Raw genomic sequence first — 72,089 nt, 5'->3', positions numbered from 1 at the left:
CCTCAGCAATTCCCAGTACTACCTAATATATATATACACTATTTTCTTTTTGTATTCGTCACCAATTGCTATGTAACAAATTGCCCCAAAAATGTAGCAGCTTCAATCAACAAACATTTGTTATGTAATCTAATTTCTAAGGGTTTGGCTCTGGGTCACTCATGATGTTGTAGGCAAGATGGCCACAGTTGCATTCATAGGAAGGCTTAGCGGGGCCTGAAGGATCCACTTCTAAGAAGCCTCATTCACATGGCTGCTGTTGGAGGCCTCGTGTCCTTACCCCTGGGGTTCTCCAGAAGACTGCTCACAATATGGTCTCTGACATCTCCCACAGTGTGAGATCTAAGACAGACAGGTGGGAGTCACAGTGCCTTTCATGACCTAGTCTCCAAAGTCACACACCATCACTTCTGACTGACTCTATTCATTTGAAATGAGCTACTAAGCCCAGCCTACACATGAGGAAAAGGAAATTAGGCTCAGCCTCCTGGAGGGAGGAGTATTGAAGGACTTGTGGATGTATTTAAAATCACTTCATCTTCGGCGCCTGGGTGGCTCAGTTGGTTAAGCGACTGCCTTCGGCTCAGGTCATGATCCTGGAGTCCCGGGATCGAGTCCCACATCGGGCTCCCTGCTCAGCAGGGAGTCTGCTTCTCCCTCTGACCCTCCCCCCTCTCATGCTCTCTGTATCTCATTCTCTCTCTCAAATAAATAAATAAAATCTTTAAAAAAAAAAAATAAATAAAATAAAATAAAATAAAATAAAATCACTTCATCTTCCATGCTCTTTTCCTCCATGGCATTCATTACCAGCTGACAACACATTTTATTTCTTGGTTTATTGCCTGCCTCATACCACTGGAATATCACCTCTATGGGAATTTTCTCTGTTTTATTTACTGTTGAATTCTCAAAACAGTGCCTGGAATACAGGAAGCACTCAGTAAATATTTGATGAACAACAGGTTGATAAAGGAATGAATAAATGAAGCAAAATTGAAGAGATTGGCAGAGGCCGGGCTGTGGAAGACCTGCTAGGCCAATGTCACCATGTCAAGGAGTTTGGACTTTGCCCTAGAAACATGGGAAGCTATCAAAGAGTTATGAGCAGGTCACGTCACGTCCTGGATGTTGCAGAGTGATTCTTGAATCGGTTGTGGCATTTGAACTCCATTCCTCTGAGGTCCTTTCTGACTCAGAGTGTGGCCCAAATTGCCATAACACAGCCCCTTCAGCTTCACTGCTGGAGCTGGGCCCACCCCCAGAGGTCCGCTGACTGTTGACGTAGTCTCGCCATTTGGAAATTTCTTGCTATAACTAATTGACAGTTTTTAGCTTTCTGGCCAATTATTTTTGACTGACTTATAAAAAAAGTCAAAGATTTTTGCAAGATAACCACATTATTATTCGAGGCTACAAAAAATGTTAGAGTCGGTGAATTCGCAAATAGAGAATCTGCAAATAATGAGGATTGATGGTACATATATTCAGAAGAAGGAACAGTCATTCTTAAAAGAAATTAGCACTGTGGAAGACTATCAATTAAAGGAGAAAACAAATAATAGTGTCACATTCCACATAGCATTTGAGCAAAATGAAGACTGAGTAAGAGTCCATTAGATGTTGTAACTATAAGGTAGTTGCTGGCATCTGTTAGAGCACTTTCATGGGAGCGGTTGAGACAAGGATTTGGTTACTATGAGTTGGGAAATAATTGGGGGGGTGGAGAAATGGAGAGAAGGGAGACGGAAGTGTTTTAGGAAACTTGGTCATGCTTATCAGAGGGGAGAACATTCATTCACTGTTGAAACATCCGCTCTGTGAGGGAAGGAGTTTTCTTCTCTCGTGTTCATTGCTGCTTCCTCAGCATCTAGGACAGCATCAAGGAGCGCCTGAGACATAGGTGCTCAATACAAATCTGTTCCCAATAGGCCTGGTCTGATAGAGCTGGGAGGGACCTTTGAGATCATGTGCCCTACCCCTGACTTTACAAAGAAGAAAACTGAGGCCAAAGAGGCTGAACAACTTACCTACCGTCCCACAGCTAGCTGGGGGCAGAATTATGGCTAGAAAGCCAAGACTCTTTCATCTCATTTCAGTGTACTCTTTTTTTTTTTTTTTTTTTTGCTATAGCATGGAGCCAAAAATAGGAGAATGGAAATGAGAGGGAGCAAAAGTATTTGGCCTTGTGTGCCTGGGTGGCTCAGTCAGTTAAGCGTCTGCCTTTGGCTCAGGTCATGATCTCCCACCGTAGCCTGGGATCGAGTCCCGCATCGGGCTCCTTGCTCAGCAGGGAACCTGCTTCTCCCTCTGCCTGCCGCTCCCCCTGCTTGTGTGCTCTCTCTCCCTCTCTCTCTTGCTATCTCTCTCTTAAAAAGAAAAAGTATTTGGCCTCATTATTACAACAGGGATTTCAGCATATGGAGAGGCTGAAGAAAGCAAAGTGCAAAATAGTGTGGATAGCATTTTGTAAAACTCCGTTTTTGTAAAATAAGAACAATCTAGCCATCATACCCCTTTTTTAAAAAATGGGGAGTACTAAACTGTTAAACTGGTTTCCTCTGCCGGTTGGGATTACAAGGGACCTCCACTTTTAACAATACGTATTTCTACAGTGTTTGGATTTTATCTAAGGGTATACATTCCTTTTGTTAAGAGAAAAATAAAAGAAGTATTTTTAATGCCTATGAGAAAAGTCGCTGCTGTTGGAACTGTACAACGTTGGCTAAATAGGTTAGTGGATCTTTGGCCAACATAGAAAACAAGTTTTGTGAGGACGCTGCCACCGCCTGGAACCGCTGCTGGGGTTCTCTTCAAACACCAGAGGGATCTAAAAGGAGAATGGGAGAAGCTAGAATTACTGTACAAAGTGGGAGAAAGAGAAGGTGGTGGAAGACATTGGGAGGCATTCCCACTATGGCAAGGGGGCCAAGGTATGTTAAAAACGAACCACAGATAATCTAGGAATTAATAACATGGGCATCTACTGAGAAAGAGAATGACTCAGAGGTTTGCAGTATCAAGCACAGAGGGTTTCCTGCCCACTCCTACATCTTGCTCAGCTCACCTTCACACATGCACGCACAGATAGCTCGACCATGCTCCCGCTGTCTGCACAGTTTGTAAATTACCAAACCCGCCGAGCTAACTTCATCAAGGCTGCTCCAGGAGCCAACGAAGTGATGCATGCAGAAAGTAAAGCACAGCAGCAGAGTCATAATAAGCTATTATCGTGGTGGCTGAATAAAAAGGCAATCCTCCTAATGCATACACCTTAGGGAAATTCACAGATTTATTTTATGTACATGCACAATTTCTCTTAATTAAACACCGTTGTATAGCATAGTTGGGAAGTGGGAAATGTTGGATGTACATATTTCCTGACTGAAGATGATGCTGGAAAGTCTCTGAAAAGGTGATTCTGCTTTTTGAGAACATGGTGGACAAGAGATGATTTAGGGGGCTTGTTTGCCAAAGTTCAGGGAGGCACTCTCTTTTCTTTTCCAGGCTGAAAAGTAATTGGATCTTTTGAAAAGTCAGTGAGCAAAAAGCTTAAAGCTCCAAGAGACAGGCATCAAGCATAAGACTTTCCACTTAGATATCACTTGGTAGTAATTAGATAGTCCCTGATTTGGCCTCTCAGTGCTCCTCCGGGGAGGTTCCTTTTCAGGAATTGTTTCAAACATCCAAGTAGAACAGGAGATCAACTCCCTGCTCAGCCCCAACCCCACACACTCCTCATGCCCTCCCACCCTCATCCTCACGAAGAGGAGGTATAAAAGAGCATCATTCATCATCCACTCCAGCCCGTAACTGCCCACTGCTACGGCCCTTGCAAGGAGATTGGTGATGGAAACACACTGGTGTTAGTCTATATTGATGTGTAAAAAGGCAAGACTTATACACACAATATAATTGGCAGGAGCGACTTTCTTTACCCTTTAAAACACTAAGACAAGGACATCCTCTCCTCCTTAAAAGAAATATTATAAATCATTCAAATGTGCTATAAAGCCTCAATAATTAAAGCAGTGTGGTACTACTAGATGAATAGACAAATGGACCAATGGAAAAGAATAGAAAGTCAGAATTAGAACCAAATGCCTACAAGGATTTGGTATATGACAAAGGTAGCATCTCGAGTAAAAATGGACTATTTAATAAAACGTGCTGGGGCAATTGGGTAGTCACATTCAAAAAGACAAAGTTAGATTCATAACTAACATAACGTTCATCAGAATATCACCAAATAAAAATTTAAACATGGGTGGAAAACAGAAGAAATTATAAAATACAGTAAGAAAAGAGAGGAAGGGTGCCTGGGTGGCTCGGTCGGTTGGGCATCTGCCTTCGGCTCGGGTCATGATCCCAGGGTCCTGGGATCGAGCCCCGCATCAGGCTCCCTGCTTGGTGGGGAGCCTGCTCCTCCCTCTCCCTCTGCCTGCAGCTACCCCTGCTTGTACTCTTTGCCTCTGTCAAATAAATAAATACCATTTAAAAAAAAAGAAAAGAGGAGCATCCGTTTGCAGTGTCAGAGTAAGAAAAGCTAACTGTGGCTCCAAACCCAGGGGTGATGAGAGAGAATAATGATGCACTCAACTCTATAACAAACAAAAGCCCTCTGAATGGCAAAATAATGGCAATAGTAATGATGACAATAACAATACACCAAAGGCAATGTCAAAAGATAAGTGACAAACTGGGAAAGGTACTTTTCACTTACATCTCAGGCAACATAATCTCCCCACTCCACATTTTTCACAGAAAGGAAACCTAAGTGTCCTTCAACATATGAAAAGATCTCAACCTTAGTCATAAAAAGACAACTGTAAATCAGAACTGCACTAGGAAACCATTTCTTGCCTATCAGATTGGCAAAAATCCAAGAGTGTGATAACACACTCTATCAGCAGGGTGGTGCAAAGAGGATTTTATATAATGCTGGTGGGAGATCCTATAAAGGACAATTTGACAATAACCATCAAAAATGCATTTACCCTTCAATCTACCAGTCCCTCTTCTGGGAATTTATCCTGTAGATACAGCTGCATGAAAAAAAATGTCATTTATATGGGTTTATTCATTGCAATGTTGTTTGTAATTACAAGATTTCAAAAATTTTAATATTCATTATGATTATCTTAATGCCCTAAATGCCCATTAATGGGAACTAATTAGATAAAATAGAGTATAGCCACACGATGGAATACTATGCAAATGTAAAGAGTAAAAAGTGAAACTTGTAGTGAGTAGTAAGTAAGTCCTAGAGAGTTAATGCACAGGATAGTGAATAAAGACAGCAATACTATATTATAGTTATCAACTTGCTAAGAGACTAGATCTTAACTATTTCACCCACTAAAAAGAAATGATGATTATGTGACAAGATAGAGATGCTAATTATTGCTACAATGGCAACCATATTACAATATAGAGATGTATCAAATCAACATATTGTACCTCTTAAATTTACATAATGTTATATGTCAAATATATTTCAGTGAAAAATAAAAACACATCTAATAAAGAAAAAAGAGTAGAAAGTAGATCTTTTCCATGTGTTAACATAGAAACATTACCAGGTGTAATATCATGACATAAGAAATATACATTTGGTCCCTCATCCCCGGCACAGATTTCATAACACCCTTGTGATTGATTTCCTGGGTGATAAGGGTGATAAGACCATCTTTTTTTTATGTGTTTTTTTGTCCCTGATTCCTGACACAAAGAGCTTCTAAGCCCCTTTGAATCTCCAGAGTGATGAGTGCCTTTTTGAATACTAAGGAGTAGACTCCTGGTGAGTCCCCTGGTAGCTTCAGGATGTGTGCTGGTTACACAGAAACCAGACAAAGGGAGGATTAGAGGATTGAAACTTTCAACCTCATCCCCCAGACCTTCAGGGAGGGAAGAGGGGCTTGAGATTGTGAAAATCACCAACAGCCGAAGACTTAATGAATCATGCTTATGTAGTAGAGCCTCCGTAAAAACTCTAAACAAAGGGGTTTGGAGAACTTCCAGGTTGATGAATGTGTCCATATGCTGGGAGGGTGACATACCCCAAACTCCATGGGGACAGAAGCTTTGGTGCTCTGGACTTTTCCAGATCGTGCCCTCTGTGCCCCTTTATCAGAATGTTCATTTCTATTCTTTATAATAAACCATAATAATAAGCAAAGTGTTTCCCTGGGTTCTGTGAACCATTATAGCAAATTATGGAACCTGAGGAGGATGAAACAGCCACAAAATTCCCTCACCCAAAAGAGGGACTTGAGGCTATCTTGTGCAGCAGGGAAGCTGAACAAAGCAGGACTCTAGAGTCAAAGGATGCAGCTTGTAGATTCAGTCCATAAGCTTATTGGTTACATTTTCTGAAAATCAATGTACCATGGTGCTAAAGATTGAGATCTCCAAAAGCGGTGGGTTTGGATTGAGCCCCAAGTATACCATTTATAGAGGATGTGAACTCAGCCAAGTTACTTCATTTCTGTAAACCTGTTTTCTCATCTACAAAATGCAGGTGATAACGGGGAAGATTATCCACATATGGGCACTTAGCACATGCCTGGCCCATATAAGTGCTTAGTAAATGGTAACCATTAATATTATTATTCGGCCTGTGTTAAAGGGGGCCTGTTATTCTGTATCTCATTAAGCAAAATATCATGCAGAGTCATTGCAGTTTTGAAGGAGGGATACCAAATATTTTCACTACCTTTCTGTCATTTTATTTTTCATTTCAACTCATTTGAATTAAAGAGAGTAAGGTCCTCATTTGTACAGCTCCTACTGGAGCCAAGTGTGTAAAGGTATGAGTGTGAGTGTGGCAAGTCTTCCAAATGAACCCACTCTTCATGTTCTGGGTGTAGAGGGTTAGCCCCTTACAGCAGGAAACAAGCCACTTCTAGCAACTTAACCACCTGGGGGAGAAAAATCTCAACTCTGGTTGGACATCTTTGATTGAAGGCAGCAAATCCTTTAAAAGCAGTTAAATCATTTGGCTTCAGAAAATCTTTTCCATCCAGGGTGCAAATAGCAGTTTGGCTTTTTTCCCCAGCTTTATTGAGATCTTATTGACATATAACATGTGTAAGTTTAAGGTGTACGATGTGATGACTTGATATGTGTATACATTGTGAAATAGTTCGACAATAAGGTTAGTCAACACCTCCATCCCTTCATATAATTACCATTTTTTGTAGTGGTAACAGTTAAGATCTACTCTCTTAGCAACTTACAAATATAAAATACAGTATTAAAATACTCATGAAAGAAATTGAGGAAGACACAAAGAAATGGAAAAATGTTCCATGCTCATGGATTGGAAGAATAAATATTGTGAAGATGTCAATGCTACCTAGAGCAATCTACACATTCAATGCAATCCCCATCAAAATACCATCAACTTTTTTCAAAGAAATGGAACAAATAATCCTAAAATTTGTATGGAACCAGAAAAGACCTTGAATAGCCAGAGGAATGTTGAAAGAGAAAAGCAAAGCTGGCGGCATCACAATTCCGGACTTCAAGCTCTATTACAAAGCTGTCATCATCAAGACAGTATGGTACTGGCACAAAAACAGACACATCGATCAATGGAACAGAATAGAGAGCCCAGAAATGGACCCTCAACTCTATGGTCAACTAATCTTCGACAAAGCAGGAAAGAATGTCCAATGGAAAAAAGACAGTCTCTTCAACAAATGGTGTTGGGAAAATTGGACAGCCACATGCAGAAGAATGAAACTGGACCATTTCCTTACACCACACACAAAAATAGACTCAAAATGGTTGAAAGACCTAAATGTGAGACAGGAGTCCATCAACATCCTAAAGGAGAACACAGGCAGCAACCTCTTCGACCTCAGCCGCAGCAACTTCTTCCTAGAAACATCGCCAAAGGCAAGGGAAGCAAGGGCAAAAATGAACTATTGGGACCTCATCAAGATAAAAAGCTTTTGCACAGCAAAAGAAACAGTCAACAAAACCAAAAGACAACCAACAGAATGGGAGAAGATATTTGCAAATGACATATCAGATAAAGGGCTAGTATCCAAAATCTATAAAGAACTTCTTAAACTCAACACCCAAAGAACAAATGATCAAATCAAGAAATGGGCAGAAGACATGAACAGACATTTTTCCAAATAAGACATCCAAACAGCCAACAGACACATGAAAAAGTGTTCAACATCGCTTGGCATCAGGGAAATCCAAATCAAAACCTCAATGAGATATCACCTCACACCAGTCAGAATGGCTAAAATTAACAAGTCAGGAAATGACAGATGTTGGTGGGGATGTGGAGAATGGGGAATCCTCCTACACTGTTGGTGGGAATGCAAGCTTGTGCAGCCACTCTGGAAAACAGTATGGAGGTTCTTCAAAAATAGAGCTACCATATGATCCAGCAATTGCACTATTGGGTATTTACCCCAAAGATACAAATGTAGGGATCCAAAGGGGTATGTGCACCCTGATGTTTATAGCAGCAATGTCCACAATAGTCAAACTGTGGAAAGAGCCAAGATGTCCATCGACAGATGAATGGATAAAGAAGATGGAATATTATGCAACCAACAAAAAGAATGAAATCTTGCCATTTGCTACGATGTGGATGGAACTGGAGGGTATGATGCTGAGCGAAATAAGTCAATCAGAGAAAGACATGTATCATATGACTTCACTGATATGAGGAATTCTTAATCTCAGGAAACAAACTGAGGGTTGCTGGAGTTGGAGGGGTGGGAGGGATGGGGTGGCTGGGTGATAGACATTGGGGAGGGTATGTGCTATGGTGAGCGCTGTGAAGTGTGAAAGACGAATCACAGACCTGTACCTCTGAAGCAAATAATACATTATATGTTAAAAAAAAAAAAAAGAAGAAGAAGATAGGAGGAGGGGAAGAATGGGGGGGGAATAGGAGAGGGAGATGAACCATGAGAGACGATGGACTCTGAAAAACAAACTGAGGGTTCTAGAGGGGAGGGTGGTGGGAGGATGGGTTAGCCTGGTGATGGGTATTAAAGAGGGCATGTTCTGCATAGAGCACTGGGTGTTATATGCAAACAATGAATCATGGAACACTACATCAAAAACTAATGATGTAATGTATGGTGATTAATATAACATAATAAAAAAAAAGTTTGCAAAAGTAAAAAAAATAGAAGGGCAAAAATTAATTAATTAATTAATTAATTAAATAAAATACAGTATTGACAACTACAGTCACCATGCTTTACGTTAAATTCCCAGAAATTACTCATCTTACAGCTGGAAGTTTGTACCCTTTGACTGACATCTCCCCATCTCTCCCACCCCCAGCCCCTGGCCACCATTCTCCTTCCTATGAGTTCGGCCTTTTTAGATTCCATACAAAACTGAGATCATATGGTATTTGTCTTTCTCCATCTGACTTACTTCACTTAGCATAATGCCCTCAGGGTCCATCCATGTCGTTGCAAATGACTGGATTTCATTGTTTTTATGGCTAAATAGTATTCCACTGTATACATATACCATATTTTCTTTATCCATTCATCTGTCGATGGACACTTAGGTTGGTTCCATGTCTTGGCTTTTGTCAATAAAGCTGCAATGAACATGGGGTTGCAGAACCTCTTTGAGAGAGTGTTTTCATCTTGGACTATATGCCCAGAAGTGGGATAGCTGGGTTACATGGTAATTCTATTTTAATTTTTTTGAGGAAACCTCGTACTGCTTTCCATAGTGGTTGCACCAATTTACATTCCCAGAAACAGTGCACAAGGCTTCCCTTTTCTCCACATCCTCACCCACACATGTCAACTCTTATCTTTTAATAATAGCCATTCTGACAGATATGAGCAATTTAGCTTTAGCTGTTGTTTACCATTTGCATGGTAACAGAAATATGCATGCCCAATGAGGAGATTCAGTAATACTGTCCTTGGTGAGTACGAACTGAGCCACTACCCAGAGAAATCATTTCTCTGCCACACCAGTGCAGGGGCGTTTATCTGTTACCTTCTGAGATGTTGCAAGCTCTAAGAGGCTGGTGCTTATCTGGGAACCTCATTTAGGGAAAGAGATTATTCATGCAGAGCATTTAATACAATGCTTACAGCTGCCATATGCAACTTGATAAAGTTTTCAAATGGAAATAATAATAATAATTCTTATTCCACATGGTCATTGTGGTACTAAAATGAATTAATGTATGTAAAACACTTAGACTAGAATAAGGGCATCAGAAGAGCTCAATGAGCATAAACGCTTAAGACAACAAAGCCTCCTCCTATTGTTACAATTATTATCTAATCCTGCTTGGGGGAAGAAGAAAAGTTAATCAGGAATCAAAGATTTAATTAATTTATGTATTTTTAAAGATTTTATTTATTTATTTATTTGAGAGAGAGAGAGAGTGAGCACACAAATGGGGTGGGGGGGCAGAGGGAGAGGGAGAGAGAATCTCAACCAGACTCTGCACTGAGCATGGAGCCTGACAAGGGGCTCGATCTCACGACCCTAAGATCATGATCTGAGCTGAAATCTAGAGCTGGATGCTTAACTGATTGAGCCACCCAGGTGCCCCATGGAGTCAAAGATTTAATTTAATCAATAGTTTGAAACATGTGAAGTGTTAATATTTGATGACTTTGGACCTGCAGACATGGTAATTTCTTAGGGTTCAACCTAATCATTTAATTAAAGTCTTTTTTAATTTAAACCTTGCTGACTCAGAGAAGAAGTGAGTGGCACTTGCCCCACTGCAACCCAACCTCCCGTGTGATGTTATGGATTGCCCTCTTAAGGACAAGTTCCTTAGACTGGGTGTCTCCTTTTAGGTCACCATTTCGGCATTTATGTAGCTGCCACCAGGTGAACAGCAGTGCCTCAGCCTCGGGCTCTGCGGGACAACCAGGTGGGCTTTCCTCACCATGGCTAAAATATAACTACTTTAAATACCTAGTATAAGTATTTTTATCATGCTCTAATTAATTAGTAAAAACAAAGTAGTATGCAATGTAGAGTAAGATATTAAGATATTTGTTTTAAATAAAAATAAATATATGGGTCCACTGTAACACCTTCTCAAAACTGCTGTCTTTGCCTGTTTAAGCTTTTTTTTCTTCTCTAAGGAAAATCTTTTAGTTTTTGACTGATATTTCAAAAGTCAAAAAGATTTTGTGTAGCTTCTCATTATTTTAAATTTTATTTATTTGTTTTATTTATTTATTTGAGAGAGAGAGAACAAGAGAGAAAGCACGAGCAGGGAGAGGGAGAAGCAGGCTCCCGGAGATAATCTTAAGCAGGCTCCACGCTCAGCATGGAGCCCTACTCAGGGCTTGATCTCACGACCCTGAGATCGTGACCTGAGCCAAAATCAAGAGTCGGACACTTAACCGACTGAGCCACCCAGGGGCTCCTGTCCTGTACTTTTGAGAGGGGCTCAGAAGTCATTGGTATGATGATCAACAATCAGGCAGGAAGATGTACATCTCAGCATATAAGAGGTAGACAGGTAACAGCAGAGGACTGGTTTCCTTCCTGCCTCCATTGGTGGACAAGAATGTGGAGATGCCCACGATACGATAGGGAAGCAAGAGGGATTCTTGACTGCAATTATCTGGACTCCATTCTACCACCCACCTGAATGAGACTTGAAGAAAGTTAAGTCTCATTATAGAGAAAAGTAAATGCAACTGTATTTGCACACCTGATCTTGGAGCCCGAACTGTATACTCAGCACTCGAACTCTTAAGAAAGTTGTAATACTACCTGGGATATGTCTGCATGAACTAGTTGAGAACCACTTCTTCAAGCTTTTTCACTGTAAAAGTTGTAAATATTTTTTTAAAAGATTTATTTATTTATTTGAGAGAGAACGAGAGAGAACATGAGCAGGGCAGACGGGCAGAGGGAGAGGGAAAAGCAGATTCCCCACAGAGCAGGGAGCCTGATGTGGGGCTCGCGATCCTGAGCTGAAGGCAATGCTTAACTGACTGAGCCACCCAGGTGCCCCTAAAAGTTGTAAACATTTGATAAGTAAAAGCAAAACGGTATTAACCAACTTGTGATATGTTTTGGAAAAAAAACATCTCTGAATGGCGCAGTGGTTAAACATATAAGCTGTGTAGTTAGACTTTCTGGATTCAGATCTTTGCTTTGACATGTTGATGTCTCTTAGACCAGTTGCTGAATTTCTCTAAGCCTGTGTTTGGTTCCTCCTACAAGGATGAAATGAGTGGGTCCACTCAGGATTATTACCTAGTGCTCTGCACACAGTGAATGCTTAATAAGCTCTAGCTATCGTTAGAAGGGAAATGACAGTGATCAATGCATTTTATGGGACTTGTCCTTTGGCTACATTATTTAATTCATGTTTCCAAACCATTTTATGAGCATTGTCTCCCTTCTTCCAGTATGACAACTGAGGCTAAGATAAGCTGAAATCTAAACACAGATCTTCTAACTCCCAAACCATGTATGATCCTGTCCACTACCATCAAGCAAGGACAAGGGGCACCCACAGCCTTCTCTCAGTGACAAATCAGTGACAATTTGATGGTCAAATGGACTGCAGGAGATTCTGACTCTAAAATCATGAGAAGTTGGGGTGCCTGGGTGGCTCAGTCAGTTAAGCATCTGTCTTTGGCTCAGGTCATGATCTCAGGGTCCTGGGATCCAGCCCCACATCGGGCTCCTAGTTCAGCAGGAGTCTGCTTCTCCCTCTCCCTCTGTTCCTCCCCTCTCTCAGGCTCTCTCTCTCTCGTTCTCTCTCTTGTGAAAAAATAAAATCTTTTTTAAAAAAAAAGATTCTCCCTCTCCCTTGCCCTCTGCCCCTCCCCCACTGCTCACACACGTGCTCACTCTCGCTCTCTCTCAAACAAACAAACAAACAAACAAACAAAACAAAAGTACAGGACAAATTTGAGTGCTCTTCCATGCCCATCTGAGGCCATGGAAAATTGTGGGATACTGTCTTACAACCTTTGTGCCAAGATGAGCCACAGGCCACACAGCAAAAGTCATTTGTACCTTTTGCCAGATGTAGGTTAGACATGTGATGGATTTCCAAAGGTTTGCCACCTCTCTAGACCTTATGCAGGAAGTGAGACAGAGGTCACCTTTATCCTCAGTAGTTCCCAAACCAGTGATGTGCTGGTAAATGTCTACCAACCAGTTCTCCAAGGGGAAAAGTCTTGATTTGTCTCAGGTGCCAATCTCTGGCGTGACGATTCTCACCGTGGCCAGGACTGGCGCCCACAAGCAGGTGCAGTGGCTTCAGCACACCATCGCCTCACCTGGACTGAAATGTCTGCAGTCCTCACTCATTCATCAGCCCAGGGCTCCATCCAGGAGAGCCTTGGGGAAGGACCTCTCCTCAACAGCCCACCAACATCTCTTCCATCTCCTTCCCATTTCCAGCTCTAGTCTGGCCACTTTGGGTCTCCTGCAGGCTAGAAACACTGGCTTTGCCTGACTACAAAGTCATCCAAGGTTTATCTTTCGAAAACAAAATCCTAAAGCTTGACTTTGTATTTCACTACTCAGTGACAACCTTGTAGAGGTCATAACAACTTGTGTTCTAGTGCCGAACTGGGAGAGAAAAACAGTTTGACAGAAAATGCCAGATTGGGGAATGGGGGTAAGAAGGATCTGTATTTACTATATAGAAATAATAGCTTACTACATTATAAAGCATTCACTCCCTCTCACCTCCCAAAGCCCCATCAGCACTGCCTGCCAAGGATTATTCCCTGGGTGACAAAGACGTGGCATGTGTTTCAGTGGTCATTCAGGCTACAAACTCGGGTGTACAAGAAGCACAATCTCATTTATTTTCCTCTATAAGGAAAATTAACATTTTTAGGATGACAATCTGGCCAATTTATTAAAATTCAAAATACACGTACTCTGTAACCCAACAATTTCCTATTTTTGATACATACCTATTGTGGGCTGAATTGTGTCTGCCTCCCGCCCCAAGTTCATATGTTGAAGTTTTAATCTCTCAGTACCTCAGAATGTGGCTATATTTGGAGATAGGGTCTTTAAAGAGGTAATTAAGGTAAGATGAGATCATCTGGGTGGGCCCTCATTCAATAGGACTGGTGTCCTTATAAGAAGAGATGAGGACACATAGGGAAGATCACAGGAAGAGACAGGGAAGAGAGTCACCCACAAGCCAAGGAGAGAGGCCTCGGAAGAAACCAGCTATGCCAATACCTTAATCTCAGACTTGTAGCCTCCAGGTGTGTGAGGAGATAAATTTCTGTTCTTTAAGCCACCCAGTCTGTGATGCTGTGTTACGGCGGCCCCAGCAAACTAATAGAAGACCCTAGAAAAATACTTGCACGTTTTTACAAGGCAGGTACTTGTGGAGCAGCACCTAGACTTTGAGAACTTGACTGCAAGGAATCAGAATGACAGAGGACAAGAGAGCACAGTCCTGCTGCGGACACTAGGAGTGAGCCCTCTACCCGCCACCCGAGCCTTCAGTGCCCCTCTGCTGGTTTCCAGCAGCAGCACTTGCTCTGCTGGGCCTGAGGGCTTTCCTGTCACTTCCATGACAAGCCAGGGCATGATGCCACTGATGTTCTTCACTTCCCTCCGCATCCCAGCATCCTTCCCACTGTGACTGATGGGAGTTCCCTCCACCCTCTGCGCTGAGCTACAAGCTCCCAGAGTTTTCCCAGCTGTACTAAGCTCAAGTTACTCAGCACGGTAGCTGGCTTATAATACAGCCCCTTTACTGGATGCTTCTGTGATTAATCTCCAGGGTAGAAGCATTGCTGTAGTTGCAGTTTTCGATATGAAAAACATCTCTCTGGGGTGCCTGGGTGGCTCAGTCGGTTAAGCGTTTGCTTTCGGCTCAGGTCATGGTCCCAGGGTCCTGGGATCCAGTCCCACATCGCGGAGCAGGGAGCCTGCTTCTCCCTCTGCCTGCCGCTCCCCCTGCATGTGCTCGCTCTCTGACAAATGAATAAATAAAATCTTTTTTAAAAGCATCTCTCTTTTCTCTTTTTTTCTAACTTCTCTTTCGAGTCCTGTTCAGGCGGGTGGTAAAATGCCGTCAGGGGAGAGCATGCGTGAGGTCCAGACAGGAAGTCGCCAGTGCAGGGTGGTACACCTGTTAGGGTTCACCCGCCTAGCCCTTCGGCCGCTGCCCCAACTTCCTGTCTCATTAGCTAACTACACCTTCTTCAAATACTAAGTTAAAATTATTTTTATCCCTCCCAGTGTCCCTCATCTCCTTTAAAATAGAGCAATTTTCGGCAATTAGATAGAAAATTACAATCACAGTTATAATTATTGAACTCTTGACTAGGTGCCAGCATTAAGTTGCTCCCCATGCATGAAATTATTTAATTTCCACAGGAACCATTTGAGACAATGTGTTATTGTCGCTATTATCATTACCCCCGTTTATGATCAGTATTTAGCATACTATCAACAGAACTCAGAGAAATTAGGTAACAGACCCAGGATCACACAACTAGCAAGAGGTGGAACCAAGATTCAATCATCTTTTGTCGGACCCAAGAGGGAAAGCTCTGTTTAAAATGAACATTGATAGGTGTTTCGTTTTTCCAGCTTCTTTGTTGTCTTTTTTTTTTTTAAAGATCTTATTTATTTATTTGACAGAGAGAGACACAGCGAGAGAGGGAACACAAGCAGGGGGAGTGGGAGAGGGAGAAACAGGCTTCCCGTGGAGCAGGGAGCCCAATGCGGGGCTAGATCCCAGGACCCTGGGATCATGACCTGAGCCAAAGGCAGACGCTTAACGACTGAGCCACCCAGCCGCCCCCAGCTTCTTTGTTGTCTTAAGATTGTAAAGGAAATCTACTTCAGGAAGACTTGTGGCGATCGATTCATTCACCTAGAGAAAAAGATACTAACATATTCTAACACACTGGAGCATGTATCATTGCCATGTCTGGATAAGAGATGCTTTGCAGAGGCCAAGGAAAAGATGCGTTTTCTAGAATCAATGCCTTGGACCCATGGAAAATCAGAAGGCAAAGACGGGTCAAATGTTCTTTAAAGCAGATTGGTTTGGCAGAGGGAAAACCATACAAGGTTTGTTATATTTTTATTTTACTCTTTATGAACAAAAAGGAACGTCAGTAAATGACACATGGCAGTGTGTTGGTGTTATTAACACATACGCAAACATACTCTTGCACACACACAAACCACACACACCATATTTTACTATAACTTAGAAAGATTTTTTTGCTATTAGCAACTAGGAAAGAGAGTTTAACAAAGAGAATCTGTCACAGGAAAAAGGAAGGCTCGCTGGCTGGCTATGCTGCCCTTACGAGAGAAGAAAGTGTCCATAAATTTGAAATTTTGAAAATCCATAAAGCACGAGTGGAAAATTATCTTTCTCCTTATATGGAATTAACAAAAACCAGATAGCCAAATGTCTAGTAGATGATTTTGTAAATTGCAGCTCTGACATGTTTAAATGGATTATTACCTAAAGAGACACTAAAATTAATGTGTGTGATTTAATATGTGTAATTTTTGCATACATTTGAATGAATGAATGAATGAACGAACATATTCACTAAATTTGTAAAATAGGGAGGGTTATCAGATATTTTTCTAGAAGCTTCTCCAATCAAAAGTATTCAGTTTCTACATTTTATTTTTATTATGTTGTTATTTAAGTAGTGAATAAAGAACTATACATGTTGAATATTAGTCTCTAGTACTCTGTATTTTTATATTTCTTCAAATTATAAAAACAAATCGGGATGAAATGTCTTTTCTTGTCCCTACATTTTGATTCTGAATGATGAAAGAAAGTGACAAGTTCTTAGATCATTGATCCACGATGTTTTTAAAGTCTTAGCAGCTACACTTCATGTAGTAATTAATTTAAATGATCAGACTAGGGTGTTGGTAATGCCAGGTTATGCTAATTTGCAAAACATTTTCAATGTTTCTGTTTTTTATTTTTTATTTAAATTAAATTAGCCATGGTATAGTACATCATTAGTTTTTGATATAATGCTCAATGATTCATTAGTTGAATATAACACCCAGTGCTCATCATATCACGTGCCCTCTTTAATTCCCGTCATCCAGTTACCCCATCCCCCCACCCACCTCCCTTTCTGCAACCCTCAGTTTCTTTCCCCAGAGTCAAGAGTCTCATATGGTTTGTCTTCCCATTCCGTTTTCCCTCCCTTCCCCTATTGTCCTCTGCACTATTCCTTATGTTCCACATATGAGTGAAACCACATGATAATTGTGTTTCTCTGATTGACTTATTTCACTTAGCATAATAACCTCCAGTTCCATCCATGTCCATGTATATGGTAGATATTCATCCTTTCTGATGGCTGAGTAATATTCCATTGTATATATGAACCACATCTTCTTTATCCGTTTCATCTTCACAAAATTACAAGTCATACCTTATAATGTTAGTGATTCTTTATGGAACCGAAGAGTTAGTGTTGTCATACAAACCTATTTTCAATTTTCTTTGGTTTGTCCAGAACCTTAACTGTTTTGACCTAATTTTTTAATAGGAACATCAAATGCTAAGGTACTCATTGTGGGCAAAATCTTCCTGAGTGACATGCCCAAACTCTGACTGTAATTGAATTTGTAAGTGTAAAGCTCCTACATTTTCCCAGAACATGTGGCATTTAGGTTAGTTTATATTTTCTTCTTGAAATTACAAAACTTTGAGTTTTATATCATCAATCTCTAAATAAAAAATAACTTGTAGCAAACATAGGAAATCTTTGAAATTGGTTGGGTATATTCATTTAGAGACCAACCTTGCCTATCTTTCCTTTCATCAGTAATTATGGTGGGTCCTTTACCTCCGCATTGCCTGACTCATTCCTGATAACATCTCCAACTCATGGTTACACTGATACAGTTTGCGTATCTCAGGTAATTGATTCCACCTTCTAGAGTTGCTGAGTCACAAGACTGTAGTCTTTTTTGCTTTACCACATAACGGAAATAGACAAATCATTTCACCACCCCTACCCCATACTGCTCCGTGTGAGCTGAATGTAGGTCATCACAGATAGAGCTTTGATGCCAGATGCCACAGTTTTTTTTTTAAGATTTTATTTATTCATTTGATAGAGAGAGAGAGAGGGAAAGCGAGCACAAGCAGGGGGAGCAAGAAAGGGAGAGGGAGAAGCAGGCTCTCCACTGAGCTGGGAGCCTGATGCGGGGCTGGATCCCAGGACCTGGGATTGACCTGAGCCGAAGGCAGACACTTAACTGACTGAGCCACCCAGGCGCCCCCAGATGCCACAATTTTAGGATACACTGCCTCCTGCTCTCTAGATTTAAACTTAGCCTCTCTAAAACATGCTCTCCACCCCCACCCCCATTACTTTAATGAAAATTTGCCTTCAACACAATAGAACATTTTGAGTATCTGAATAGGGGATATGAAATACCTTTAGAGACCTTAAGCCGTGGAATCTTAACTCTTGCAGATGAGGAACACAGAGTCAAAGAAGTTTAACCAACTTGCTCAAGGTAGAGTTGGAATTTGACCATAGGTTACTATAACCCCAAAGCCAGTAGCTCCTAAACTACCTGAATATCAGAATCACTTGGAAGATTATACACACAGACTCCTGGGCCCTACCTCTGGGTAGTACCATGGATGGATCATGGATAGTCTCCCTCTACAATCTATTATCTGCTATTTGTAGCTTATTTTTATTTTCTAGGTGGACTTCAGCCAAGAAAGGAAACTAAACCAAAGTATTTTTATTTTTTTTATTCAAGTATAATTAACATACAGTGTCATATTAGTTTCAGGTGTAAAATATAATGATTTAACAATTCTATACATGTTTCAGTGCTCATCCTGGTAAGTGTGCTCTTAGTTCCCTTTATCTCTTTCACCTGACACCCCGCCACCTCCCCTCAGGCAACTACCAGTTTGTTCTCTATATTTAAGAGTCTGGGGTTTTTTTGTTTGTTTGTTTATCTCTTTTTTTCTGTTTGTTCATTTGTTTTGTTTCTTGAATTCCACATATGAGTGAAATCATGTTCTATTTGTCTTTATAAACTAAGGAAGATGCGAATGGTTTATAGCACTTTCTCTTGGGCTTCCTCTTCTCCTTTCTGAAGTTGACTGTTTTCTATCAGGCAAATGATATAAAAATAAAATCAGGGACTGGTGTAGTGGTCACATCGCTGGGCTTGAAACTGCCTCTGGTGGATAAGTGGGGCGGAAGCCCTGGTTTATAGCACTAGCTGATTTCTATGGTATAAAGCCTCCCACCATGGCCAATTTCAAACTACTGAAGGTTTAACAACCTGCTCGCAACATTTCTGAATATTTAATAATAGGCCCAGAAGCCAGCTCCAACATACGAGCGGGTGTAGAATAATGGGGGAAAACTGAACAATTTCCCAACATTATCTAGATTGTCCATTATGTGATTCAAATTGGTTATAAACCTCCCAAATATCACTCTATCTGTTGGCCTCATGCTCTGACTTCCAAAAGCACCTCAGTGCCCCCAGTTCTCATCTCTCACTCAATTTCCAAGGACATGCTGGGTCTGGAGCATAATGAAGCCATGGATGGGACTAGTGGATGGAGCATTTCGTGGAAGAGAAGTGAAGGCCATCTTTGGGATGACTACTCTTTCCCTCTTGCCTGCCATATAGCAGGGGTAGGACTATGGGAGAGCTGCCCTCTGCTTGAGAGAGGCTGCTGTCCTTCGTGGGCCTCGCAGGATCAGGGAGGAAATGAAATATGAAATAGGGTTATAGGAAGTTTGGCTCTCAACCTGAGAGGAATAAAAGTGGCTGATCTTTCTATGCTTCTACTCACCCTGGGAGAAAGACCAGAATGCCAGTTCAACATTAGCAAGATAACCCCAGCCTGCTTTTCATCCACGAGTTAAGCTAGAGGGGCAGGCTGGCTTCTCATGTGACCAGGCCTGGCGGAACACCACCCTAACTAGTCCAGTGACAGAGACTGTTCCTCTGCCTGGAGTAGCCTTTGCACAGCTGACTCATCTTGGGAAAGTGAGTGGTGATGGCAATTTGACAAAACTGGGCCCTGAGCATGCTAACATGACTAATACCACCTCACATAAAAGTACCAAAAACATATTCCAAAACCAAATGTAAACGATTCTAGGATCAGTTTCCATTTTAGATTATTTGTTCCTTTGGTAAACTTCCAGAAGTCAGGATAACTATTTCTTGGGGTGTCGACAACTACAACAAAGGTAAATAATCCATCCTTGAGCATCCTGGGTAGCCAACCACACCCATGCTCTATATAAGTGCAAACTTGTTTTGAATATTGACTCACTTTCATTCTGGTTGAATCCATTTGTACAATAATTCAATGCCCATATATCCTTTTCCCAACTAGAAAGACACTTCAAAAATTAAGAGTAACTCCCAAATAAATCAACCAGAGAGAGAAGTGATCACAGTAGGACTCAAAACTTTAGCATAAACTCTCTAGAATAGGCAGCACAGGTAGATTTCTAGAAGGCCTAGATTTAATTCACCAGCTATGAGATCTTGGTCCAGTCATTTAATCTAACAGCATTTTCCCATCTATAAAATGAAGATCTTTATACTTAAATCTCATGGTAACATTTCCTACCATGTACTAAGCATATTTATCATGTTCTTTATCCTTAACCCTCAAAATCAGCATTCAAGAGTTCTTAATATGGAGTTCAGATTCCCTAAGAGATCCAGACGTGATATCAGAAATGAACATGCAAAGCCTACCATACATGCGTATATGTGCATTTTTATCTGGGTTCTCAACCAGGGACACATGAGAATCTCAGCATCCGGGATGAAGATGGGCGAAAGAACAGAGGCACAGGTGTGTGCATTTTGGAAAAACTTTCCACTGTGATTCTGATGTTTGTTCCCCAGTCTAGCTTGTGAGATACCAATTTTGACAAAAAGACCAAGCCACCAGCTTAAAATATTGATTTTCATGTATATTCAAAGTAGAAATTATATTAAAGATGAATAAATACTGAATTACCTATTTTCCAGAGAAATGAAAGTGTATATCCACACAAAAACTTGCAAATAGCAACTTTATTCATTACAGTCCCAAGCTGCAAACAATCCAAAAGTCCACCAGTGGGTGAATGGACTAAAAGGGAACATAAATGGCAAAACATAGAGGACTTCCAAAAACACACTGCATGAAAGCAATGTAAAAGATGGTTCCATTTATATAAAATTCTTGCATACTATACTGACAGCAGATTAGTGATGGCCTTGGGATCAGGGGTGGAGGGAAGGACTGAACTGCAGAGGGAAATGAAACTTTAGGATGATGGAACTATAATAACTTATCTTGGTTGTAGGGTGGTTTCATAGATGTATACATTCTTTCCCAACTCATTGAGCTGTAATTTTTTTTAATGATTGCAGTTTGTTTTTTGTTTTTAAGATTTTATTTATTTGACAGAGAGAGACACAGCGAGAGGGAACACAAGCAGAGGGAGTGGGAGAGGGAGAAGCAGGCTTCCTGCTGAGCAGAGAGCCCGATGCGGGGCTCCATCCCAGGACCCTGGGACCATGACCTGAGCCGAAGGCAGACGCTTAACGACTGAGCCACCCAGGCGCCCCCGATTGCAGTTTGTTGTACATAAAAGTATGCCTTAATAAAATCAATTTAAAAATTAACAATGCCAGCTCCTAAACTCCAGCAAGTATCATGGCGTATTTCTCATGTAACTATTTACCCACCAACTCAAATGCATGTCCTTTGAGCTGCTTTCAGTACAGAGTACTAATCTCTCAACACTCTTCTCTCCCCAGGGCCACTGAGTAGGGCTTTTACGAGGTAGTCAGCAGTATACTACAAAGCTAAATTGTCACCCAGAGACTGGGGATAATCTCAGCCTCGTAAGAACCATACCCTAATCCAACGAACATCCAACAGAGCAAGTTCATGTGGTGAGACTTATTCCAACAGTTGTACCCATATTTTACAGTTTGTAGCTTAGGTAACATAGACTGTGTTTACACAATTCCCTGCAAGCTAGCTATAATTCCTTTCTTTACTGTAGATCGGTGGTCATGAAAACTATCATAACCAACTAAACTAACCAACTTTTGAGGAAGAAGACAATACCTCTAAGCTTCTAGAGACACCGAAGAAAATAAGTTGCAAACTTATTTTACAGATAATATGCCTCAGTACAAATGTGCATGAAAGCCAAATAATTTTGTGTTCTAAACTGCAATTACACACTAATTTCTAACTTTTATTCCCACCTTTAGGGCCTTAATAACTTCTATCAACAAACTATTTTAAAGTCAGTGAGATGTAAGCAAATATTTGTATGCCATTATTTTTTATTTTTTTTATTTTTAAGATTTTTTATTTATTTATTTGACAGAGAGAGACACAGCGAGAGAGGGAACACAAGCAGGGGGAGTGGGAGAGGGAGAAGCAGGCTTCCCGCTGAGCAGGGAGCCCGATGTGGGGCTCGATCCCAGGACCCTGGGATCATGACCAGAGCCGAAGGCAGACGCTTAACCATCTGAGCCACCCAGGCGCCCCTGTATGCCATTATTTATAACCTCATAAGATCTTTAATAAATTATGAATCAATGATTTGCAAAAGCACTTTTGACCAAATTAAGCACTTTAAAACAGACTTTTCATTTGTTTTCTAACCAACAGGCATGAATATTTTGTATATTTTATCTTCAGTACCTTCTGTGTATTCTTGTAAACATCACATGTAATATTTATGAAATTCACATTTTTCAGAAAATTAGATTTATGATTTGCAAGATGAAGTAAAGAGTAAGAAAACAGAACGTGTCCTATGAGTAAAGAATAGTCAAAAAGTATGTGTTAAACTTTTGAAAATAAGTCTGCCTTGGAAATGCTGTATTTTTCCTATATTCATACAAAATTATTGTGGACTCAAGTTTTGTTGCATCTGGACAGCTGCAAAAGAACATTTCGTTAACCTGTTATGAGTAAAATGTTTCTAAAAGATAATTATTTATTCCATGTAGTAACTCTCTGGAGAAGCCAAAAACTTAAAACACTTCAAACAAACAGAATTGAAATACTTGATCAATTTTTATTTCAAAATGTCTACAAAGTTTTAACTCTCCATTATACAAATAATTTTTCAAAATTGAGACATTATTCAAATGTAAGCCAAAGTCCTTATACAAATACACACAAAGATCAAAAATATACATATTCTCTCAGCAAACTTTGTTACATAAATAAGAAAAATATATACAGCTCGTATTTTCAATTTAAAGTACAATTGTTTTAACACTGCAACCACATACAGAAGGTACTAAAATAAAAAGAAATGCTACAGCAAAAGTTACAGGAACAACAAATTCATCTTATGACATCTACAAATCATAAAGATACATATAACCAATCTTCAAGGAATATATACGTCACACTTGGATCTTAATTTTTACTTCACTTTGTTCATTTTTTAGAATATTGTGTGGATAGGTAAAATTCACAATTCTACCAGCTATCCTTGATACAAAACTTACAACAGGTGAAGAAATCTACGTCTTTGTACTTTGGGATAGGTGTCAAAAGAATTCTTTAAGTTGAATTTGTATGAACCTGTGTTAAAATTTTCCAAGTAAACTGAAATGGCTATTGAAAAGTCAACCAATTCTTTTTAAGTAGGAAATGTTGGGGAAAAAAATCCAAACACTTGAAAAGTCTCAACACAGTAAAGCAATAAAGAAAAATTATGCCAATGGTGCCCTAGATTGTTAAGCAACTCAACTAGATATATATTTAATTATGTTTTGCCCCAGAAATTCTCCTTCCTTTTCTGAGCTCGTGCCAGAGTTTGAAAAGCCCGGAGACTAGAAGCTGCAGAGCGAGCAGAGATCTCAGATAATCTGTCCTCATCTGCAATGAAAAAATTATAATCAGTGTAGAAAATACCTCTAATAAAAATACTATGTTTTATAACATTAACAAAATTAAAAGCATCAAGCTTTGTAATGTCAATATTGACTCTGTCAGAAAAAATTATTAAAATATAAGATATTAACATTTTCAGCATAGTTCACTATAATTTCCCAAGTTTACCATACTTAGAAATCAAACACTTTAATGTTAAATGAGCATTCTGTTTCCTGCCTGAAATCCCACAATGTCATTACCTAAAACACATGGCCTGTGATTTTAGTATTACTTGGAAACAATTCATCATCATACTGTCTTGTCCTACTTTAAAAAGCACAGCTGTTCTCAGCAAAAAGCTTTTATAAGCATTTTAAAAACAAAATGCTATACCTTAACATAGTGCTTACATCACGTTTCCAAAATAATATCACTTAATGTAGAAATAATGTTTGACTTTAACATGCTACCCTTCATTATTACAGAAATTCCTCATTCTCAGTAAGCAAATCTATTATAAGGTTATTTGTAAACACTGTTCTTCCATTAAAAAAACATAACTGGATTCAAAGTGTCCAGATGTTTGCATTTTAAAACATAATAACTTTATTTCTAGCTCACTGAATTCTGAAAAAGTCCCAAGTTTGCTAAGAGAAGAGAAAATCTTCAATGTATATGAACTTATAATACATAAAGTATTAATTCAAAGTTACTTTCATATCCAAAATTTATAAATTCAGTAATTTCATACATTTTAGGATGAATTAAATAATAATTTTGATTGTTCACATCAGGAATTCAAAATTCCTCCTGCCACTATTAGAAGCAAATGAATTTGTCAGAATGCTACACAAGAAAAAAGTCCATCTTCCCTAATCATATTTTTTTGAGAACTGAAAATTGACAATATACAGATATTTGAAAAAAATAACAGATATGCTAGACCAAATTCCTAAGCCCCCAGCTAGCCAGGATGGAAAAACAGAAAGAGTACCGATCTCAGGTGTGATGCTAGGCATAATCTCTCTTATCGTCTGTTTGCCCTAAAAAAATTCTTCAAGATTTTAGGTCCCAGTTTACTCATTTGTAAATGGGGATAATTTTACCCCCCCCCCACAGGATTTCACAGATCTAATGAAATAATATCTGTGGAAGTGCTCTGTAAACTCTAAAATGCTAATCCAATGTTAAGATCATAATACTACTATAAACTACCATATAATAAAACCTCATACTTTGATCATATGTTATTTTACTACTGAAATACCTTCATCATTAAAGACTTCATGCTGAGGCAACTGGAAATTGTTCATCTTTGCTTTTCCCACTTAAAAAAAAAAAGGCAAAAAAATTATCCTTCGAAGCCACCTAACAGTATATCTTATTTACAGGAAAACCTTAGTGAAAGTAGACTGTCAAAAATTTTATTAATTTTATACTTTAATAGAAATTATTATTAACAGACCATTCACTAATTTATAATGTGCTTAGCAAATATGTAAACAAACAATAGAAAATTTCTAGAATTCTTTGCAGTGACAATATTGATCTATACTAACTTTAAAGAAATGCAGTAGGCTTCTGTTTTTATTTTTATCTTTTTTTAAAGATTTTATTTATTTATTTGACACAGAGAGAGTGAGAGAGAGAGAGCATAAGCAGGGGGAGTGGCAGGCAGGCAGAGGGAGAAGCAGGCTCTCTGCTGAGCAAGGAGCCCGATGCGGGACTCGATCCTAGGACTCTGGGATCATGACCTGAGCCAAAGGCAGCCGCTTAACCGACTGAGCCACCCAGGCGCCCCTGGCTTCTGTTTTTGAAGATTTATTTATTTTTTGGGGGGGTCGAGAGGCAGAGGGAGAGGGAGAGAGAGTCTTAAGCAGACTCCGTGCTGAGCACAGAGCCTGACGTGGGGCTCGATCCCATGACCCTGAGATCATGACCTGAGCTGAGACCAAGAGTTGGACATTTAACTGACTACACCACCCAGGTGTCTCAAGAATGCTGTAGGCTTCTGTTTAAAGATGGTAGATGGACTACACACATTTATCAAGAATGACATAAACCCACAGGACAAAGAAAATGAAAGACAATGAAACAGCAACAAAATTTTGGAAAATGGAAAGCAAACAGAAAAGCAGTGCGTGTGTTATCGTCATATCTAAGCTGAATCCTAAGCCAGCAGAGGAAGGAAACCAAGAAGCAACCAATTTGTTCTCCTCTCCTGGCTCAGGTTTAGGAGTACTAAGTACCCTTGAAAGTTGGAGTGAAGGTAAGACTGAACCAGGAAACTGGTTTACAGAACAGGCTGCCAAATCCTTCTTTAAATTTGCACAGTTGGCTAACTGGCCTTCCTCCCAAAAGAGGAATGGAGGTTTCATCTCGCAAGATTTATCAGAGCAACTCTGACTGAAGGACACAGGTTCAACTGAGGGCAAGGGTACCATATTCAAAACAGGGGAATTCTATATACCACTTATCTCTTCAAAAGGATAGAATGACATCCATAAAATAAGAACAGGATGCTGAATAAGGGAGTATACAGGGTTAAAAAATTCTTAGAAATTAAAAATATAGCAAAAAAAATTTTTAAACTCAGAAGAAGGGGTAGAAAATAAAAATGAGTAACCCTTTCAAATTAAAATAAAAAGACAGAGATGGAAAATAGGAACGGTAAGATAAGTAAGATCATGTCCAACCTTGGAATAACAAGGACTGCCAGAAGAGGAGGAAACAAAAAATGGAGGGGAAGGAATTACTAATTTGAGAAAGTGAGGAACCAATTTCCCCGGCTGAAAAAGTCCACTGAGTACTAGCAAAACGGAGACCCGTGGTAAAAGTTCAGAGCACTGAATGTGAAGAGAAGGTCCCCAAAGATGCCAGGGGAAAAGAAGCCACACACAATGATCAAAAATGAGAAGAGCACAAGACTTCTCAACAGCAAAAGTGGAAGCTAGAAAAGAGCAAACAATGCCTAATAAAACGAAAGGAAAATAACTTATGACCTTGAATTCTCCATCTAGGCAGCGTTTAGCAATATCTGAAGACATTTTTAGATGTCACACCTGGGAAAGGGGCGCTGCTGGCATCTAGTGGGTTGCCTCTATGTGTATAGGAAAGAACTTGAAAGAAACCTCACACTTGGGGTGCCTGGGTGGCTCAGTCGTTAAGCATCTGCCTTCGGCTCGGGTCATGATCCCGGGGTCCTGGGATGGAGCCCCGCACTGGGCTCCCTGCTCAGCGGGGAGCCTGCTTCTCCCTCTCCTTCTCCCCACTGTTCATTCTCTCTCTCTCAAATAAATAAAATCTGGAAGGAAGGAAGGAAGGAAGGAAGGAAGGAAGGAAGGAAGGAAGGAAGCTCACACTTATACAGAAGTGAACTGGGGTTATAGCGCAGCTGAGTGTTCCAGAGAGATGAGTGAGACTTTTCCCATTTAAAGAAATCCCCTGTTACATTAACTAAAATACTAGGTAACATAATTTATTAACATAGAGTACTTACTTTAGCCTTTGTACCCATCAGTATACACTTTCATTTCAAAAGACAAAAAATTAAAACCAAAATAATTACCATTATGCTGAAATTCTGGATCTCTCAGAGAGCCCTGAATTCGACGGGACGGATGCCAGTAGGATGGAGCACAGGGTGGAGAAGGAGACTGCCCAGGTGTGTTTGTTGGATATTCTGGAATTTTTGAAACTGGAAGAGTTACCTCAGCAAATTTGGGGATATTGGTTTCAGAATCTTCCCTCAAAGGCAGAGGATCAACTGTTTTTATACCAGCAGCTGGAGAAGTCAGGAGGGATATAGCGTGACTTTCTTTCTAAGTGACAAAAAAAAAAAAAAAATACAGATATGTGTCTGTAATATATATAAAAAATCAAAACTTTAAACACACAAAAAATATAACCATAAAAGCAGTAGGAGAAATTATGGGTAAAATCTATGTAACCTCTGTGTGGGGAAGATTTTATAAGCCCAACAACCAATATTGGTAAACATATTTAGTTATATAAAAATATACAAACGTTAAAAAAATTTTAAATCACAAATTTGAGGAAAATATATAACTTATATATTGACAATGAATTATCATTGCTCCATAAATATTTCTTTTAAAGTAGTAAAAGATAAACTCTGAGAACCAAACAACTCTGAGAAACAAACAGGGTTTTAGAGGGGAGAGGGGAGGGGGATTGGTTAGCCCAGTGATGGGTATTAAGGAGGGCACGTACTGCATGGAGCACTGGGTGTTATACGAAAACAATGGATCGTGGATCACCACATCAAAAACTAATGATGTATTGTAGGTGACTAACATACCATAATAAAATTTTAAAAATTAAAAAAAAAAGATAAATTAAAAATGGAAAAAGGATATATATAAGCAATTTGTACAGACATAAATTACAAATAGCAGAAATATCTTACCTCACTAGTAATCAAATAATTTCAAAATAAAAGCATCAAGATACTAATTTTTCACTTACTAAATTAAAAGATTAAAAATTTTTTTAAAAGCCATACTATAATACCCAGTGCTGACAAGGATGTGGAAAAACTGGCACTCTCCTAGAGTATTGTTGGGAGCACAATCTCTCCAGGGAGCTGGAGAAACAGCAAAAGCCTTAAAACTTTGTGTTCTTTTATCACACAGTTACACTTGGAGAGTATTTACACAAAAAGAGATAATATGAACAAAAAAGCAGCTAAAGGACAATTTCTTTATAGCATTTTTTCAAAACAAAAACTTAAGAAATAACAATAGGCATCTAGCTTTAAAAAAATTGCTTTCAACAATAAACAACCGGTATAACTATAGGTTGCATATCATGTCACCTTTAAAACTTAATTTTAAGTGATATATAATGATATGTAAATATGCTCACAATTCATTGCCAAGTGAGAAAAAACAGATTATGAAACCTTATCTCCAGCACAATAGCTAAATACACTATATACCTAAAGAACTCAAACATTCAATAGTGGCTGTCCTGAACAGTAGGGAGGAAAGCATTTATTTTGTTTAGTTGGTCAGTATCTTCTATTTTCCACAATGATAATGTATCACTATCCTAAAAGTCCTTGCACAATTTTACTTATTAGGAGAATTCAAACCAGTAAAATCAAACACAGTTCCAAACTTTCCTAGTTATTCCTTGTAAATATGGCCTTTACTCATTGACTTTGGGTGTATCAACAGAATATTAAAAACACTGCTTTCTGACCCAGAGATATCGTTTTCTGCAATGAAAGAACTTACTGCTTAAAAGTAGAGAAGGCCTGGGGTCTTATCCAACAAACATTTCTTTTTAAATCAAGATCTAAAATAAAACCACAAATCTTCCTCTTGCTTCCCTTTTTATAATTACAGGTATCACTTAGGAAAACTGTTCTTTTGATTTATTTTTTCTTTTTCTACATATATACATAGAATTTGAGATCTGTCATATTGCTTTCACTATTGCTAAAAAGGACTGAATGAAATCTCTAGAATATTTGTAACATACGGGGTTCCCAAGTTTAATTTAATGGCCTTGGTGATCTGTTTTTGAGCCTAAAGCTTTCTCATTGGCCTCACCATCCCACTCCCCATACAGCCCATTCTCCACTGAATGATTTTATCACGTAAATCAGATGTTTGCTGTGTAGCTTTAAACCCTCCCAGGGCTTCCAAGTGCCTCAGAATAACATCCCCACTCCTTACCCACCCTCCCTTCTAAAGCTCATTTCCTACCCTCTCCTCGCCCCAGTCACACTGGTCTTCTCACTCTTTAAAACTCTCACTGCTGCACACTTGTACTTACTGCTCTTTCAAACTGGAGAACAGTTTCCGCTAATCTCTGCCTGGACACATCCTCATGAGTCAGGTCTTAGCTAAAATGTCACCTCCTCAGAGGTGCCTGTCCTGACGGCCCAATGTAAAGCAACCTCACCCACATCTCAGAGGTCCTTTGTGATTTTATTTGTGCTGAAATTATCTTTTTAAAAAATTATCTATTTCTCAAAATGAAAAGGTAAGCTCCACGAGGGCAGGGATTTTGTCGTGATTACCAATGAATCCCCAAGATACTAGAACGGTGCCTGACACATAGTAAGAGCACATTACATATCGAATTGAGTGAATGAAAGTGAAATTCCTGATGTCCCCCTCCAAAGGTGGTTTCTGTCCAGAGCTCTCTTACTCGGTACATGGCATTCCCCATCAATCCTGTTGGGCAACGTAGAAACCTAGAAGTCATTCATGGTCTCTCACTGCACCGCCCCCCCATGATGCAACCCAGCACCAAGGCTTGATGTTGTTTCCCTTACCCAATTCTTCAGTTTCATCCACTTCTGTCCATGCCCACCCTCCTTAGTCCAAGCTAACAACATGTCCTACTTCAACTACCCCCATGACCTTCTAAGGGTAACCACAGTCTACTCTTGCCTTCCATTGTAACCAGAAAGGTCTTTAAAATATTTCAATGGCTTCCATTGCTCTCAAGATAATGATAAAAATTTTCCATATTGCTATCTTTTCTAGACTTATCTTGACCTACTCCCTGCCACACACTATACTTGCCTTTGTTTCTTAGAACTCTATGGGGGCCCCTGCATGGTACAGTTTGTTAAGCATACGACTCGGTTTTGGCTCAGGTCATGATCTCAGGGTCATGAGATCAAGCCCTGCATCAGGTTCCACCACTCAGTGAGGAGTCTACTTAAGACTCTCTCTCTCCCTCCCCTCTGCCCCTCCCCACAATCGCTTGCACACTCTCTCTCTGTCTCTCTCTGAAATAAATTTAAAAAAAAAGAACCCTATATTCTTTCTCACCACAGAATACTGACACATGCTCTGCTTCTCCTCTCCACCCTTTTTACCTCATCAACTTTTCCTCTTCCTCAGTATCGCAACCCAATTAGGATTTCTTCTAAGAAGCATCCTTGACTTCCAAGAAGCTTCCAGACTTCCAATTTCTGACCACCACCTCCTACCTTTAAAACTAATCCCCAGGGGCGCCTGGGTGGCTCAGTTGTTAAGCGTCTGCCTTCAGCTCAGGTCATGGTCCCAGGGTCCTGGGATCGAGCCCCACATTGGGCTCCCTGCTCCGCGGGAAGCCTGCTTCTCCCTCTCGCCCACTCCCCCTGCTTGTGTTCCCTCTCTCACTATGTCTCTCTCTGTCAAATAAATAAATAAAATCTTTAAAAAAAAAAAAAGCTAATCCCCATGGGTACCCTAATTTCAACAAGTCTGCCAAGACGTTCCACTGATCCTGTGACCTCTGCACTGTGCCTTACCTTCCCAAGTCCTATTTTTCTGCCCTAACCAACTCAGTCTCCAAGGCCAATCATCATAGTCACTTCCCAGCATATACCTTAACTCCCTGTCCCCCCCTCTCATTTCCTCTTCCTCCTTGACAAAACATGAACCCCAGTTAAATCCAACTCTCTACTTATCCTGCACCTCTGCAGCCAAACATGCTGGAGAAAAACACACAACTCATCAACATCAAATTTGTGACCACTAGCCAAAAATGGGCCCTTTATGTTACCCTGCATTATCTCACATTTCCCTGGCCCAATCCCTCTCCCACTCTCCGAAAAGACTATTTCATGTCTTCTTTTCTTTACTCAAACCTCCAACCTTTTCTTCCCCAGCCTCATTCTCAGCAAGGATCTTTCTTCATGTGCCACCAAGAAACAATCCAAAGAGACTTTCCCAAAGCCCCCACCACATCTCCCTAGTGCTCACGTATTCTGCCTCCTCTGTAACAATGAAGGAACTGTCAGAGTGCCTACAATCAACCCTTCCACTCGCTCCTCCCCAGATCCTATGCAACATCTCGAGTGGTGCAGGGCACTCAGTGCACAGGTGCAAAGGGGCTGGCTGGGGCTGCATCAGCTTTTTCTCTCTTTAAAAGTGTTCTTGTTGGATTATGCAGCCATCAAAAAAAATGAAATCTTGCCATTTGCAATGACGTGGATGGAACTGGAGGGTATGATGCTGAGCGAAATAAGTCAATCAGAGAAAGACACGTATCATACGATCTCACTGATATGAGGAATTCTTAATCTCAGGAAACAAACTGACGGTTGCTGGAGTGGGGGGGGTGGGAGGGATGGGGTGGCTGGGTAATGGACATTGGGGAGGGTATGTGCTATGGTGAGCACTGTGAATTGTGTAAGACTGTTGAATCAAAGATCTGTACCTCTGAAACAAATAATACATTATATGTTAAAAAAAAGAAGAAGACAGTAGGAAGGGAAGAATGAAGGGGGGGGAAATCAGAGGGGGAGACGAACCACGAGAGACTATGGACTCTGAGAAACTGAGGGTTCTAGAGGGGAGGGGGGAGGGGGGATGCGTTAGCCTGGTGATGGGTATTAAGGAGGGCACGTACTGCATGGAGCACTGGGGGTTATATGCAAACAATGAATCATGGAACACTACATCAAAAACTAATGATGTAATGTATGGTGATTAACATAATAAAATAAAATTTAAAAAAAAAGTGTTCTTGTTGGGGCGCCTCGGTGGTTCACTCAGTTAAGCATTTGCCTTTGGCTCAGGTCATGATCTAAGGGTCCTGGGATCGAGCCCCCGAGTCTGCTTCTCCCTCTCTCTCTCTGCCCCTCCCCACAGCTCGCACTCTCTGTCACTCTCTCAAATAAATAATCTTAAAAAAAAAAAAAACTGTTCTTGTCAACATATAAATGTGCTGTTACCTCCTTCATCTTGACCTCACTCCCAACTACCACCAGTGATCCTGCTTCCCTTCATGGAAAAGACTCTTAAAAGAATTGTCTGTGATGACTGCCTCTGATCTCCTCTCATTTCTCTTGAACTCACTTGCATTTAGGCTTTCATCCCTCCCCACCACCAAAACTGCGGTTTGTCAAGGCCACCGATAATACCCATGTTGTTAAATCCAATCACCAGTTCTTAGACCTTACTGATCCATCAGTAGCACTGACACTCCCTCCTTTTTTTTTTTTTTTTTAAGATTTTATTTATTTATTTGAGAGAGAGAGACAGAGATAGTGAGAGCGAGCACGAGCAGGGAGGAGAAGGAGAAGCAGGCTCCCCCCCGAGCAGGGAGCCCGATGCGGGGCTCGATCCCAGGACCCCAGGATCATGACCTGAGCCGAAGGCAGACACCCAACCAACTGAGCCACGCAGGTGCACGACACTCCCTCCTCCTTGACACCTCCAAGGTACCACAGTCTCCGATTTCCCACCGCCTCTCAAGCTATTCCTCATCAGCCTCTTTGCTGGGTACACCTCAACTTCCCAGTATGAAAAACCTGGGACTGACACCTGTCTGCACGTACACTTCTCCATCTGTACCAAGCCCCCGGGTGATCTCCCCCAGTCTCAAGACCTCACATACCCGTGCCGCTGATACAGTACACACTCAAATCTGCAGCTGCAGCCCAACCTCCCCTCCCACCCTCCAAACTTGGAAAGGCAACTGCCTATGGCTACTTGTACGTCTAGTAAGTTTCTCAAATGTAATGTGTCCAAAATAGAACTCTTAGTCTTCCCTGACAAACCGTTTCCTTACACGGTCTTCCCCATCTCAGTTAAGTGGCAACTCCATCCTTACGCACAGGCCAAAAATCTTGAGTCATCCTTGATTCTTGTCTTTCTCCCATGCTATATCTTAACCATCAGCAAATCTGGTCGGCTACACCTTCAATGCATATCCAGAATCGGACTTCATCACACGACCTCCACTGCTACCAGTATGAACCAAACGACCATCACCTCTTGCCTGGATAGTGTAATTGACTCCTATCTAGTTTCATGCCCCTGCTCTCACATCCCTACTGTCTGTTCCCAACACAGCAGCCAGAGTAACCACGGGAAAACCTAAGTCAAATCGTATCACTCCTCTGCCCCTCCAAAGGCTTCCCATTTCATTCAGAATAAAATTCAAAGTCTTTGCTATGACCTATCAGGCCCTATACAGTTTAGTTCCCCACTATGCTTCCGAACTCACTGCCCACACTCTCCCTCTCTTGCTTTCTGGCTGGTCCCCAAGGAATCGGGTACCTGATCACCTCAGGGACTTTGCACTTGCTGTTCTTTTTACCCAGAATGCCTTCCTACATATGCACATGGGTCAATCTCTCACCCACTTCAGATTCTGCTCAAACGCCACCCTCTCAGTGAGAACTTCCCTGGCTACTTCCTATTGGCCTCCCCTGCTTTATTTTTCTCCGTAGTACTTACCACTGTCTAAAACACTATGTATTGCACCTGGTTATCCTATTTATCGTCTCTCTTCTCCACTAGAATAAAAGTTCAATAAGGGCCAGAATTTTTGCCTGCTTCTTTCACTGCTGTATCTCCAATGCTAAAACAGTGCCTGGAACATAGCTGGAATACCACTGCCACCCAGTACATACTCAATAAAAAGTATTATTTTTCTTCTCTCGCTTCCTGTTGAGTCACTATTGACAAGATTTAAAAGTGGTGGCTCAGTCGGTTAAGCGTCTGCCTTCGGCTCAGGTCATGAGCTCCAGGTCCTAGGATTGAGCCCCACATTGGGCTCCCTGCTCAGTGGGGAGTCTGCTTGTCCCTCTCCCTCTGCCCCCCTGCTCATGCTCTCTCTCTCTCTTTCAAATAAATAAATAAAATCTTTAAAAAAAAGTATATCAGCAGAAATAGAATGTCACTGTCAGAAAAAACAATTCAATGCCTTTGCCTTACTCAAAGCAGGTTAATAGCATCATCTTCACATACGACATACAGAATTTTCTAAGATCTGAACCTATTATTCATTTGTTACATGTGACTAAAATAATCACTTCCTAAAGATGTTTTTTCTCCCAAAATATAAATATTTACCTTCCTAAAATCATTCTTTGCAGTTTCTAAGCCATCCTGAGAAGACATTCTTTTCCTCTGCTCTGGGACTGGGAGCCTCACTTTAGATGGAGACACTAAAACAGCACCACCTGGAAAAATGCAGAAGACAACAGGTCTCAAACTAAATTCTCATGTAGAAAAAGCAGGTAAAATAAGAACTACAGTGTCTGCCCATTACCAACAGCTGGAGTGGTGAGATCATGATGAGTCCTTTGGATTCCACCAAGTTCTCTTAGCTTTGGAGTAGGAAGCCGGCCTCCTTTTCCAGAAGATACAGAAGAAGAATCTGACCTACAAGTCCAAACAAGCTACTATGAAGCATTTCCTCCAGAAAATAGGATTAAAAATATTTTGTCATTACTGTGCAATAATAAAATATACAATTTATAAGATAAGACCATTTTGTTTCTGAAAAAATAACAAATCCACATGCAGTTAAGAGTGACTGAATATTGGAAAAGAGGGAAGATCACTGCAAGTCAGCAACAATGAAGTGGAGAATTCTTCCATTAAATCAGGGCCTAAGTTTCCTATTAGGCACAAAACTCATGACGGAATGAGAAGGGATTTGGATTATGAACAAAAAGCACCATTATCAGTGGTAAAGAACCACTCCCCAAAGCAATTAACATATAAACCAACAAGAATTAGCTATTTGCAGAAACCACTTATTTTAATATTACAGAATATTATCTTTCTTTCTTGGTAAAACATGTGATATTAAAGAATATCAGCTATTTTCCTCAAGTCATAAAGAAAGCCATTCTCCCAGACACATTTACAAATCTGGCAAATCATAACTAGCGGGACATAAATGAAAATAACCCTAACTACTTCCTCCCCCATTGGCTCAGTATTCAACCGTTCAACTACTAATTACTGGTGACTCAAATACCTGAGTCAAACAAATTATAAATCATATAAAAAAATGCCTGCTTTGTGACATTAAAGTAACATCTGTTCTCTATTAGTCATAAAACCAAGAGTGTAAGCCACTGTACTTAGTGACAAAACAAAAAATATTAACTGTGTGCATAATGCTTCCATATACCAACTATTTAAAACTCTCACCCTTCTTTTATCTTGTCTGCCTTAGATTTTTCATGTACTTCCAACTTCTCCAGCTCTCCCATATGAACCTGCTTGTCCTTTTCTGTTTTCTCCTCCTCCTCCTCCCTCTCCTCTCTCGGCTGTTTCTGCGTGCCTTCATTGGGGTTCTCTTCATCCCACGCCAGGCGCCTTCTAACAGGTACGGTGGGAGCATTTGACATGCCCAATTTCTCTGTGGTATTTTTCTGTGGCTGCTCTTCCAAGACAGGCCTTTTCTCTTCCAGTGTTGTAGAAGGACATTTCTGCAAAGTCTTATGGCTTGTAGGATCTCTGCATAACAAAAACAGTTTCAAACTTGAGTTTGAGATTTCTAGTTTATACTAAATTTAAAGAGTCTGTCATTCCCTTCCAGTGTTCACAACTAGGTTTCCCACAGATATTACCTTGCCCAGATACTAAAGAAAGAAATCTAATTAAGAGTTCATTTCACAGTATAATAAACTAAAGCTACAATTTGGATTTTCTATTAAAATACTCCAAAATAAAATATATGTATCTCCTCTCACTCCTACCTTCACACATGCATGCCTGTACGATTGCTGACAACACTCGTGAGTGTGTCCTCGACTGGCATTTACACACATAAACGGGGACTCCACATGGTCTAACTTGTTCACTTACTCAATTAGGGTTTATGCACAAACTCAAGTATACTTGTGGATCAAGCAAATTGATTCAAATTTTACACTTTAGATAGATTAATCTTTTCCAGACATCCCTAAAGAATGGATTTTGTGATGAACTTTTAAAATCAGATGTCATAATTAGAACTTATAGTTCAGTTCGGCTTATATGACTTTATTAATATACCATAACAACTAAAGACTATTTTATTTGCTACAAATCAATGTGCTATTTCTCTTAATAATGTTCACTTTAAAACCCAAAAGAGCAGAGAACTGTCCCACAGAATCAGGGCCTAGGTGTCTTATTAGCCACGGAAATCTGTTAAGGAATGGTAACAGGATGTACACTAGCTTATATTCTCTAAGGTGTCATTGTTGTTGCTACCTTTTCTTCTTCTTACTTTTTAACGTTCTTTCCATCTATTGCATAATCATTCCTAGTCTACCCTTAAGAGATATTATAAAAATTACATATATATATAGTATAAAGTCCAGTCTTCCAGATTTACACTATGGATTATTTACACACAGCTTTACTTTTCACAGAGAATACACTAAAAATAATGAAATGTAATAAATGGCTGGCGTATCTCCATTTGACCAGAAGACAAATTTTGAATGGTCATGTCAATTTCCTATAAGATTCCATGATCTACCTAAGCAACAACATACTTTTGTGCCATCCACAAAGAACATAGCTCACCCAGCAAGATCTAGAGCTCTAATGTTACTACTAATGGTTCCTTCTGAGCTTGTGGTGGAGGAGACATCCCAACAGCAGTTGTTGTCAGAAAGAATCTGATTCAGATGGTCCCGAGAAAAATGTGTTCCTTGAACTCGTTTCCTATAAAACTCAGCCTTCTCTCGGAGTTCTTTAACCTACGCGGGAGAGTTGAGACATTGTGTATTATTTTAAGTGCTCCTTTGCAAATATCACGACATAGCTTATCAAAGATGATGCACAAATACAGCCAGAGAACAAGGAGAAAGGAAGGCAAAAAGAGCCACAGACATTCGTCAGACTATGTGCATTTTTAAGCAGAAACTGAAACAGTCAAGCTAAAGCGCAATGCAGTTATTTTATTTCAGGCCAGCAGGCAGGAAGAAGAATTTGTAGCAGCTAAGAAAAATATTGACACCTACTTCATATTTCAAATGAAATTATACAAGTACTCTATGCATTATTACAGTTTTTAAAAACTCAAAAGCAACCAACCTCCGCATACCACATGGCATTTAGAGAAGCCTAGGAGAGGAATACAGAAACACACTTAATGACAGGTTAATGCCATAGTTGAATATTAATGGGAATCAATGAAATACCTTATTATCCTTCCTTCTAAATATATAACAAAGTTGTCAATCAATATTTTTAAATTATTTTTAGTAATATTTAATTCACAGAGGAAGATATCTTAATATTACCTTGAACACCAACCACATTCTTGCATGGCAGGAGTGCTATCAGCAACAGGTAACCTAATTATTTTTCCTACTTGCCCACCCCTGGAAGAGTAGTGAGAGCAGGACATGCCAGAAACCCTATCCTGGCTTTATTTCCTGGCTTCCACAACAGCTCTACTACCGTACAAGCCCCCAGTGAGAGAATCATGAGGCTTCCTTCTCCAACTTCCTCAAGGTTCCCTTGGCATCAGCAAAACCTCAACTTTTAAAAAATGTATTAAATAAAAATTGTGATATATTCAGCAAAGTGACAATACAAAATAATATTCTGATGAATTATAAGGTAATCTGAATCCCCTAATATGCAAATAACATCTTTTCATATGGAAAGGAGCCTTTTATACTCTTTGAAACCCTTTCATTTTATACACCATACTGCCACCTGCTGGCTTCCCTAAATTCAATTCCACCTTGTAAAAAAATTAAGTTGAGGCTTAAAATTGTTTAAAATCATCTTTATTTATTCTTCAAAAACTCAATTTTTCCTATCATAAAGATGGGATAATAACATTAAAAGGATATGCAGATACTGTCTGTTAAAATTGTCTTTCACTTACAGGCAAAAAAGCAAATAATGAAACTTGGCATTGCAAAAGCAACTAGAGAAACACATCCTCAGTTCCTTAAGGAGACACTCCTGAATGCAAAGGGACGAAAGTCTTACATCTGTAGGGAATTAGCCAAAGCAAAGGACAACATCTGTCATGGTGGCATAAGAAACCATATAATCCTAGCAGGGTCCTACTGTTCTAATGAACCAAACCTGAAACATTCCTGAAGGATAATTCAAGATATTTTCTTCACTGCCAAGAAAAATTGAGCCATGTTCATCTAACATTTCTGTTCATTCCTAAACTTTAAATTCCTAGTAGTGGTTTTTGCATTTAACAGGTGGAACTGAGACATAGAGTTTGAATCTGTTGAAATACCAACCAGGGTGTTTCGCTGTTTTTGTTTTAAGTAGGCTCCATATGCAGTGTGGGACTTGAACTCAGGACTCCAAGATCAAGAGTCGCATGCTCTAGCAGCAGAGCCAGCCAGGCGCGCCCTCACCAGGGCATTGTGAAGGCACAGAGGCCTTGTTATAAAGTGCCTTGATATAATCCAGAGTTTATTTCTATTAAATCCCCTCGTGTTTCAAATGTCTCACAGCTACTCCATCACCTACATGGTCAAATCTTCAAGCTCTAGCACAGCTTCCTCCTCCGTTCTCATCTCTCTTCATGCATATCCCCGTTAGTACTTATTTCATTCTACTGGAATTAATGGCTCTCATCATTCTCTGCCATTAACCTGTAAACTCCACAATGTGAGGGAAAATGCAGCACATCCTCAGTGTCCTGAGTGTGGACTAAGTGCTAGGCCTGAGCTGGATGTCTGGGAGCCAAAGATAAGCAAGAAAGTCCCCACAGCACTCAGTGTGCTCATAGTCCGATAGAGGAGGCAGGCCTCCTCCTCTATGACAAATTATCATAATACTGGATGGTCTACGCTGCAATAAACAAAGGAGATATAAATTGAAGGAATGGTTCAAAAGGGGGTCCATCAGCCCTGCACTGTATTGGGGGGGGCAGGGAAGAGCAGCAGAGAAGGCTGTATTCCATCCAGGTGGGAGGACCTACTGTCTGATGAATGAGAAGATGGGTAAATATCCCTCCATGTGCCAGTGATCTGGTTTTATTTGTCAACAATATTTTTTTTCAAAAAGGAGATCCTAGGGAAATTCTGTAAAACTTTATTCAGTTCTATTTGTTAATGACATTCAAATCTCAATGTTTTAAATTTATCAGCAATCTTTATTAATAATCTTAGTGCTAATGTAACAGTGGCTTACAAATACCTAGTTTTAGATTTCTATGATCCTAAACTAGGATGAAAAAATAGAAAGTTGGTATTTCCTAAAGCAAGTTGTTCTACTAGAAAAAGAAAAAAACCTAATGGTATGAACTCAATATCAAGAACAATCCCTACAACCAACAAGCAGAGCCACTAAAAAGGATATGAACTCAATTAAACTCAATTAAAACAATACACACATCCCTTTCCAAGTCAAGTAACACCATCAGATTACAGGATATAAATGCAAGAAGTAAAATGTTTTCATTGCTGAATTTCTTTTCCCAAAATAAGAATTCAACTAAGTTATTTAAAAATTTATATACAGGAAATTCAAATTTAAAAAACTGAAAAATTAAAAAATAAAATTTTTCCCCCCAAAAGTCATCCCCATCAAAATGAGTCATCTTATGCCTAGCCATCCTTACAATGTCTGTCAAATTACAGCATGTCTCTCAAATGTGGAACTTTATCTTGAAATAAGGTCCTATTTGTGGAAGACACGTTAGGAAAAAGTATCTCAACTAATGTAGTTTGGATGATTAGAAGATTACCTAACAATCAAGAAAAAAGAAATTTAACACAGGTTCAGGAGTTATTCTAAGGATGAAACCAGACAATCACAACTGCTGGTTATTATTAAAAACAACCCTTTAAGTGAGCATCTTAAAAAGCAGCAGTGCCAGTGGTTATATAATGGACATAACACATATACAGCCACTGGGCAAATAAAACCAACCACTGTAATGTTATATGAACTGATAGTTGGGTCTTATGATAAAATACCCAGGCACTAGACTATAAATAGATTCAAAAAGTTTAATATTTCAAACAACATAGGAGGAAATGAGTATGACATATGGACCAGAAATTATAACAGGACTCAAAAAGCTAATATTCTAATGATAATAAAGTCACTGATGTCCAAGTGCATTTGAAGAATGTGAATAATATTCCTTCATGAAACGTTAGGAGAGGGAAAATGAGGGAGTACCTTATATTTAGATACCTCATAAGCAGCCACATAAATAAATGTCTTCAAGTTAAAAATAAAATCTAAGATTTAAGTAAAATATGGCCCATATTAAATATCTATGACCTGGTCAACTGAAACAGCTATCACCATCAGTGATAAAATTTAGCTAAAACTTCTTATTCTTTTCTAGTTCCAACTCACTTTTTGAATTATTTTGCCCACAGAGATTAAGGCAAACAATCGCACTAATTTAAACACTAACAACCACCATTAGCAATGAGTTTTTTTGAAAAGCCTAAAAAAGTCATGTTACCAAGATGTTATAATAGGAAACCTTGAAAAGACAGGTCTTAAATTAACATCAACAGAAATGTTTTCTTCCATCAGGGCAGGATAAGGACTATCACCTTATCATGACTCCAGACAAAACAATCCTCTAGTCCATTAAATTTTTAGATCTGACGCCTAAATACCAGCTCATCTTAAAGATGTCTCAGAGACTAAGAGATAATCTTTCCATAACAAGGAGCCTCTCATGAGTTCAACCTAGTGAAGCCCCTAAATATAACAGGCCAGCGGCTAACACCTATTAACTGGCCACACTAGCCGTCTATTGCCACGCTCTGGACCCTGCCTCCGCCCCCGGCCTTTCCTCATTCCCCTTGAGACTGCTCAGAGCTCCTCGCCAAGGTCTGGCATGGCCATAAACTGCTCAGGAGTTTCACTGACGCAATTCCTTTGCTTCATCAGGCTTGCTCCCGATGCTCTTATTTTTAACTTTATTTCAGCAGGGTGAATACATGAATTTTGCCTCCAACAATATTTAGGACAGCTTCAAGATTTGCCTTTTACTGTGCCTATACTGCTGCTGAGCCACGCTCACGTAGGGCAGGAGAGAGCACGAGGGGCAGCCACAGTGGAAGGAACCAAGTAACGTCCTGAAACAACCTGCAGAACAGAGGACTCTCCCCAGGACATTGGCCCGGCGGCTGCCAGTGCCAAGAGCCAGCCGCTCAGAGTGCCAAAGCCTTCCTCCAGAGGCTCATGGCATGCAACTGTTAGCCATGGCTTCAAGTACAGAGCTATATAAAAGATTCATTCCCCATCCAAATTATCTCTCTCTTCACAATGATGGGGGGGGGGGGGTGTTGACTAAAGTCTAAATTGTTTACTTTTGCTTATTCGCACAGAAAAGGCAGGAAACCATCAAGATGGGGTATAAAAGATGGTAACTGCACAACAACCAGAAACTCCACTGTTTTTGACCGTCAGAAGCTTCCCAATTCTAGATTACCCTTTCCCTCAAATCTTCCTTTAGGATCCTCAGAATTTCTCCCGTATGTCGGGGTATCCCAACACTAGAACTCACACCTCTATCAGCACAGGCCACTCCTCCCTTATGCTTACACACAGTCATAGTACACACCGCCGGCAGATGCCACTGTCACACAAACTAATCTTGAAAATTAATCTTCAGTTGAGAGACTGGAGGTCTGGATATTATTAAGAAAACTACAATGCTTTAATTCTATAAGCTGAGTTGTATTAACACAATGAAATATTGGATTGTAAAAAGCCTTTTTAACTTAAAATACTTTAATAATAAAAATCTCTAGTTGAAAAAGGAGTTATTTGATATAAAAAAAGTAAACATACTGATAAATTATATCCTAACATATAACTTTAAGTTCCTGATACTTTCAGTGCTACTATTGTATCACACATCTTTAAACTGTACTCTCTATTACTAAATGAAACTCACTGTGAAATTAAACTGAGATACAGGCTCAAAGAAAATGTGGGCTTACTGAGCTTATGTATACTCACCTGATCCGGTATGTTTTCCTTCACATGGGTCCAAGCCCCGGCTTTATATAAATACTGGGCTGGGCTCAGAAATTTTGCCCTATATTCAGAATTCACCTTCCTAACAGAAATGAAATGAGAGTAAATATTTCACCATGTTGAACATCTAAATACCATGATATTTTTCCTCTAAAATACGTACCCAAGCCTTTGATGTCTCCAAGTAGTAAGCTTCTTTTTAGGCTGGTTTGACTCTTTTGATTCCATCTCTGCTTCTAATTTTAAAGGGTCATCTGTTTTATTATACTAAAATGGAAATAATTTAAACATTTTATGCTTAAAATATGTCATACATTAAAGTGAAAACATAAATGTTACAAACTATAATTGGATATCATATTACAATTCTGTTTATGGAAGTAAGTTTTAACTACTAAAGATAACCTAGAATTCACAAGCAATCAACAAGCAAGTTTTGAAACTAGTATACCTGGTTGCTTTTTTGAAGTATAACTCAGGATTGGGTTCACTTTATAACAAAGAAATTTTTTTTTTTTTTTTTTAAGATTTTATTTATTTATTTGAGAGAGAAAATGAGAGAAAGAGCACAAGAGGGGGGAGCGGGAGAGGGAGAAGCAGACTCCCTGCTGAGCAGGTAGCCCGATGCGGGACTCGATCCTGGGACTCCAGGATCATGACCTGAGCCGAAGGCAGTCGCTTAAACAACTGAGCCACCCAGGCGCCCAACAAAGAAATTTTATATCCTTAGCTAGGAAAAAAACCTTTTAATTAACAAATAAACATGTAAATAAATAAACTTGACATTACTACCTACTGAACAGTGTTTTTACATTTGCCTTTGATATTCTAAATTTACATTTAATTGTGTTACAGTAATTAAGTAGGTTCCACGCCCAGTGTGGAACCCAATGGGTCTTGAACTCATGACCCTGAGATCAAACCTGAGCTGAGATCAAGAGTCAGACGCTTAACCAACTGAGCCACCCAGGTGCCCCTGGTGTTACAGTAATACATATAAGGTTCCACTGAGTATGTTACCAACCACATTGCTTTACTGAATAACTTAACCCTTTTTTTCTGCCTAATTTCACAGATCCAAAAATACGTATATATGTGTGTACAGAAATAAATATATAGATGCCAATTTGCTTTTAGTCATATAATTTCTATTTTTAGAACCCATAAAGTATTAGCAATAACATTCCAGAAAATTTGAAAATAGGACTTTTACTCCATTTACCTATAATTGACAATAATTTTAACCTGACACTGTAACTTAAATAAGGTGTAGTTTCAGAGGCAGGTACCTGTACGTGCTGAGGTAAATCACATAATTTAGACTAGCTATAATTTGGCATGCTGAAACTTTGGTTTTAAAATGCATGTATATATACTTTGGGGCGCCTGGGTGGCTCAGTCGTTAAGCGTCTGCCTTCGGCTCAGGTCATGATCCCAGGGTGCTGGGATCGAGCCCCGTATCGGGCTCCCTGCTCGGCGGGAAGCCTGCTTCTCCCTCTCCCACTCCCCCTGCTTGTGTTCCCTCTCTCGCTGTGTCTCTCTCTGTCAAATAAATAAATAAAATCTTTAAAAATAAATAAATAAAATAAAATAAAATAAAATGCATGTATATATACTTTAAATAAATAAAGAAATAACATAACATAAAAAAGGGGTGCCTGGGTGGCTCAGTCGGTTAAGCATCAGACTCAATCTTGGCTCAGGTCTTGATCTCAGGGTCCTGAGTTCAAGCCCTAAGTTGGGCTCCACCTTGGGCGTGAAGCCTACTTATAAATAAACAAACAAACAAACAAACAAACATACATACATATATGAATGTATGCGTGTTTGCGTTTGACTTCCATTATTTAATTTAAAGTATGTATTTCTATCTTTACTGTTAGCCCTATAACTCACATTACTGTAAGGCCAATCATTTGCTATTAGATATCACAGATTTAACTGCTGTATTGCCAAGCACTTACCACAGTATTATATTTATTTAGTTACATCTCTGTCTCCCCACTTGCCCAAGAGCTGTGTGGGGCTTAGTGTGGTTATCATTGTATTCTCAGTACCTACCTAGTGCCTGGCTCCCACTAAGTGCTTAATGAATATGTGACACTTAATGAACAAACAAAGGAATTAATAAACTAGCTAAAACCAAAAATCTCAGGTAGTGTTTGGTAAAAGAAAATGTGTAGAGTCTAAAATCCTAAGTTTTTTATTTTGTTTAAAGTTAAAAGTTGATGAATACCTTCTTTTCAGGAGATATTGCTTCAAAATTTCCGTTCTCTTTCAAATCATTTCTTAATTTTGGTTCTTTCACTGGAGATAAACCCTTGAAATTTCTTCTGTATTCAGTTTCATGGATGATTGAGTTACCTTTGAATTGTGGAACAAATTTGCTTTTATTGTGGAAAACCTTAAAACAAAAATTACTTTAGTTTAGTATTTTTGTTGGTTAAATATACAAAAATTAGTTTTTCAAATGCTTTAAGAATTTCACATATAAAGTTGAATTATAGGATAACAAAAAAGTGAAATTATGACTGTTTATAATTTTATTTCATATATCTAATTAACATCCAAAGGACAACAAAAGCAAAGACAAAATGGACTGCATCAAACTAAAAAGCTTCCATACAGCAAAAAAACAATCAACAAAGAGGCAACCTATGGAATGGGAGAAAATATCTGCAAACACTACATCTGATAGGTTAATATTCAAAATATATAAGGAACTCAAGCAATTCGATAGCAAGAAAACCACCTGATTTTAAAAATGCACAAGGGAGGGGCCCCTGGGTAGCTCAGTCGGGTTAAGCATCTGACTCTTGGTTTCAGCTCAGGTCATGATCTCAGGGTCCTGAGATTGAGCCCCGCATGGGGCTCCAATTCAACAGGGAGTCTGCTCAAGGATTCTCTCTCTCCCTCTCCCTCTGTCCTTCCCCCCACCTTGTTTGCTCTCTCTCTCTGAAATGAATAAAATCTTAAAAAATTTTTAAAAAATAAATAAAAATAAAAATGGGCAAAGGGACATAAAAACAGACATATACATCAATGGAACAGAATAGAAAAACCCCAAAATAATCTTATGAATATATAATCAATTAATTTACAACAAAGGAGCCAAAAATACACAATTGGGAAAGTATAATCACTTCAATAAATGGTGCTGGGAAAACTGGAGAGTCACATGAAAAAGAATGAAACTGGACCCTGTCAACCCAAAATAGATCAAAGATGTGAACATAAGGACTGAAACTATAAAACCCCTAGAAGAAAACCTAGGCAGTAAGCTCCCTGACACTGGTGTTGGCAATGATTTTTTGGATTTGACACCAAAAGCAAAGGCAACAAAAGCAAAAATAAACAAATGGGACTACATCAAACTTAAAAGCTTTTGTACAGCAAAAGAAAGCACCAACAAAGCGAAAAGGCAATGTGGAATGGGAGAAAATATTTGCAAATCATATATCTGGTAAGGGGTTAATATCCAAAATAATAAAGAACTCCTACAACTAGTAGAAAAGCAAACAAGCTGATTAAAAAATAGAGGAATTGAACAGACATTTTTCCAAAGAAGACATATAGATGACCAAAAGGTGTATGAAAAGGTACTCAACATCACTAATCATCAGGGAAATGTAAATCAAAACCACAACAAGATATCACCTCACACCTGTTCGAAGAGCTATTATCAAAAATACAAAAGATAATGAGCGTTGGCAAGGATGTGGACAAAAGGGAACCCTTGTACACTGTTGGTAGGAATGTAAATTAGTACAGTCATTATGAAAAACAATATGGAAGTTCCTCAAAAAATTAAAAATAGAACTACCATACAATCCAACAATTCCACTTCTGGGTACATTTCCAAAGGAAATGAAATCAGTATCTCAAAAGAGATATCTGCATTCCCATGTTCATTGCAGCATTATTCACAATAGTCAAGATGTGGAATCAACTTAAGTGTCCACCAATAGATGAATGGAGAAAGAAAATGATACATACAATTAGAGGAATATCATTTGGCCTTAAAAAAGAAGGAAACACTGTCATTTGCAACAAAATGGATGAACCTGGAGAACATACGCTAAGTAAAATAAGCCAGGCACAGAAAGACAAATACAGCAGAACTCACTTATATTGGAATCTAAGTTAAGTAGAACTCAGACACAGAAAGCAGCGTAGTGGTTACCAGGATCTAGGGGGTGGGAGAAATGGGGAGATGCTTGTCAAAGGGTACAAAGCTCCAGTTTGCAGAAAAAGTAAGCTCTGGAGATCCAAGGTACAACACAGTGACTACAGTTACTACTACTATATTATAGACTGGAAATTTGCTAAGAGGGTGGATCTTAAGACACATACACACACACATTCAAAAAGGTAACTATGTGATAAATGTGTTAATTAGCATGATTGTGGTATTTTACAATGTATATGCATATCAAAACATTACATGTATACTGTAAATATATCATTTTTAGTTATCAATTATACCTCAATAAAGCTGGGGAAAAAATTCAAAGATCAACTTTCTACACTCATTACTATGTTTTGAATAATAGTTACTATAATAAAAATAATGCTTAAGCCTCCCCAAAAAAATGACCCATATCTTTTCTCCCCAAAGTTTCCTACCTCTCCCTCCCATCAGTATGGTAATGGGATATGTAAAATAGGCATATTTTAATGATATGAACATAGACATTCACTTTATAAGGCAATTCTGTTGTCAGCTCTAAAGGTTTTTTTCCTTCCTTGAAATGAATTCTTTTCTTCCTCCAAAAAGAGAAGATTCTTAACATTTTGAATGTCTGATGTGTTCATTTGTTCTGTTTTTCTCCTTTGCTTGCCTATCTTTAGCTTAATGCAAGGGGAAAAAATCAGGTAATTATTATGTTTTTATTTTTATTTATTTTTTATTTTTTTAAGATTGTATTTATTTACTTGTCAGAGAGACAGAGAGAGAGAGTGAGTGAGGGAGCACAAGCAAGGAGAGTGGCAGGCAGAGGGAGAAGCAGGCTTCTCTGAGCAAGGAGCCCGATGCAGGACTCAACCCCAGGACTCTGGGATCACGACCTGAGCTAAAGGCAGACACCCAACTGACTAAGCCACCCAGGCATCCCTATGTTTTTATTTTTAAATGTTTCTTCTTATCTTTAGTATTTTATAATATGGTTTCTATTTTATGGTATATTACCACTGTCTAAAAAGAAAGAAAAAGGAAAAGATACGGAGCGCAAATTAGCTATATTACTGCTTTACAATGCTGACTAGTGCATCTTCATACCGATCAAATCCAAACAGAGTATCTTTTTCCTGAGTATAACCGCAAGGACTTTTCTGCCAAAAATTGTTCAGACTCCTTTACATATTAATACAAGACATCCTTTCAGAAAACAGGTGTTTGATAAAATAGAACTGAATAGCTTTAGAGGTTCCCTATCAACAAGCATTGAAAGTTTCCATCACATGGCTCTTCAATCCACAGACCCTGAAATTGATATGCTTTGAATTAACAAAGAGCATTTGCTTCCCCCCAAAATTATTTGAAACCTTCACTGATGAAAGCAATAAAACTACTAGTGAAGGTATCACCAGCAATTTATTTTATACTATATTTTGGGGCCTATAAAAAGAGCATTTCTACACAATGTTTCCACTGAAATACGTAAAAGCTGTCAGTGGGGCTTTGATTTGAATCAGCTTTAAAGGTTGAAAGGTGAAATGCTCTACAAAAACTGAACAATTATAATTTTCAGGCAGTAAGTAATTTTGTAGGTACACTTACTATTCAAGGACACTTGTGAGCCAGCAAAAGAAGTACTGTTCCTATTGACTAGATTCACAAAGGGTACAAACATCACCTTATGCTATTTTATATGTTCCTAAAATGTTATACAAATTTCAGTCTTTTACAAAACTGAGTAACAAGTAAGCAAGCCCAAAGCCGCCACAATTTATAGGATCACGGGTATTATTATCTTAGTGTAAGATGACTAATATTATTGTCTTGTTGAATCTACCCTCTCAGTCCTCAGGGGTATATAGGTTACAAGTGAATGTTGACATAGAAGAGAAAATGAATGTGAGGGTGTATGAAGGGGAATGTTTGTTTATAAAGAAAAATGCCAAGATCATGAGAAAGAAAAGTCTAAGCTATCATGGGCCTCTGCAGATATTCTAAATGAGGTATTTCCTTACCTGGGCCTAGAAGTATGGTTAAGAACATAAATGAGAGTTAAGAGCCTAAGAACTGTCTAGATGATGATGGTAGTAAAACAACAGAGTATTTATTAGTAATGGTTGTCTGGTACCAAAAACTGTGTACGGGTACACTCAAATCTAGTATCACATTTAGTTATCATAGCTTCTGAATTTTATAAATATAGTTAAACTGACAATTCCTATTACTGCTCATTTGATATAAAAACAAGATTATGTATCTTGTGCTACTTTTAACGTATTTTGTATTTATTAAAATATTCAAAGCAGTTATGCCTTTCTTGCAAGACAGAAAACATGCAACGTATTAGTCAATGAACACAATGTTATAGATTAAAACCAATTTAATAATTTTTTTATTAAATAAAAAAAACTCAGCATGCAGAAACTTACCAGGCATCAAGTTTCATTACCCTGTCTCATATTTAGTGTATGTGATGGATCTGGCAACAATGATCATCAGTAGCCTAGGACAGTACCACATTACTACTATAAATCAGAAGTAATAGAATGATTTTAGCAAAAATCTCATTTTCACTTTTCTAGAACCTACCTCCAGGCCTACTTAAGTACCTAATTTCTTTTAGCTCTTAGTTCTGTGTAAATCTGCATCACTAGATCAGACGATAGTACTTAAAAATGTATTACATCCATTAAACTACCTGATTGGCTGCAAAAACTGGAGCAGTTTCTTTAGGGGTCTTCCAAACAAACTGCCTTTGATATTCAGAATTCCTCAAGATATCACGTGAAGGAACAACGGTCAATCCTGCTCTCTTCCGAAGAACTCTATCCAACTGTTAGGGAAAGAAAAATCCCACCCAGAGTCATTAAAAGTTTCTATTCAAACTTCCTGTACTTTGGTAAAAAAACAACAAAAACAACAACAACAAAAATACATATAACATGAAATCCACCCTCTTAACAAATTTTTAAGTATACAGTATTGTTATCTACAGGCACATTGTAGTACAGCAAACTTTTTTCAATTGGTGATAATCTCCCTTTTAAACTGTCCAACCATTTAAAATTCCTTTCTTAATACTGTCAAGGAATTTTATTTCTTCATTTCTGTGTATTCCAGAAAAAGATAGCATCTTTCAGTCCCTTCCTACCAATTACTCATAATTAGATCTATTACCAAGAAACAGCAGCACCTCACCTTATCCACACATTGCTTCTGGGACACCCTTCCCCTGCCCACCACTTACATATCACCTTCCTTGATTCTACTGTGCCCCCCTGGTTTTCGCAACAAGCCACGGATTCTTCACTTCTGAATGCCTCTCCGTGGTTCTGGTGGACAAGAAATGCAGAAGCAGTGGACTGAAGAAAAACATGCGAGGCAGAGAGATGTCTGCACAGGTCCCTGCAGCCTAAACTTATGTGCTTGCAGGGACCTTCCACTGGCCAGGTGTGACATAAGAGAGCAGAACTCCAAGATCTTTGAGATCCAGCCAGAACTGCCTTGCCTTTTGCATTTTGTCAATTGTGATTCTGTTTGTTGACACAATAAGAAATTGAAAAGGGCCTAGGTAGAAGTCAGCTCACCAGCCCTGCCAGAGGTAATGGCCTACTACTCTCCCTCTCTGTCTCAATTTGATCTCTCCCTTAGGACTGTGGTGCTGATACAAGATGAATAAAATCCAGAGGCAGGCTGTCCATCCAATGAAGAGATATCTTAGTATAACCAGTACAAAATGGCAACTCTTAAGAATAGAATTCCCAATAACTAAAGTCAACAGTCTCCTAACTACTCTATAAGACATTAGATAAGAAAACAACAATGGAAAATTTTTAGGCACAAAATGTAGTATTACTGAAATGATGATGAAATTTACAAAGAATGCTATGCTTTCCAAAAGAAATACAGTGAATATACCTACCCCGTTATCTACATTTTCTGAATGCAGCTTGGTAGAATGCTGCAGGTCCTCATTTTCATTAACTGGTATATGGTTTGCTATTATATCTGCATCATTTTCCACAATATCTGAAGCCCCTTCAGCTCTGGAGTCTGTAGAATGAGATCTGGTTCTTTTGGGAACCCTGGAGGCTTCTAGTGCAAGAACGCTTTCTTGGTTAACATCATCTTTTTGTTCTGCCTCCTGTGGTTCTGTTATTTCTGGGGCTTCAGGTTTTGGGGATACAACCACATCGTTCTCTGAGATCGCTCCATTCCACTCAAGAGATTTTGAAATCTGTGCATCATGATAAGGGACTCTTCTTTTTGAAATAAAACTTGGCTCTCTTGTGATTCCTACAAAATATAGTGTAAAAAAATTGCAGCTACTGAAGTATAAGGTTACAAAGACAATTTTTCATAACATTTATGAGAGAAGAAATGGAATTGAAAATTCAGGTGAGACACAATGTCCTTCAAGTTGCAGGATACAAAAAAAATAGGTATAGTTTGTCAACATAAAATCTTTAACTTTGCTTTTAAAAAAAAGTACTGAAAGTTTGACATGGAAAAAATTAAAAATTGGGATCACAGTGTTCGAGTTATCCTAACATAAGTCACCAGAATCGCAACGTGACAGGCCTGCCAAGCGATGCAGGACATGTTGCCTCCGTTTCAATTACCTTCCTGTGCTACTTAACAGAACAATGGGCCCTAGTATTGTCAAAATTTGGAACTTTTCACAAAGCTTCTCTTATGCACAGTAGACCAAGAAGAGAAGGGATGAGATGTCATTATGCTGGATCTTGGTTCTACATTTGCCTTGATTTCCTGAGAATTAAAGAGAATGAACCCTTTTAACAGGAGCTAAGATACTAGTTCTCTATATTTCTGTCTGGCAAGCAAATATCCAAAAAACTTAACCTTCTACCCAAGTAAGAGGAGCTCTTTGGAATGACAGCCACCGAGATACTGTCCTAGTTTGGGGCCATTCTTTAAATAGAAGGCTGTGCAGGGTGGGGAAGAAAGAATAAGACTAGAGGGAAGGAGAGGGAAGGTGAATCAAAAATCTGGCATGACATAAAACCCACAGTTCTTTAGCCTCTGTGACAGATGTTTTGGCCATTGAACCCAGGGTCCCCACTCTTACAACACTTCCCTAGTCTAGTGGCCTTCAAACTGGGTGCATGCATGTGTCTGGAGGCACACGGAGACATTCTGGGGGATAAGCAGAAATGGGCCACTTAAGGAATCATTTTGCAGATCCTAACTCTATATGCACTGTTTCCCAACATTGGTCTGCCTGAGAGCTGCACCTGCCATCTTCAGTCTTCATTCCCATCCCCCCCTTTCCCACTTCGCAAAAGACACACCTCTCAGCCAGCCCCAAGGAACAAAAAATTCTCCTAGGTGTGGAGGATAAACAAAGAGACAATTCAAGAAAGTGTACTACTGAGAATATCTGACAGCAAAGCAAAGAAGGCAGAGACTACAAATAACAAAGAAACAGTGCCTTATTTCATCCAGGTCCACACCTTTCCCACCTACCTATCTTAGAATTAAAATTCAGGAGTAAGAGGGTTGTCACGTGAAACGAATAGATATTAACATATGTTAACACATTTATAGGAATTGAAAAACAAAGTTAGACTTTTTTCTCAAAGAAAATAATTCTTTTTTTTTAAAGATTTTATTTATTTATTTGGGAGAGAGAGTGAGAGAGAGCATGAGAGGGGAGAGGGTCAGAGGGAGAAGCAGACTCCCCACTGAGCAGGGAGCCCGAGGCGGGGCTCGATCCCGGGACTCCAGGATCATGACCTTAGCTGAAGGCAGTCGCTTAACCAACTGAGCCACTCAAGCGCCCCTCAAAGAAAAGAATTCTAATTTGCCTGATTAGTTTGCCAATGAGGACTGACTTTACCAATTATATGATGAACATTTACCAAAAATTGAATGAGCTACACTGGCAGCTCCAAAGTTTTAACAAAACATATGTGAAACATATGCACAATATTCAATATGCCAGAAATCATATCCTTTGAAACTATTTGTTACACTTATGATTAAAAACATTAAATATCTACTTAAAAATATGAAAGGATATAAAGACTTTCTAAACTCTCTTAAGGGATATGAAAGCAAAAAAGTTTGAAGACCATTGCCCTAGACTTCCCTCTGCTTTAACACAGAGAGAGGCTTCTGGTAGAATAGCAAAATGAAAGGGGAAGATTCTCAAATGGTCTGCCCTTCTCTTGCAGCATCAGCAAAAATACACTAAGGGGAAAAAATACACTACATTAACAGAACGTCCAGCCGATCCTAGGTAAAACTGTTGTTATTCCTTGCTGGTCTCCCACCTCCCTTTCTGAACATCCTGGAGTTCTCACTCTGCCCTTCCCCTTTACTTAATATTCCCCATTAATATACCTCCCCTAGACCGTTCCTGCCTTCATAATGTACCATACTCCAAATGTTGCTGATCTAAGCTAAAATGTTATGGGGGCAACAATCTGGTTAACCAATTCCCCAGTGTCATAATAGGCCATAAGTGGGATATCTACACTTTAAGATTTACTTTGGATTAATCTAATGGAGCCTCAAATTTGTAGAATTTTGAGTCATTTGGAGGATTCTGAGCACCACCTTGTCCAAGAAGCAGGGACATCCAGTGTTTGAAGTCAGGCTCTGGGTAAAGGATCCTGATGCTTCAGAGGAACCCAGAGCCACCCACTCTAGCCCACTCTTCTTTTTGTTCTCCAAATCTAATCCTGGAAACACTCTTCTCATTTTACTAATTTCCTAGGCTTAGGAAAATGATGCTTATTTCCCATTATGTCTTTTTTTCTCCTGGTTTCAAATATCTAATATTTGGGGGACATATATATATCACACTTCAAGCACTCTCAGATGTGGGGCCCTAAGCACTCATCTGTATATATGCATCTGGCCCTTAACAGGCAATATCTCATTTAATCCCTCCCAGCAATCTTGTGCAATGGGCTTCCTAAACCCCACTTGGTAAAACAGGCCAAATTTGCCCAAGGTCATGCAGCTAATGTGCATTCAAAGTCACTTTTCTTCATTTATTCAAACACTAGTTTTAATAAGGACTAGAGTGTGTCAAGGCTGTGTGTCATCTACTAGGCAGGAAGATAGACAGAGCCCTTGCTTAGAGATCTTATATTCTAGCAAGGGAGAATGAAACAGGCAGGTAGAATAAAGTCAGTCTGCTTATTTTCCCCTTTACCATGCTCTGGGAAACCTTTGCCCAGGACTCTGACTTCCCTGGGATACCAGGAGGAAACACGTGTGATGACAAAAATACAGCCTCCAAACTCATAGGCTTTCCACTAAAAAAGACTTGATTTCAAATCATGGTTTTGCCACTTACTATGAAGTTTCAGCAAGCTACTTCATCTAAGTTTCCCTTTCTCAAGACCTTGGGAGTACACCTCCCCAGGTTTGTCTGCTCTCAGCTTTCACGTGTCAGCTCAAATATCACCTCCTCAGAAAGGCCTTTTTTGACCACTGAAGCTAAAGTGTATTCCCTCCAATGCAGCCCTCCCCCAAGTTATCTATAGGCTACCCTATAACAACCTGAAATCGCCTGGTTAATTTACTGAGTTACTTGTTTACTGCTTTTCCCTACAGTTAGAGTCTTTGTCTGATTCAAGGCTATCTCCCTAGAAGCTGGGAATAGTCGTGGCCTATAGGAAGCCCTCAATAAATATTTGTTAAACAAATGGGTAAGGCAACCTGGCCAACTGAACAAAGCTTCACAATTTTTAAGCATTTTGCAAACTTAACCCCAAGGTTTATTTAACCTATAATGACTATTAGTTTGTTCAACTTACCTAATTGATCTGATCTAAGTCCAGCCCATGGGTACCTTCTCCCCACTGAGGGATTATAGGACTCTGACAAATAGGACTTTTTCCACAGAAAGTTTCTCTGGTATTCACTCAGCCCCTGTAATACAAAAGACAATTTGAGTACAATGCAATTAATGAACGTTGCTTTAAAGAAGACATCAGTAAAAATAATTTCTGAACCACTACAGAGTTGAAAGTCTTGAGATTGATAAACACAGAAGAACTCCTTGATAACAGCTACCGTTTATCCAGCCCCATGCTAAGCAGTTCACACGTATTCTATCCTTTAATCCTCACAACCACCTGAGGCAGATGCTAGCAGGAATCTGAGGCTCTGAGCAGTCACCTTTTTGCTGGGTGTCTGAGTCCAAAGCCTGGGCTCTTGTCTGATAACAGGTGACAATCCAAATCCTCATCATATAATTATCCTAATTAAGTTCTCAATTGAGTATGACACCTTGTACCTTTCGAAATTTTGGAAAGTCAACCAAAGAAAAATTCCCCTCCCATTCTGGATACAAGCCCTTAAGTTAAAAGAATAAAACAGGGTTTGTGAAATGCTGTGGCCAACTGTTACACTGATGGGTGCCTGACAGCTACCACCTACCTGAAACTTATGCACAACTATGAACAATGTGTATTTCTTACACCCTATCTTTACATTGTCAAGGTCCCATTTCTCAATCCTTTAAAAGACACAGGCACTTTAAAGTTTTAAAGGGTAGGCAGGGGGCGGGGGTTAAAGGATAAGCTGTGAGATGGGGCCACAGGTGTCCCAATCTGAAGCCACTTGAGATCTCATTACAAAGTGCCCTCCTTCCATCTCCACTCCCGTGTCCTCCAAAATCAGTCTCTTTCAACACCATCTAACTCTCCCACACTGCAACTTGGAAGTGTGTGTGAGCGGAGAGGGAGCTAGGTGGAGGAGCCAAGCATCCTCCAGGATCGTGACTGGCAAGCTCGGGAGCTGGCAGGCTCTGCGGGGCCCAGGAGCGCCGCGCAGAAAGCCAGCGAGGCCCCCGCGCCCCGCACCCGCCCCGCCACGACTTCCCCCAGCAGCCTTCAGATCCGGAGACCACGGCCTCACCTTGAAGCGCACCGGCATGTCGCCCGGTGCTGGAGCCCCCGCCACTCCGACAGTTAACGGGACAAAAAGCCCCGAGGGGGCGGGGCGACAACAGTCGGTTCCCTAGCAAAATCCTCGGCCTGGCGTCCCCGACTACGCGCCGGCGCACTCCGGGCTTTCCTCCTTGAGCCCTGTCGCTCTGCCTTTCCCCGCCCACTCTGAGGCCTAAGAACCAATAGAGACTCGGAGAACTTCTTGCGGTCGTTAAGATTCGACCAATCAGTGCCAGAAAGAGAGACGCCCGCCTCCCGTGACAAATCCCGGGGACTAACAGAAATGGCGGGCGGAAGACTGGCCAATAAGGCTCCCGGAACCGGGGTGGGTGGGGCCCACCAGAGGGAGCTTCGTCCTGGGGGGGAGCTCCGCCGCTCCGGGTATTGCGGGTTTTGTGTGACAATGGGTCTACCGGCTGGTGGGATTCGTGTGTCGCGGGCCTCGCTGGGCCGAGTTCGTGATGTCATAAAACATGAAGGTGTGTTCTTAATTCCAGATCTGTGACGAAACCGAAATGTTTCTTTTTCTGATATGAAAATGTTCAGGTCTATTCTCCTGAATACCCGTTCTTCTGACAGCCATGTTACACTACTTACTGTCACATCGGCAAGGGGTCGGCAAAAAATAAATATTGCTTAGGCAGGCCAAAAAAATTTTTTTAGTAACTCTTGAAAGAGAAACTGCTTACGTCCAGTGATGTTCTTGCGTCCAGTTCTCCCACTACCCCGCCCCCACCGAAAAACATGCACATAGAGCTCTTATGTTAGAAAACATGAATGATGCTTGTGTCAACTTCCAAAGCTTCAGCGTTGTCTCTCCTCTCACTCATTTTAAAAAATAAAATTCCATCTGATTTTAATAGACTGTTGCCATCATCATCAATAAATATTTCTCCAGATTCTACCATTGACAGAACACTGTGCTGACTCTGAGAATGGGAAAGAAATAAATTGTCCAGACAGTTGTCTAATATACTTGCAGAGAATGAACATCTATTTATTCAATAATAGTATAATGTTTCATGTACTAAATTTTCAAATGATAGGTATAATAATAAGGGCTATAGGAGTTGGAGGAGGGAGTTGTCCTTAAGGGCAGAGATGATTAGAAGAAGCCTCAGGAAGAAATATTCAGACTCAGCCTTGAAGATTACAAGGACTGAAATAAGTAAAGAGGAAAACGGGACCATCAAAAGGCAGATGTCTGAATGGAATGCTGCCAGGCTTCTTTCAGGAACAATGAAAACAGTGCCTTTACTTTTGTCATTTGTTGACTGAAGAAAAGTATGCCCTCTTTTAAACTTTCAAATATTAATAGCAGTCCTTGATGCTCTAAGCATTTTCTGCAAAGCCTTGTGTTCCTGAATCCTAATTGATGTCTCTGTTCTTCTTCACCATCACGGAGATACTTAAAAATTCATTTGAAGGAGGCACCTGATATCTGAAACAAAGAGAATATTAAATTAGCCCCTATGTGGCCATGCATCCAGGGGGCCCTTGATAAATGTTAATTGGTGATGACAGCATCTCTGTCGTGTAAATTAAGAATGGCACAAACAAGACACGGTGGAACATAAAACAAAGGTCCTCTGCAGGAAAACAGCCCAGATCTTACAGAGTAGGAAAAACACAACTCTGGTTGTATACACAATTTTGTTACCACATAATGCTGAGGTGAAATCAGCAAAAGCAAGCATGTAGAACGTAGCCTGTCTGCTAAACAAGGGCCATGATAACTGCAGTAGAGCTCTACTGAGCAGGGAATAAATGACAAGAACAGCAGAGGGTAAAAATAACTGAGTCATAACCTGGGTTTGCTGAGATGGGTTATAAGGATTCAAAGAAGAGTACTTTATTTTGTTATTTGTAAATGAAAGCCCACTCAAGCTAATGAGGCAAAGACGTGGAAATGAAAAAAAAGGGACAACCTTAGTAAATGAGAGTTTGTAGCCTGTGTTTTACCAGCCTTTACGCTCTCTACTACCACAGGAAACAGACCCAGTACCTGCAGTGTTCCACCCAAGAGTTCTGGGGAGTCCCTAGGAGGTGTTTCACATGTGCTTACAGCTAGCACATATGGTATGCTGGGCAACACTGCCTCAAATTCCAATAGCCACACGTCTGTATGTGTCACTCTTGCTGCTGGCCACCACAGCCACATTTGCTGAGTACTGAGTCTCCACTGGGCACAGCATGAAGCCTCCTCAGACCGCCCCACCCTGCTGGTGATCTGTGACAAGGCACCTCTCTCCCATTTTTGTGTTACCCTCTATTAAGTGAGTATCAAAGTGTCTTAGAGGGCTTTTCCATTTGTATTTTAGCCTTCCTTCTCTCCAAAGGGAATTCCATGGAGTCTGAGCCAGAAAGTAATCCTCAAGTGATATGTTTCATTCTGTGTCAATCTATGACCTTCTATTCTAGACGTGCTTCTCTCTTCCACCGACCAAGGCTCTCTTACTAGGACAAGGGTGTCATACCTGCCTCCCTCTTCCCTTTGTTGATTTCTCTATTTCTCATGCAATTAGATTTCTCTTTATTACCTGTGAGAGATTAAATTAGTACCACCTCTATGAAGGACAATTTGGCAATCCTTTTGACCCAGCGATTCTACTTTTATAACTTTATCTTACAAATATACTTGCCCATATGTGAAAAATATTTAAGGTTGTTTACTGCATTGTTTAGAGTAACAAAAATTGGAAACAATTTAAATGTCCATCCTAGTTAAATATATTATGGTTGCTCCAGGGCCCAGAGCAAGAACAGGCTATGCAGCAGGTCCACGTGACAGTGCAGGCTGCTCTGCTCCTTGGGACTTCCAACCCAGCAGATCCAGCTGGGTCAGACCCGCTTCAGGTGTCAAATATTACATCCATCAGGGTCTGGCTGGGAAAACAGAAACTACTAGAGGCATTTCAAGAAAGAAAGCTTACTATAAACTGTTGGTTAATGAGTTATTGGAGAACTTAGAAAAACTGAAAGGAGAAACTGAGGATAGTAATTCCAGAAAGCAGCTCATACCCCTGAGGTTAGAAGAGCAGAGGAAAATGTTGATGTTACTGGAACACAGGGGTTTACCCTAGAAGCTTCAGGGAGTTGGCCAGACCTCTGAGAAGGGTCACTGCCCAGCTGGTACTGGTGCCTCTTAGGGAACAAAGTGAGGCTGCCTCTGGGAATGACAGGGAGAAAGGAAGGAAGGAAGGAAGGAAGGAAGGAAGGAGAGAAAGAAAGAAAAAGGAAGAAAGAAAAGAGAAAGGAAGGAAGGAAGAAAAGAAGGAAGGAAGGAAGAAAAGGAAAAGTTGGCAACCAGCTGCTGCCATGGAAGAAAAGGTCATCATTAAGATGCTGCTGAGAGCTATGTGAGCAAAAGCGAGCATTCCCGTCTCTAGTGTTAGTTAGTTAGCAGGGTCCAAAGGGTCTGCAGAGCCCAAAAGGTAAAATTGGAAGTGAGAGACTGTAACTTGTTAACTTCCACCCATCCAACCCTTAAAAAGAAAGAAGCATTTTTTAATGAGCTAACATGGAAGGAGTTAAAAAAAAAAAAAAAAAAGCAAACTATAGACATGTGTATAGTATACCATCAGTTGGGATAAAAGAAAGACAAAGAAAGAAAAAATGATGTTATATAATAGCATCATTCACAGGCACTTGTTCCCTCACTCATGAGTCTAACTCTATTAGCAGCAGCTATGAAGATGAAGAACATTTCATTCAACTTACTTATAAATACATGGAAACTTTAAGGTATTGGTAGTTACTATGGCTATTCTCTTTACATAAAATAACTCCATTAACCCTTTCTAGATTCACTTTGATTTACATATATTGCAATAAGTCTGTTGCTTCTTTTAGAGACAAAGGCATATCAAAATCCTTTAAAAACAACTTTTATTTGCACTTAAAATATAAATATGCTACCTATTCTATTAAAAACAGGAAGTCAATCACTTCACAAATCTAACAATCTCTCATCATTTTCTTGGCAGCAATTGAAACATTGGAGAATTTGTACTTGTATTCGAATTTATGTTTGTGTTGAATCTGTATGTGCCTCTAACCATATTTTTATTTTACAAACGAAAATGTATTACATATAAGCAGAACACTGGTATACAAAAGGGTTGAGGAAAGAAAATACAAAGATGAGTAAGACACAGCGCCTGCCTTCCAATCTGATTACAGTCAAATGAGGGAACAGACGCATACACAAAGAGCTCAGGAAAGGATAGAAAGAATGATTCCAGGAAGGGGCTAAAAGTGAGCACTCAGGTATTCTGAAGATGCTTTTAAATCCAGTGCCAGAAAGTTTGAGCCAAGACTGGAGACTAAAGAACAGACAGGATAAGACAGCTGCTTTTAAGTTACATCCTGGGAAACACCTGATCTAGAGGACCTTTCACTTTCCCTTTTGTTCTGCCCTAGGTAGCTGAATCCAGGGCAGAACTAACATTTGCTCAAGATTGGGTCCCAAAAAGGTAAGTTACTTGCTCTCTGTCGTCTTTTTTTCTCTTGTTGCTTCAGAAATCAGAGTAATGCTGTTTTAGTAACCACCATTCCATCAGCGCAGTGATTCATCCACATTGTGTTTGCATATATGTAATTTTTTTTCTCAGATACCTTGCAAGGTAACTGAAATTCCAGTTTCGAGGCTTAGTAATGCTCTTGAGCTCTGTCACTTCCTCTTGGGTCATATTTACATGGGCTTTCCTTGGTAAATCTTGATCTCAGTCTCTGCCAAAAAGCAATCAGTCTGACAGCCGCTTTCTTTGGCATTTTTCCATCAGTTTTAACTGCTTTTTCCTCACATGAATGAATTTCTGATTGCACAACTGAAAAGAAAAATGACAAAATTAAATCAATGGATTCTGTCTCAGAAGCAAAATTGCTTATACTTCACATTAGTGTCACTAAGAATCAAATAAACAGGGTGTGTGATTAAGACTCACCAATGAGCCAGGAGCAATTTATCCTCCAGACTTTTCGCCATGGGATGCCTTTGTTGACAAAGAAGTGTCTGGCTTTTGAATCAATGGGGCACCTTTGGGAGGGACTCCAGGTTCTCTTGACAACATGTACTTTTTTTTTTTTTTTTTGGTGAGCTCGAGGGACACCTAACCTTACAAGGCCATGACTGAATAAAGAAAGTGATTCTTAGTAAGGCTTAAGCCACTGCAAGCCTCACATACCATAATAATATGTTGTGCCTCTGCTGAACAAGACACAGAGAACAAAATACGAAGGCACAAAATTCTTTTCACTTTAATGCCTTCACTGTTGATGATTCTGTGATCTAAAAATTGCCTTCCCTTTTCTTCAGTGATTATTGTCTTAAATCACCATCTGTATCAAAGTATCCACAGGGACACAGGTTTTTCTAGAATTTCTAACTCTGTAGATTGGGAAGCATTAATTCTCTGACCACTTAAAATCAGACGTCATGTCTTAAGGTCAGGTGAGAGGACACTGTCTTCCTAAGAACCTTCTAAATCCATACCCTACACCAAAATAAATTTTGAAATATTCTTTTATCACATAGTGTATAGGCACCTTAAGAACTTCAGGTCAAGACCAAATGCCTGTTATTATTCCTTCTGAAATCACTGTTCTATTAGTAATGTTATATCAGATATCAAAAAGGGAGTAAGAATTTTTCAAAACATAAATCAGTTTTCCTCTCCTTAGTGACTTATAATTGTTGGTTCCCTTTAAAACTTATTCATTTGGGTTTTGCTGGAACAATGAGTTCATAAAATCTTAGTACTATGTTGTTCATCCTTCAGTCTCTCAACTTCTGGTAATTGAATTAATAATGTTCGACCCTACAGAGAATGATATACCCAATTGTAAAATACTGCACATATGAGTTTAAAGAAATTGTTTCAATATCACTGAGCACAACTTACAGAATAAGGTTTAGGAATCATGCTCGTTAAAGTTCATCATAGCTGTGGCAGATACTGAGGCTGACACTGCAAATCCACTCCAACCTTCTCATGTACTATGGAAATTAGAAAGTTGAAAGTCCCTTTGACACTAGGCCCCTTTGCAGCTGAATGTCAGGTGTAACTTACACTTTGCTGATGAGAAGCACTTGCATAAACTGAATTAGATGGGAGAAAGGCAAAGCACAGGAACCTGTTGTGATGGTGTAAGTCATGGCCGGAGCGGCAGGAGCGTGGTTCTCATCGGGCAGCTCCAGCAGCAGCTGCCTGATCACTGCAGCAGTGACAGAGTTCCGGAGCCAGGGTTTACAGCAGTGGCTTATTAACTTAGCCAGGAATTTCCTGGTTCAACAACTCCTGGCATTAGTGAGTCTATTCTGTGATGTGGCCCTAGAATTTACTTCTTCTGCCTTCCCAAGGATTCTGTAAGCCACTTTGTGCCAGTCATCTATTACCACAATAATGCTGTATAACAAACACCCCCCCCCCAAATGCGGTGGCTTGAAACAATAACCATTTATATTGCTCATGAATCTGTGGGTCAGCTAGCCAGTGCTAGGAGTCTAAGTTGAGCTTGGCTGACCTCACTGAGCTTGCTCAAGTATTTGTGGTCCACTGATGGGGACTTTAGAAGCTGGCTGGTCTCAGATGACCTCCGCTAGGACAACTCTCACTGCTCCTTCACCTTCCAACAGGCCAGCCTGGATTATTCTCATGGGAGAGGAAGGTACCAAGCGGGAGAGCAAAGTGTGCAAGGTCTTTTGAGGATTAGGTTTAGAAACAGCACACCATCACTTCTGCTGCATTCCATTGGCCAAAACAAGCCAAAAGGCCAGCCTGGATTCAGGAGGTAGGGAAATAGACTCAATCCCTTGATGGGAGGAGTTACAAAGACAAATTGTAAAGGAGGAAAGAAAATGTGGGGCTGTTATTACAATAAATCTGTCTCAACACTGAATACCCTGGAAATACCCTCTCTGCTTTAAATGGCTGAATAAATTATGTTCTCTGCAGTTTAACTCTGGTGGGTTATACATATGCATGTATCTCCATTCCCTCTAAAAATGCTATAAAATGACAGTAAATGAATAAAACTGATATAAATTGGTGAGGTCAGAGAGAATGGCAGAGGAGACAACTGCAAAATAGAGATGTCAACAAATACTGGTGATAGGGAGAACAGAGTCTGTTGCAGGCTAGGCTCTGTGGGAAACAGACCCCAAGCTGAAGTTGAATGTGCTGAATGTTTATTAGTGAGGCCTCTTAGGACCAACACTTGTGAAAGGGAGCGCACAGCAGCAGGATGGGGTAGAAGAAGTCAGGCTTCAAGGCAGGCCTGACAACAACTTCAGCTAACCCCATGCGGAGTCCACAACTGAAAGGGCCTGTCAGCCCTATCCTCTGCTGGGCCTTAGGAAGGGCACAGCCTTGGGGAAGGTGGTTCCCTGCAGCAGAGGTAACAGCACAGGGCACAGACAGTAACAGCCGCAACGATCCTTCCCTGAAGTGGGACACGGACAAATGCATCACTGTAAGCATGTTCCTACTAAGTAAACAAAACAAACAAACAAAAACATGCATGTGAAGCCATAGGCGAAAATATCTCTGTTCCCATGGGGAGCCAGTCTCAATATAGCTATTAGAGCGTGAGTCCCCAAACCTTCAAGAGTGAAGGAGGGTACCTGTCAGCCCTGGTGCCCTTAGTTCTGGTTCAGAATGCCTAGAGACAAAACACCGGACCTGGATCTCATGGTGCCCTGTCCCTTCCCTAGACTGTCTGCTCTACCTTACCATGTCGTGGTTCGCTTTGCTCCTGCATCAGGCCACCCACAGCCTTGTGCTTCCGGAGATTCTGCCTGTGTTGGTGCCAGGCAGACAGGAAAGCCAGATGCAGGGGCCAGCAGGACATTCTGCTTATGAATTTCACAGGCAAAGTGTGGGAATTGGAGCTAGAGAGGAGCACAGGAACCCCTATCTTAGAGAGGAGCAAAAGAAAAAGACACTGGACCTGAGGAACTGGCCTAGGACTTGCCTTTTTATCTATAGGTAAATCAAACTCACATTAAAAAAAAATTGTCAGTACTAGTGAACCAAGAAGAGAAAAAAAAATATTGACTCCCTAAAATTAATTCCAATTACAATCATTTATAAACTGGCTGCTACCATTTATACGTGAATACCATAGAGCACAATAACAAGCGTCCATGTCATAAAGGGTTTGTTCAGTAAATTGATTGGAAAGCTAAACTTTCCACTATATGGACAGCCGTTAGGGTTTGTTACTTCTTCCTTGTGATCCAAGGCTCACCCCATAACCCTGGAGGACACACGAGCCAGAGGCAACTCCATTCTCTCCTGATGAAAGAACACTCTGTGGAACAAATCATGTTTCAAATAAATGTTCTCTTTACAATATAAGCCACTTTCTTCTTTGAATTGTGATGTTCTCTTGATCATGGGCTTTTATTGTTAAGAAAGCAAGGGTCCATTTCCAGTACATGCTTCACCTCAGCCAAATGCAGTGAAATGTGTGCAAATACTTTGTGAATTGGCAAACATTATAGAAATGTGAACAGTTCCTGGTATTAGGTGTTAAGAATGGTCTCCTTTTGTACCATTTTGTACCACTCCTCATCTTTGGTCTTCCTAAACAGTGGAACTCATGCAGTTTAACATTACTAATTAGTCTCCAATTTATTGTGAACAATACCTTTTCTGATTATTATTATTTTCATCTAATATTTATTGAGTACTCATTACATGTCTTAGGACTGTATATCCCAGATCAGAATGGTTTCATTAGGGAAACAGGGCCACTGTAAATAGTATAGGAATAAAGGGCTTCATATAGAAATGATGGCTTACATAGATATGAGAGGAGTTGGTGGAGTAAAGGTCTAGAAGGTGGCGGCCAGAGGAGTGGAGAGTCACTGATGTGTTCAGTCTGAAGTCCTAGAGTGTGAATGGAGAGACTCAGCTCATGGGGCATGTCCCAGAATCCTGCAGTAGCTACAGAATGCTGTGAGCCTCTGTGGCCGGTGAAGCCCTAATGAGCCTAAGCAACTATTATCCCAGAAACAATGGTCGCCCTTCACTTTTGCCTTCCAAGTCTTGCACAAGTCACAAACTAAAAGTCACTCACAAACTCCAACCCGGAACCATGTAGGAAAGGAGATTCTGGGAAGTTCCAGATATTCTGGTAGTTTCCAGCCTTAGATAGGAATAATACTGGTGGTGCCAAGTTACCATCAGGCAATGCAGCACACAGACAATAGAAACAAGTGTTACTATTAACACTTTTTGGCAGTTAAAATGCTAAAATGTTTAATGACTTGCCTGAGGTCACATGCTAATAGATGGCAGAGCTAAAACTCAAAACCCAGGTCTGTCTGAGACCTATGATCATAACAACTCTTATTTAATGGCCCTTCAAAATCTATAAATACTGATTATCCGTCATAATATTTAATATTATTTCCTGTCCCTGTGAGAGCCAGAGGCATATGTTTCCACTATTCTAGAACACTGTGGTTAAGAGATACAGATCTCAGGACTAAAGTGATGTGTCAGGGATGCAAGTCGTCTTTGGGGCCGAGCTGAGACATTTCTGCTGCCCAAGGTAGCATGGGTTCAGCAGCTTACAGAGCTACATTATCAGGAAGTCTCATTTCTTCCTCTGGCTGGAAAAAAATTAATGCCTATACCCCTTAATTCTCCCATCCTTTCTACATGCTGTGACCTACACCACGATACCTTGAACCCGCCTTTTGGGAGAGAGGAAAGGATATACTTTCCATTACTCAAGCCGAGTGAAAAGAGCTTCCAGGGAACATTTGGAGATCTTGACAAATGTTCCTTGGACTCTGTGAAACAGAAAGGCTATTATCTAATTCCTGCCTGGGGACACACAATGGTGAGAGATTACAGCTAGAATTGCTGGTTTAATAGCAGAATGACAAGAGGTGGGTGCATTAGGAATAAACTACATTTCTGCCCACAGTAGGGCAAAAACATCTGAGTTTCCTTGTGGCAAAGTTGGACAGATGAGAGGGAGTCAACCTGCGGTCATGTTCGCTCCTACCTCAGAGTATTGCCTGGAGGGGAAATGTGACCCGCAGGTGGATTGTCAGAAGTCCAGGTGCTGAGGGTAGGATCATGGTGGCTATTGATGTACAGCCCCACCCACACCAGGGGAGCTGCTGTCAGAGGTCCTCCGTGGGCACACCTCCAAAACATCCCTCAAGGGGAAAAGCCAGCAATTGCGCACCTGCCACCTCAGAGGAAGTCATCAGATTACAGGCTACACAAGCCACAAAAAGTCTTTTTCATTAATCCCCTCTCCTTCTGAGCCTGGCCCTGGAACGATCAGAAGCAGCACCTACAAAACAGGGAAAAGTAGATGGACAAGGTAAAACAAGCAAGTAGAGAAGTCAAGTATGTGTCTGTCTCCAACTGGGCACAGTTGCAGGGCAGTGGGGGCAGAAGGAAAGGAAAAAGAAACTGGATCTGAGTTTTATACTACATGAGGACTTTAAAAACTACCAACTGGAGGCTGTTCTTGTGACTAAAAGTAACCAAGGAAATTTTTTTCCCTATCTACGAGTAACTGAAAAAGTTTGGGTACCAAGATTGCATCCAGGAATGGGATCTAGACGGGAAAGAATGAAGTTGATTTCTGCATGACCCTATTCAGTCCAGCTTGTAAGTAAAAATGATTATACCTATATAATAGGAACAATGGGACAACACGAAAGAACTCTTAGCAACTAAAAATATTATAGCAGCATCTTAAAAATGCCATATAGGCATTAGAAAATAAAGTTGAAGCCACCTCTTGGAAGTTAGATCAAAAAGAAAAAATCCATAAAAAGAAATAAAATAAAATAAAAGCAGTCGTTGAGGAGGTCCAAAATCTGACATTATAGTAGGAGTTTGTAAAAGGGAAAATGGGGAAAAATGTAGAGTAAGAAATTAAAAAAAATTTTTTTCAAGAAATCTTCCCAGAATTGAAAAGATGAGTTTCTAAAATAAAAGTTCTCACCAATCATATGCATTAATTATTCAGCAAATATCTGAAAACACTGTTTTTGTGCTAGGCCCTATTCTAAAACTACAGCAAAGACTAAAGCCAAGGATGTGAGTCCCTGCCAAGGAGCTTGCATCCTACTGGGAGAGACAGGTAATAGACAAAGAAATAATGACATATGTCAGATGGTGACAGGTGTCATTAAGGAAAATAAACCAGGATAAAGGAATATGGAATAATGAGATGGTAGGAAGGGATTGCTATTTTAGGCCAGGTGGTCAGGGAAGGCCTCTCTGATCATGTGACAGTTGAGCAGAGGGAGCGAGAGATGCAGACATGCTGGAAATAGAAGCATAGCAAAAGCAGGATTCTCTGTCCACCATGTTTACTAATGTATCCCACCTGTCTAGAATAGTGCCTGGCTCATAGGAGGCACTCCTATGAAACACTTGTTGAATGAATGAATCGAAGCATAGGGAAAAGCATATGCAAAGGCCATGATACAAAAACATCCTTGGCTTGTTCAAGAATGCCAGCGAAGCTGGAGCAATGGTAGCTTGGGGAGACATAGTAGGTGATGACCTTGTAGGCCACGGCAAGGACTTTGGATTTTATTCTGAGACAGATGAAAATCCATTGCAAGTTTCTAGACATCAGAGTGTCATGATAAAATTGCTGTTGTTAAAGAACTACCCTTGCTTCAATGAGAAGGTAGACTGTAAGGAGGTGAGGTTGGGGGCAGGGGCACCACACTAGTCCAGGCAAACTTATGAGTGGCTTAGAGTAGGGTAGCATGAGTGGAGATAGTGAGAAATTAGCAGATTATTGATAAATCTCAAAGACAGATCACACAAGACTTGCTGCTGAATTAGATGTCATATGTGAGAGAAACAGAGAAGTTAAGGATGAAGCCAAGGTTTTTAGCCACAACAATTAGAAGGATGGAAGGGGACACTGTTAGATGCAGGGTGTGATGTAAGGACCAGATGCAAGGGTGAGAAATGAGAGGTTATTTTGGACTTAAGAGATGCCTACAAGACATACGAGTGGAGATGTCATATGTATCTCTTTCCTAAACAAATAAATTCAGGGGGAAAATGCATATTCAAGTTTGTCCTCCTCAGTGCAATGCATCTATCTCAAGGGCCAGATAAGTGACCAGATTTTAAAGCCCATTTCCAACCCTGAGACCTGACAATCCAATAGTCCTCTCCTCACCGCTGAAGTAAAAGCTATTGATTCTCCCCTTCTATGACGCCTACAGGATCTTTCCTTCCCCACATGTATTCCTTGCATTTTTTTTAAAGATTTTATTTATTTGACAGAGAGACAGTGAGAGAGGGAACACAAGCAGGGGGAGTGGGAGAGGGAGAAGCAGGCTCCCCGCTGAGCAGAGAGCCTGATATGGGGCTCGATCCCAGGACCCTGGGATCATGACCTGAGCCGAAGGCAGCCGCTTAACCCACTGAGCCACCCAGGTGCCCCTATTCCTTGCATTTTCCACACCACATTCTCCCTCTATCCTCTAGCTTCCTGAGGAATAGGTCTCTCTTACTTTGGGAAAAGGAGCAAAGAAATACAAACCCTTCATTTGACCATCCTGTTCTTTCTTCCTCATTTCCCTGACAAAACTTGGTCGCTTCCCCCTCAGGTCTCTGATGAAGTTTTCTCTTCTTAACCCTGATTTCCCTCTCCAGCCCTATCCCTAACCCAATTCTTTCAGGGCCAAGCCTACAGCCTATTCTCTGATCTATGCACCCTCCCTGGGGCTCTGCACCATTCCCTGTGGTTGACTTCTCATGGGGGCGTCCCCCAGGATTCATTTTTGGTCATCTGCTCTCCTATCTGCATGCTTTCTCCCTCAGGAAGCTCATCATTCCTATAACTGCAATGAACACCCCTGCATGGATGACTCCCACCTGTTCATTTCAGTCTTTGCTTCTTATCAGAGTTTGACTTCCTAAGAGTATCTAAGCAAAGTGGTGATCTGGCATAAGTGCTGAAATCAGATGGTTCAGGTTTAAGTTTAACTATATACATTTGGGGTTATATTTAGCCCCTCATCCTTTATGAAATGGGAATAATAATAGTACCTAACTCAGTTTCCATGAGGATTACATGAGTTTTATGTATAAAACATATAGCCCCTGGCACATAGTAAATAATAAATGTTAGCTATCATTATTGGAGGTCACACTATCACTGCAAACTCAATGTATACAACCCCAAATTCTTCCTTTGCTTCTCTCCCTCTCTAATTGGTTCTCAAATTTTTCTGTGCTATCTCTAGTTCTCAGACCCACAGATGTAACATTTGTGATAATCTTTCATTTACCCATTACTTCAATTTTTTTAATCCAGTCAGTTGACAAAATAGGTCTTGCTAACTCTCCTACTAATTTTTTCTTGAAATGTGACTTCCATCTTTTTCTTTTTTCTTCATCCCTCTGCTACGCCCCAGCTTAGTCCCCATCTGCTCACACTAACGCAGCCAGGGCAGCAAACTCCTCATTAGTCTCTGTGGACTCAGCCTCCAACCCCAAACCATGGAAATATTATCTCAGAAACTTTGAGTTCTGCTGTTTCCATTCCTAACAGGTGAAGAATCCTCTAAGTAGATAGAACTTTCTAGAACTTCCATAATACAGCTCCATTCTATGCAGTCTTATTTCCTTCCACTCACCTGCCTTGCCAGCTCTGTCTCTCCACTGCTCCAAGACCATCTCATGCTCTTTCTGGCCCCTCTACTTTCGTGCACATTGTTCTCATCTGGAATGCCCCCCTCACTTTTCTCCAGCTATCTCAGTCCTACCTGTTCTTCAGCCCAGCTCCATTTCAGCCTTCTCCCTGAGGTGCATGAAATGAAGTCTCATTCATTCGATTACTCCAGCACCTAAAATCAGCATTTGATCCCATTTACATATTGTAGCATATTGTTCCATGAAGTGGAAAATATGTAATTTTTGTATGTATTAGATGATAAGATTTTAAAAGGTTACAATGTTTCCTAAACTTCAGTGTTCCTGCTTCACCCCTTCCCTACCCCATGCCTAGGAAAGCTGTAAGTAAGTGGTAAAGACCCAGGAAGCCTTGATGATAATATAAAAATAAAAATAATGATAATGATGATGATAATAATAATAATATACACTATGCTGTATACCAAGTACTCATCTAAGGAGTTTTTACATATATTAATTCATTTCATCTTCACAATAATTCTATAAATTAGAGATATTATCTCTATTTTACAGCTGAGGAAACTGAGGCACAGAGAGTTAAGTAAGTTGACCATGATTGATTACTGACCCAGCGTAATCTTCACACATGCAAATATGTGAAAGAATGCAAAATATAATCTAGGAAGACTATACTGTAAAAACTCCATTGAAGACCCAAAGAAAAGAAATCCTAAGACTCGCCCTCACTTCAGTGATACAATGTAACTGTATTTCTGGGTGGTGAAGGGGAAAGAATAAATAGGGATCACATTTTTTTTTTAAGATAAATTTGTCATCTCTTTATTTCTCTAATTCTAAATGAATCACAGAAGAGACTGGAAAAAACATCCGGTCCCACCCCCATGTCCCCCCCCTTCCCATGTATAAATAAAGCCACCCAACTACAACCATCAGTCCCTCATGAAATAAGCATCCATGTAAATTGGCTACTGCTCTGCCCTAGAAGGAGACACATACTACATGGTATGCTCTGAAAGTCACGTGCTTTTCTTCTTTACCAGTCACAAGGAACACTTTTGGATATGCACAAATAAGGAAGTGCTGTATGAACTAACTTGTGACTGAAAATCAGTCAAGTATTCCCCACAAATAGCAGCTCGTAGGCACCTACCTGAACTCTAGGTGTTCACTCTTTAGAAGAGAGCGTGAGGAGGCTGGAGCCATCCCTCCACGGCTGGCCCAGCAGGCTGCACTCTAATATGGAAAGCGAGTCCCCAAAAGCTGAGCTGTCCCACCAACACTCAGCACCGCCCATGGGTGAAGGAAAGACTGTGGCTTGACTGCAGCACAAGACTAAATGTGGTGAGGTGAAGAGTTGAACAAATCAGTCATTTTCCTGTTGCGTAAGTAGGAATTTGTACCTCTTGGCTTTTTGTTAGAGAAGGAGGGAGAAGTGTGGCTTGTTACCTCAGAAAACTCTGCCCAATGAGAGGCTGGCCCTTCAGAGGATCTGCCCTGGTTGCCACACAGAGTTTTGCAAACCTGGCTTAAAAGTTCTTGAAATAGTTATCTTTGCTTACAGTAGTGGTTAGAAAAATGAAATGGGAATTAAGAAACCTTGTAATATAATACTCTGTACCACCTCGTTGTTATTCAAATGTGTTTTTCTAAGCTCAGATGATTTCCATATGGGTGGAAGACTTCAGATTTAATTTTATTAAAGATAATTAACATCCTTCTGAAACAGTAGTTAACTATATACCTCCAGCAAAATATTTATGTGTAAGGATGTTTCACCTGCCGCACATATTCTTGACTGGCATTCAAGTGGATTATTAGCTGTCTTGCCCCTAGCATCTATTCTGTCTTAATGACTCCTATCCTCCTACACTGCTGAAAGTGACTTGAGGCAGTACGGATTCCAAAGGCAGGCTGCCTGCCAGATGAAGCCGAGAAGCTGCAGGAAGCATACACGGAAAGAGAAGTGAGTGCAGTTCCCCTGAGATAGGTGTAAGTTAACGTAACCATGGTTTTTAATCTCCTCATATACTCTCTTTGTAACTATACATGTCTTAAATAATAGGTTCAAAAGAAGCATGATAATAGCTAACAGCTGGACTCTTTCTAGCACTTTCTTATCAAGTACCTTCCAGTTTGCAGCCTCCCAGAACAAAGAGTGTCTCTGTTGCTTAAGCCCAGAAGCTTGATTTATAAACTTAGCATAATGAACCCAGTCAAAATTTTATTACCAATTGGTTTGTACCATAATATATGTGTGGAGCAGCTATTGTATAAGGATGACTTATTTTTGATCTCAGGGTTGTGAGATGGAGCCCCTTGTCTGGCTCCCCACTCAGCAGGGAGTCTCTTTCTCCCTCTGTCCCTCCCCGTGTTCGTGGTCTCTCCCTCTTTCAAATAAATAAATAAATCTTTAAAAAACAAAGAAACAAAACCAAACAAAAAGGATGACTTATTTTAATGCACTAGAACTCTCCCTTTGTTAACTTTCTGGTAGCCCTGGGAATTGTAATGTCCCCTTTATTTGTATTTAGATAGCTGCCATTTAACCAGCTGCCATAAGATAGCCATCTCCATCTGATTTCTTTGGAGCTACAATTCACATATTAAAGTGGAATCCATATCTTTTATCCCCCCAGGGTAATGAACAGAAAAGATCCTGTCCACAACTGATCTAACACCTGTGTGTTCTCATAAGAG

At 40.1% G+C, this 72,089-nt stretch overlaps 1 protein-coding gene across 3 annotated transcripts; it reads right to left on the bottom strand.

The window, feature by feature from the left end:
- Nucleotides 1-23,076: 23,076 nt before the first annotated feature.
- On the bottom strand, nucleotides 23,077-55,828 carry MDM1 (Mdm1 nuclear protein). Of its 3 annotated transcripts, XM_032420957.1 has the most exons (15): nucleotides 55,691-55,828; nucleotides 54,586-54,700; nucleotides 50,715-51,088; nucleotides 49,491-49,625; nucleotides 44,852-45,019; nucleotides 42,779-42,882; nucleotides 42,598-42,697; nucleotides 37,711-37,740; nucleotides 37,198-37,373; nucleotides 35,830-36,138; nucleotides 34,937-35,049; nucleotides 34,738-34,847; nucleotides 27,471-27,723; nucleotides 25,170-25,229; nucleotides 23,077-23,905 (listed from the first exon to the last, which is right to left on the bottom strand). In XM_032420957.1, exons 1-15 carry the CDS (start codon nucleotides 55,706-55,708, stop codon nucleotides 23,793-23,795), a joined length of 2,178 nt encoding a protein of 725 aa, XP_032276848.1. In that variant the 5' UTR covers nucleotides 55,709-55,828; the 3' UTR covers nucleotides 23,077-23,792. The 3 variants fall into 3 exon arrangements, with proteins under 3 accessions (XP_032276848.1, XP_032276850.1, XP_032276849.1); XM_032420959.1 differs by lacking the exon at nucleotides 25,170-25,229; XM_032420958.1 differs by lacking the exon at nucleotides 37,711-37,740.
- Between the last annotated feature and the right edge of the window lie 16,261 nt (nucleotides 55,829-72,089).

The sequence above is a fragment of the Phoca vitulina genome, unplaced genomic scaffold (assembly GCF_004348235.1).
Source record: "Phoca vitulina isolate PV1807 unplaced genomic scaffold, GSC_HSeal_1.0 scaffold23, whole genome shotgun sequence".
Classification (NCBI taxonomy): domain Eukaryota; kingdom Metazoa; phylum Chordata; class Mammalia; order Carnivora; family Phocidae; genus Phoca; species Phoca vitulina.
Note: the sequence above shows the minus strand (reverse complement) of the source record. Positions and strands in the feature narration are given on the sequence as shown.

Coding starts and splice junctions, on each gene's coding strand:
- MDM1 (XM_032420957.1), bottom strand. Junction 42,698..42,778: donor TGGAGACATCAAAGGCTTGG/GTACGTATTTTA, acceptor CATTTCTGTTAG/GAAGGTGAATTCTGAATATA. Junction 37,374..37,710: donor ATGCCATGTGGTATGCGGAG/GTTGGTTGCTTT, acceptor TCTCCCGCGTAG/GTTAAAGAACTCCGAGAGAA.